Source organism: Mustela nigripes, chromosome 5, assembly GCF_022355385.1.
Source record: "Mustela nigripes isolate SB6536 chromosome 5, MUSNIG.SB6536, whole genome shotgun sequence".
Taxonomy (NCBI): domain Eukaryota; kingdom Metazoa; phylum Chordata; class Mammalia; order Carnivora; family Mustelidae; genus Mustela; species Mustela nigripes.
In genome coordinates, this window is record NC_081561.1 from 136120918 (window position 1) to 136193006 (window position 72089).

General features: G+C 37.3%; 1 long non-coding RNA gene across 1 annotated transcript; it reads right to left on the minus strand.

Moving 5' to 3' along the window:
* Positions 1-24182: 24182 nt before the first annotated feature.
* LOC132017509 (uncharacterized) lies at positions 24183-55818 on the minus strand. The gene is made up of 4 exons (XR_009404302.1): positions 55734-55818; positions 54632-54864; positions 47131-47186; positions 24183-24416 (listed from the first exon to the last, which is right to left on the minus strand). It is a non-coding gene; the product is annotated as an uncharacterized LOC132017509 (long non-coding RNA).
* Between the last annotated feature and the right edge of the window lie 16271 nt (positions 55819-72089).

Sequence of the window (72089 nt, forward strand, 5' to 3'; positions counted from 1 at the left end):
GGCATGAAGGTGGTACTTCAAATCAGTAGGACTATATAATAAGCTACTTTTCAATCTCGACCTCATACCATACAGAAAAATAAATGTCAGGAGGATTAAAGAATCAATAGGAAAATAAAAATAAATGTGAAGTCAATTCACATAAATTTTAAATAACAACTAGAAGAAAACACAAGGCAGTTATTGTTACCCATTTTCCTAGGAGTTTTTATCAATTACATGGGGCTTAGTATTAAACTCCAAGTTTCATAATGTCTGTCATGTCCATCAACCCTTTCTAAAGGACGTGCACCTCCATTTTCCTTGTACATAACATGCCATATAGGAACAATCTGATCTTTCCTCTTAGTGCCATAACTGATGTTCCATGAAAGATTGTAAAATCCAAATCTCAGTTATAAAATTATATGAATCTAATGAAAACAATGCAGCCTGAACAAATAAGCTAATCCAAAAATAGTAATGTGAATAGATCTTAGAATCATAAAGTTAAATAAAAAGTAAAATTAGAGAGAAAATTCATTTATAAATTTGAAGTGTGTTCTATGTGTGAGGAACTGTATTAGGTACTGGGGACAAGTCATCAAACAAAATAACTAAGTTACTCAGGAAGATTACATTCTAAACATGAGAACTATGATAAATATGTCTATTTATTCAGACCCCCATGAAACAACACTATATATTTCAGGGATATATAATATCTGATGAAATAAAAACAGATGGAAGGTGGAATTTTTTCTTTTCTCCTAATTAGCAAGTGGGTGAAAGATCTTGTGTTGAAATGATAAAGCCCAGATCTCTACCAGGAGTGAAGTTTGCCAGTAGACCAAGCTCTACATCAGTGCTTCTCCTGATGTAAGTCCACAGAATTTTCACCAATCTATCACAGAACATACATCTGTAATACAAAATAATAATAATAATAATAATAATAATTTTATTATAATAAAATTATAATGAAGATATAATTATTATTTACCATGTAACAAGTATGGCTACGTGCTTTTCTAAAGATAAATTTTTAAAAATTTATTTATTCGAGAGAGAGAGCATGAGCGAGGAGGTCAGAGGGAGAAGCAGACTCCCTGTGGAGCTGGGAGCCCGATGCGGGACTCAATCCCAGGACTCCAGGATCATGACCTGAGCTGAAGGCAGTCGTTTAACCCACTGAGCCACCCAGGCGCTCCTAAAGATAATTTTTTTAATAAAAACATCCAAATACACTCCCATATTTTTTATAATTAGAGTGCACAAATACAAATGTATCCTCTCAAATTTCTGTAAAGTTTCTAAAAGTGTACTCTTATATCATGAAATTGTCTTGCAGTCAGCATGTAAAAAGCAGCTCATAGACCAGCGGGGGCCAAGTCCGTTTTCCAGTAACTTCTCCCTGGTAGCCATATGATTCATTATAGGGGTACTTAAACATCATCACATTCAGTGGGCTGTTTTGATAAAGTCACAGAATTCCATGCCACCAAAGTGATGGCTTCACCTTCCCTCATTATAAGGTGAAAAATGGGCCTTGTGTTCTGTTCTCATAAATTTTGTCAGTTATTTGTTTGACAGTTTTCAACAAAATAAAAAAGGGGCCATGCACATTAATTTTCTGTTTTGTGTTTGGAACCAGCAGAGCAGGTAGGTGGGCAGTTGTCAGAACTACTTGTATGTAGCTTTCAGCATTGCCTCTCCTTTCTGAGAGTCAACTCTTTGTTCCATTAAACTTAAATACGAAAAAGCTACAGGGGTGAAGACAGAATTGGCTAGAATCCTAGCTCACATATTTATCAGCCACAAAATCTTGGCAAGTTATTCTCAGCCTTTGTTTTTTTCCACTCTGAAATAGGGATAAAAATTCCTTCACGGTGGTGGTGTAAAGATTGAATGATAAATGGTATAGAAAACACCTAGCACCATAGCTGCTATGTGGTCAAAAGATTCAACAAGTCTTAAGTTTCCCATCATCAATGGAATCTAAGATAATTTTCAAGATAGAGCTCAAACTTAAAACGTATTCAGATTTTTCCTTACAGAAAATAAAACTATTTTGTTTGCTCAAAAACAATCTTAAATTATATTACACTAAAAAGAACTCTTAAAGATACAATCCAGACTTCAGGTGGGACTGTTTCTTTCAATATCACAAAATTGTTTTATCTCTTTCTCCATTAGTTTTTGAGTAAATGAATAAAACTGTGTTTTATTAGGAATAATAAAGAGGATAAACATTAGTGTGTCTTCGAAGGAGATTAGAATGAATAAAAGTTTCAGGATCATCTTGTTAATAAATTCTATTAGAATATAGGGGATAATATGCAAATAGAAAATGAAATATGAGTCACAGTTGCAGCTAAAACTAGATAAGCAATTAACTGTTAAACCAGTTGATAATTTAGAAAACAGAGGGTTTATATCTAAAGTATAATATAGGTAATAGCAAATAAAAATCCCAGTAGCAAAAGGGGTAATTGACAATTCATCAACAATCAAATCCAAATGTTTAATAAACTTGAGAAAACACTCAAACTGAAAGTCACAGAAATGCAATATTAGCGTGATATATTTTCTACCTATTAGACTATTAAAAAAGCTTTACAGGAACCTTACTGCTGATAGGCACCAGGAAAAAAAGTTTTCTAATGTGTTACTGTTACATGATATGCAAAGGTCTTAAGAGCAGTAATATGCAATCATCTATTTAATTAAAAATACTGTGTCCACTTACTTGTGGAGCATAAGGAATAACACGGAGGACATTGGGAGATGGAGAGGAGAAGTGAGTTGGGCGAAATCAGAGGGAAAGACAAACCATGAGAGACTGTGGACTCTGAGAAACAAACGGAGGGTTTTGGAGGGGAGAGGGGTGGGCGGTTTGGTGAGCCTGGTGGTGGGTATTAAGGAGGGCACGTATTGCATGGAGCACTGGGTGAGGTGTATAAACAATGAATCTTGGAACACACACACACACATTAAATTAAATTAAAAAAAAAAACAGTTTTTGATAAAAAAAAAATACTAAGTCCTTTGATCCAATGGTCCACTTGGAAATCTACCCCACAGAAATCAAAGTACCAGTATAAAACATTGCTCATCTGGAAAAACACATCAATAAAGGAATAAATGGACACATTATGGTATACCCATGCCATTAAACATTATATACTATTTATATTATGCACCCATTAAAAAGAATAAATCATGCTACTTAGGTTGCCACTAGGAGTTACTGAGTGTGTAATGATACAGATAAATGTATAAAATCTCATCCCATTTAGAAAAAGAAAACATGGAGAAAATATGGATTGATATGTACTAGGTTGTCAATATGAGTTACCTGGGGAGGAGAGTGTTAAGTTGATGAGGTAAGGAAAAGAGAGTCAAATAAAAAGGAAGAAAAGAAAAGAAAAGAAAAGAAAAAAACTGCTTATGGCCATTTCTATGAATGTGTATCATCACATTTAAACAAAGTTATATGCATGTGTAAATAATAAAATTTTAAAATGAATTAGAAACAGTTTTTGAATCCAAAATTATCTCCATCCTCTGACTCTAGAAGTCCCATGTGGTTTAGCTGGTTGAAAGCAAATCTTTCATTTAATCTTTTCTAGTGTAAGATTGTGGAGAAGCTCTTTGTGATAGATAATGGTAGAAGGTAAATAAATATGTATGTTCCTCAATTCTGAATTCAAGGAATTTTCTTGTCAACATCTTTCTCCATTACAATTGTTTTATTAATTCATGCTCTGAAAATGCCACTAAAGAATCCGACTCTATTCAGGAACCTAGGGGATGGGAAGGAAGAACATTCTGTTGTTAAATGACCAAAAAGGGGCCCCTTTGTGGCTCAGTGGGCTAAAGCCTCTGCCTTCTGCTTGGGTCATGATTCCAGAGTCCTGGGGTTGAGCCCCATATTGGGTTCTCTGCTCAGGAGGGAGCCTGCTTCTTCCTGTCTCTCTGCCTGCTTCTCTTCTTGCTTGTGATCTCTCTCTCTGTCAAATAAAGAAATAAAATCTTAAAAAAAAATAAATTAGATAAATGACCAAAGAAAGAGAATTTTTTTTAAGATTTTATTTGTTTATTTGGCAGAGAGAGACACAGTGAGAGAAGGAACACAGCAGGGCAAGTGGGAGAGGGATAAGCAGGCTTCCTACTGAGCAGGGAGCCCAATGTGGGGCTCAATCCCAGGACCCTGGGATCGTGACCTGAGCCAAAGGCAGACACTTAACAACCGAGCCACCCAGGGGCTCCAAAGAAAGAGGAAAAGGCAACATGGGTCTTTGCTTAAAAATTCTCTAAGAATTGGTTATATTTATAAATGAAACATGAACAAGGCAAAACTAAATGTTCTAGATGAATGTGAAAATTCCAGGGAAAAAGAGAAGAAGGGAAAAAACATCCTCGAGAAACAGGCTCAATATACAACATGCAATATTTTAGGGCAAAATACTATGTATTTCCAGGACAATAAAACAAAACATCACAGCTAGGAAAAAAGATCATAAGTAATTTTGGAAAAGAACAAATAAGATTTCTATTGCAAGCAATATGTGGAAGAATCAATTCTACCAAAATGAACAAAAATTATAAAAGACATAGGTAATAACAAATAGAGAAAAAATAATTAGTGAAAAGAACAAGAAAGAAAAAGGACAGGTGTGGAAGCTAAAATGTAGAAAGCCAACAAAATAGTAGGAATTATTAAGAATGAAAACAGAGGGCGCCTGGGTGGCTCAGTGGGTTAAGCTGCTGCCTTCGGCTCAGGTCATGATCTCAGGGTCCTGGGATCGAGTCCCGCATCGGGCTCTCTGCTCAGCGGGGAGCCTGCTTCCCTGTCTCTCTCTCTGCCTGCCTCTCTGCCTACTTGTGATCTCTCTCTGTCAAATAAATAAATAAATCTTTAAAAAAAAAGAATGAAAACAGAATATGAAAAAGATTTTATAGTCAGTCATCAAGTAAACAACAAAAAAATAGCATTGGCTATTCAAAGTACTTTTGTATTGCAAGCAAAAATCAATCACAAGTCAGCCCATAGACATAGTTTGGTGAAACGTTACACTTTAAAGATTAAAAAAAATTATTTGGGGTGCCTGGGTGGCTCAGTCAGTTAAGCATCTGCCTTCAGCTCAGGTCATGATCCCGAGACCCCCGGAATTGAGCCCTGAGCAGGGCTCCCGGCTCTTCCAGGAGACTTCTCCCTCTCCCTCTGCCTCTGCCTCTCCTCTCCACTCTTGCCCTCTCTCTCTCAGATAAATAAATAAAATCTTAAAAAAAAAAAAAATCCTTCAAGCCTTCATGCAAAGAAAGCTTACTTTCAAGTCCATTAAAATTAGGCCCCCTTTGAATCTTATTACAAATATCAACGTCGGTTCATGGACTAGTATGTGAAAGGAAACAGATCAAACAGACCAAAACACTTAGCCATTTGTGTGTGAAAACAGTAGGAAGATATTTCTGGAACTGCAAGATCACAGATGACTTCTCACCCAAGACTTGTTTTTGTAAAATACACAGAAGGATATATGGATATCTTAAATGATATGGAAACTATCTGATTATACTATGGACTGCGGGGTGAGGGTGGATCTAATGCCTTTGATGAACTCTGAAACCTGCCTCATTACAGAACAAAGTCATGAAAGTACCTGGGTTATTGCTCAATGATAGTAAAAGAAGGTCCTCCAAGGATCAGAGGTGCTGCCGATTAGTCTAAATCACTAGTGCAACAAACAAAAGCTTGTTCAGGAATAAAAATAATCGGGGTTTCAGATTCTGGAATTTAATTAATGAGCTATGAAAAGACATACGGCTTTGAGGTTACACCTAATATTCTCTAGGAGAGAATCGAAAGCAACCTAAAAATAAAATATAAATGCATAATTGTCACCTTAGAAAAAAATGAGTTCGGCTTGAGCCTCATGCAACAGTAAGTGAAAACAGAAAAATCAATGTTTCAAAATTACTTAGGAAGATCTGAAAGAAGCATTTAAAAAATGAAATAGGTTTAATTAATATGATAACTATTTTTAAAACTGTAGAAGTATGGGAAAATATTTGTCATGTGGTGTCAAATGAAAGGAAAAATGGGCAAATTAAATGTGCATTATAGATGCATGTGGATAAACCAATACAGAAATAATCAGAAATAGGAATAAGCATAGCATAATGTGGAATTATGCATAATTGCTTTACTTATCCATAAAACTTAAAAAATAGCACTCAAAAACCTTTTTAGAAACTTAGAGACAACTTCTTAATACTGTTGTTAAATTATATTTAAAAATTTTAAATAGGTCAAAATTCAGTTTTAAGACAGTGGATATTGCCTCTTCTGACCAAGAATAACTTGCAACATCAAAAACCATTGGCTTTTTTTTTTATCAGTATTAAAAGCATGTAAAGAATTACTAACCTACTGTCTTACCATATCCGGTAAGATAAATTAGAAAAGAGGAATATATCTGATGAGTCTATACGACCCGTGTAACAACTAGTGATATATATATTTTTTTAATATAATTTTTTTATTTTTTATAAACATATATTTTTATTCCCAGGGGTACAGGTCTGTGAATCGCCAGGTTTACACACTTCACAGCACTCACCAAAGCACATACCCTCCCCAATGTCCATAATCCCACCCCCCTTCTCCCAAACCCCCTCCCCCAGCAACCCTCAGTTTGTTTTGTGAGATTAAGAGTCACTTATGGTTTGTCTCCCTCCCAATCCCATCTTCTTTCATTCATATTTTTGCACTAAAGTAAATAGATCTTCTAAAGTTGGAGGGGCTCTAACTAAATATACCATATGTACAGTTTATAGAAATAAAAATAAAAGGTCTTTGTGACATTTGCCGATACTAAAAGTGATACTTACATTCAAACACAATTTTCCCACTGGAGATTGAAGCCTTGCTGCTAAGAAAAGAGCATTGCTTTCAGAATTCCCTTCCGACCTCTAGGCAAGTCTCGAGGATTAGTCTGCTTCCTCCCAAATCAGGTAAGTCACTGAATTTAAGGTAATCCAAGATCGCAAATCATGGGTCCCCACAACATCAGAGATCATGGGAAAACTTAACACTTCGGAAAAATGAGGGCATCAGTAATATTGAAGGCTTTAATTTATAATTATGCTTACTCATTCACTTTATTAATGATATTAATTAAAAAAAATCAATTCCGCCTCCCTTCCACAATCCTCATGCATCTTCCATTGTAACCAGATTGTCCTACTCTCTGTTAACCCAAACGAGACCATCAAATCCAACATCCACACCTTTTTCACACTGTTTTTTCTGTCTCCTGTTTGCAGCTCTAACAATTCCAGTCAATCTACAAAGCCCACATCAAACCACAGTGCCTCTCGGAGGGACCCCAGGGATCATTGTGCTCACAGCTGTTCTAATCTTCAGTGCAGAATCATTAACACACCACTGTCTACACTACTAGTTACCTTCGGATGTTCCCACAGCTTTCTGTGAATTCTCCCAAGGGTGGGAATCAAAACTTTCCCTTCTTTGTAGCCCCAAGGCACTAAGAACTATGATTTCCTACCATTATTGAAGGAATAATTTGCAGAAATATTTAACTTAGTGTGCAAGCATATATGAGAAACAAAAAGATAGATTTGGGGAACAGGTTGATACAGTAAGTTTGTAAATAGAGCTTTAGAGGTTTTCACAACTTGAAGGATAGTGCGATGTGAAAACTAGTTCCTTAAATATAAAAATAAAAGATAAACCAAGGTTCCCTAAAAAGTGCTTTTCTTAGTGCTAATCACTCTTAGTTTAAAATTTATTCTTAAATGTTCCTTGTATCACCAGTCAAAACTTTGGACCACACATAGAGGCTTTTAGTTGTTGAAGAATACTTTGTTGGCTTTCTTTTATTTATTTTTATTTCTTTATTTTTTTGTTGACTTTCTTTTTAAAAAAAAATTACCTAAAAATAAGAAGTAGTCCTCATTCTTCACTCTTCATGGAGTTGTCTGTAATTGCGTGTACATTTAGTTGCCTTTTATCCCCACTTGGGTTTCTCCTTTCTGATTTCAGTGGTATTAATCAAAAGCATTGTGCTGGGTGGCTGTATATTCTCTTGGATAAGCAAAAAGGATGCTGGACTTGTACAATTGTGTGCCGCTGATCACATACATCTTTAAATAAATGTGAGGGGCATGGCTTTGTAAAGAGCCTTTGAATTTCCTGACTTCAAGTCTCACTTCTAATCATTCAGGCAATTGGAATTCTCTTTCTGGTCATTTCAGAGACTATTATAAACTGTTACTATCTACCTGCTTTTCAGGTTTAAAGCACTTGAAGTTTTCCCCTTTATCTTTGAAAGAAGGCATACATCTCTATTATTACAACCTGTCTCCACACAGCATGATGGGGATGGCCATTTTTTCTTCAGGGAGGGTTGTATTGTCATTTGATCTCGCCAAGATTCGGGATGTGATGTTTATAATCTGAACTTCCAGGAGCCAGCAAGTACAATTAAATAATTCTGATGAAGCCAGCCACAAAGATCTGGGTTATGACATTTACTTCCTCATTTAATTACATAGCACAACAAACATTAATAGAAGAAGTTGATATTTCAATCATACGAACATGCAGAGATGGAAAATATGTGAACATTCTCCTGCACACCCCATCTTCATTTCTGCTTTTGTCATTTCTCTACTGTTAACCTAGAAATGTCTTCCCAAATCTTTTCCATTATCTGAATTGTAGACATCTTTATTTATTTTCTGAACTCGATAACCCACAAGAGAACACTTGATTGTTGACTGTTCTTTCCTCTCCGGTTTCATACACGTGTCTTCTGTTTTCCAGATAGCTGCTAAGCCTCCGAAAGGAAGAGACCATGGAATAGCAGTCCACAACTCCATCTCTCTAATAAACACATGGAGAAACTGAGGTCCAAAAAACTTGTACTTGTTCATTCATGTATTCAGTAAATGTTTGTGCTTTAATTCTGTGCTTGGATCTGTGCTAAATTCTGGGTATAGAACACGTAGTGATAACAGTGTTCCTGTTCTCATGGACTTAAGTCTGGTGAGGCATTCAGCCATTAATCAAATAATTATTTAAAATGTGAAATTTGTAGTTGTGATAAGCATCTGGAGGTGAGGTCCGTAGTGATACATATAACAGGATATGTAATAGGGGAACAATCATTCCCTAGGTTCCACCATCAACTAAAATAACATATAAATTAGAGCCCAGATCTTCTATTTTACAGAATAATCCTTTAGACTATCTACCACACTGTGCGTGTCAGATAAATTCATCCTAATGAGTTGATTGACTACTGCTCGGGTGGTCTAGAGTTGACGATAAAAATGATATACAAATCTGAGGACTGAGGTCATTCTTCATTTTAGCTTTGACTTTGATTTTCTGCTCTCCTGAAACCAGTTTTCAGAGAAACAGGCAGAAATCACTGTTTATGTTAAATATTGCCAGCATGGCACAAACTGATCAATCACACTTGTAGTTTCTGTGTTCTATGTCTAGTTTCTCACCAGTGGGACTTATGGGTCAGCCAAAAATGTTTAACCATTGTCTAGTGTTTGAAATTCCAATTCAACATCACAGCTACATCACTATCTAGAGGATTCTGTAACACCTCTAGTGTTGAAAACAGTCCTCTTAAAACAGCAATTCCAAATTCAGTGAGTCCCTTAGACTGATAAGGATGTTTGTTTGATACTGGCTTAAAGTATTATTACCTCTTGAGGAGTGCATGGATGGCTCAGTGGGTTATGCCTCTGCCTTTGGCTCAGGTCATGATCTCAGGATCCTGGGATCAAGCCCTGCATCAGGCTCTCTGCTCAGTGGGGAGCCTACTACCTCCCCCCCCCCCGCCTTTCTGCCTACTTGTGATCTCTCTCTGTCAAATAAATAAAAATCTTTAAAAAGATTACCTCTTGAGAGTTAAGACTCCATTTTAGCCCCATATTCTGATACACTGAGATATGGGACAACAGGAGTAATGGTGATACTAAATATACATACACACACGTCTATTACTGGTCGAGACAGAATTTTTCAGGTTTCCGACTTTAATCTTCTAAGTGATTGTGTACTTGACATTGCCAGTTCACGGAAGAGAAAAAAAAAAAACCACTAAAACTTGCTGTGTGTATTAACACATTGGTTTAAGGGGTGCCTGGGTGGCTCAATGGGTTAAAGCCTCTGCCTTCCGCTCAGGTCATGATCCCAGGGTCCTGGGATTAAGCCCTGCACTGGGCTCTCTGCTCAGCAGGGAGCCTGCTTCCCTCTCTATCTCTGCCTGCCTTTCTGCCTACTTGTGACCTCTGTCTGTCAAATAAATAAATAAATAAATCTTTAAAAAACAACAACAACATTTATTTAAAAATACTTCGAAATAACTACCAAACACCTGTAAGCATCTGTGCATATACCAGCAGTTCTTTTTGGTCTGAAAACTATGCAAGTGGAAAGTTACCACTCTGTTTCATAAGTAACAGCAATTTGTGACAATCATAGAATATGCTGGGCATCATCAACTGCTTTGTTATCTGCTGCAGTACAATTTAATTAGGAAGCCTTAGTTGATTATCGGCCAGTGCCCGCTACCTTAACTGCTCTGTTCCAGTTTGATGACTAAATTTTATCCTATCAAGTTAATATATTTGAGAAGCTACCTAAATATTCTCAAGTGTTTTGTTTGTCATATTATACTCCCCCCATCAAGAAAATTATATTACAATGTTTGACGTCAGCTTAAAATGTTCTATAATAAATTAAATATATATCTCTGAATGTAAGAATACTTTGATTTTATTTTAGCTATGATTTCATAACTTACAGTGTTGACTATATCAAGTAAAATATAAGGGAATATATCAATCACCATAATTTCAAGGTTTTTTCCTGGCTTTTCTGTGGTGTTTGTGCATATACATGGCATTTCAGAATGAGTGGTTATATTTTGAAAATTAACCCCTTATCAGATATATAATATGCAAGTGTTTTCTCCCATTTCATGGGTTGCCTTTTCATTCTATTGATTATTTCCTTTGCTGTGCAAAAACTTTTTAGCTTTTTTTTTTTTGTAGTTTCAGGTTTTTATTTAAAATGCAGTTAGTTAACATATAGTAATATTGTTTCAGGAGTAGAATAAAACTTTTTAGCTGTATGTAGTCCCACTTCTTGGCTTTTGCTTTTGTTGCCTATGCTTCTGGGGTCATATCCAAAAACTCATTGCTGATTTCCACATCGAGAATCTCTCCCCTTATGAATAAACAAGTTCTGGCTTCAGATTAAAAAAAATAATAATAATAGTCCAGACTGATAAGAAGAGAACTGAGTAGTTCAAAAGCCATGTAAAGATAGTAAAAGATTGTCCAGGCACTCAAAAACAAGGAAGTCAAGAAGGGACTACCACCTGTCTTCCAAAGCAAAAAGGAACTAAGACAGATAGTCACAACAAGGATTGGTCAGTGTAATTTTACCTTTGTCTGAGCTTCAGATGTTAGAAACAATAAACAAGCGGGCTTTAACTTTTTCGTTTTGGCTCTCGATGGAGAAATTTTTAATTTGCTGAATTTTTGAAATGTTGATTATTTTCACTGGTGTTTCCTCACTCCCATATGCAATTAATAGTAGTAAGTATAAATGTATCATCAGATCTAACATGGAACGCATGGACTCAAAGAGGATATATAGGCGGTATTTGAAGAAAATATGAGAAGGTTTAACATATGGCATTTAATTTTTTTCTAACATTACACAAGTGCAATATTTTTTAAACTTTTGTTTCTTATGAATATTAGCAGGATCTATTTTATAAATCAACTCAGGTCTTTTGTAGAACTTATAAAGTGCTTCAGAAGAAAGTGATATGCCTTATCTTACACACCTTTGTGCCCTCTGTTACCTAGCATTCTGAGAATTACATAGCATCTGCCCAATCAATATTTCCTCAATTTAATATATAGTGTCCTTCATGCACTGAAATCACTAGTAATGTGCTAACTGCCATGTGAAAGCATTAAAGGAAAAATGATGCAAAATTCACACTGTGCTAAATCTCATCTCATCTGAATGCACCTGTTTGCTGCGGCAGTGGCTTGATGGGTTATAGACATGAATACTTTTATTTTTCTTCAACCACTGCCTTTAACAAAGTTCTAATATCCCTTTCCTATCACATCATGACATCTTTAAAGCATCAACCTCAAACTATATTTAAGTCTACCATCTTTTCCTTTCCAGGAGGAAATGAGAGTGAGGAAAAGACAAGTCTGACTTTTCTCCCCTCCTCCCACACCAGGGTCTCAGAGTGGGTGGGACCCTGACGGTGGAGCTCCTTAGGTATACACCTTCTTCTGCTTTTTCTTCTCTGCCTAGCTTTTCTGGGGTTGTAGCAGGGAGGGAAAGGGGGAACTAAGGAAATTGCAGGTTTATCTAACTTTGCCACATATTGGTGGTGGGGAGGCCAATCTGGTCGCACTCTGGTGACACTCGTAGACACCTGGTCTCATGCTCATGCAAACTGTTCTTTTCTGCCACTGGTGATCGCCACAAATTCAAGGCTTCCTGCCAATGGCTTTCTTGATGTGACCTTTAGAACCTTCTCAGTGAGACACAGTCGCTTCTCCCTGTGGCACCACCAATGGCTAGTACTGCTCATCTTGGGCCTCCATCTTGCTCTGTCCATTTATATCTTAGAAGAAGATCACATATTATTTCTTCTCCCTTACATTCATATTTCTTCACATAAAGATATAGGAACCTTTATATTTTCTTCCACACCCGTGACAGCACTGAAAAACTGGAATAGGGTGATGGGGTTGCCTCCAAATTCTTCCTCAAGACAATGGAGGAGGTCCTCCTTGCTATGCTCTTATAAGCTTTTCAAGCAGGTACTTCTCTTATAATCCTTAGAGGCAAACTAAACATCATTCTCTCCCTTACATAAACCTACAAGCTCCAGAGACCAAGTAGTAGTAAGCCTCTTTCCCACCTTTATCTAGAATGAACATTTCTGAAAGGAAAGCTTCACTCTTAAGCTTGAGAGTAGTACCTCTTCAGCTTGTGACAACACTCTCCAGCAAATCTTTCACCTGGGACTCCTGTTCTCACAAACTCCTGTAAATAATCATGAAAATGTTAAGCTTATCATCCAGATTTTTTCATTTCACAAATACTATCCTTAAGCTAAATACATTTTTATTACCTATATCCATATATATTTACTCTGAATCTATTTTGAAAAATAACATTTTAATTTAAGAAGACAAACAATAATCTACTCGCAATGTAGAACAGAGAAAATTTATTATAACAAGGAATTATTGATTTTTTGGATGTCAGAACAAATTCCTGCATAGTCTATAATCTTTTTACTAAAAATCATTAGCAGATTAAAATACATACAAACAAGGAAATAGTTAAAATAGGTATGAGTACAAATAAATATTTTAAAAAGTCTTCTGGGGAAAAAAATTTGCACTGTGGCATAGTAGTGAAAAGTAGAGGAATTTTGAGTCAGAAAGATCTGGGTCCAGCTTATTGACTGGGTCCTTGAGCATGTCATGTGATTTCTGAGAGCTTCGTTTTCTTATCTGTAACATGAGCATAACAATATGTAACTTGTAGGGGCGCCTGGGTGGCTCAGTGGGTTAAAGCCTCTGCCTTCCGCTCAAGTCATGATCCCAGGATCCTGGGATCGAGCCCCATGCGGAGCAGAGAGCCTGCTTCCTCCCCTCTCTCTCTCTGCCTGCCTCTCTGCCTACTTGTGATTTCTCTCTTTCTGTCAAATAAATAAAGTCTTAAAAAAAAAATATGTAACTTGTAGAATTGTGGTAGGGATGGAAATAGATAATACATGTAGGCATCCAGGAAGCTTTTAGTAAATCACAGCTGTCTTTGTTATGATGATGACAAAAGTATCCTTGATTTCTGGAAATAATAGAGAGAAATCCTTATAAGAATTCTTTTAAATGCAGATGTTTCTGAATGAAAAAGGATGAAAGTTATTCTTCCATTTCAGACTTAAGAACTCATTCTCTTAACAATGAAAGTTTCATTCAAGGAAATATTAAGATAAGATAAATATATAGAATGTCACTCTGTCACTGAAAATGATGTGATCCACTAAGTCACTTGCATTTATAACAGAAGATCCAGTTCTTTAGATGGGAAATTAAAATAAAATGCTACTGTTGATGAAATTAAAAATTTCAACTCCAAAGAGGTTGATAATGGAAGTTAGGGTTTAGACCTGCTGAGGCTCGTAGTTGTTAAGCCCAAGGTTGACCCTAACAACTCTGTGCTTGTGTGGGATCTCATTGACACTAAAACACAACGTAGGTGTAAAACCAAGCAGTTGCGGGACGCCTGGGTGGCTCAGTTGGTTGGACGACTGCCTTCGGCTCAGGTCATGATCCCAGAGTCCCGGGATCGAGTCCCGCATCGGGCTCCCAGCTCCACGGGGAGTCCGCTTCTCCCTCTGACCTTCTCCTTGCTCATGCTTTCTCTCACTGTCTCTCTCTCAAATAAATAAATAAAATCTTTAAAAAAAAAAAAAAAAAAAACAAAATTTAAAAAAAAAAAAAAAAAAAAAAAAAAACCAAGCAGTTGCTAAGATCCCTTCAGGCTCCAAATTTCCATGATTAAGCAATTGAAATTTTGTTGACTACAATTGTTCCAAGATTATGTTTCATTCTTGTCCAGGCTTCCTAAAGCAAATATCATCTTGCCCAACCTCCAAATTGCAAGAACTATGAAGTGGTTTTTCCTAGTCAGAAAAGACATATCTCAAACTCTAGAATTTTTTGTCCCTTCTCCTTCTAAATGAATATTTTGAGCATCACTTAATCAGTAGACCCTATTGCTTCCACCTAAAAAAATGCATTATAACAAAAATAACACCCTAAACTCTGTACCCTTTATTTCTGTTCACTAACAATACAAATTCATCATATTTGGGACTCGAATTACCCCCAGAAAATCCTAGTCTTCAATAAAAAAGTAAGGAAAAAAAAAACCTATTTCTTTATAAGTTGTGATACCTCTTTTTATGAATTCATTTCACAAACTAAAAAGATTAATACAATAATTGAGTTCTGTTTTGAATTCAAAATGATACAATTTATTCAACATGAGAAACAATGTAGACAAGAAAAGACAAGTGAACTTTGACACGGAAGAACTCCATACATATTAATAATGATAATGATGGTGGTTAATGCCTGCTGGGTTGGGCAATTGCTGTACAACAGGCAGTGTTCTGGGCACTTGGCACAGATTCCCCGGATCTGATTGATTCCCCGGATCCCTCAGCAGTTCGTGAGCTGGATATGAATCATGTCCTCATTATTGTAGTGGGAATACTAAAAAACAGAAATTTCAGCCATTTACCAGGTTTGTCCAGCTGGTAAATAATGCAGACAATATATTGGGAGAAAAAACATTAGTGAAAAGTATTTACATGTCATCCTGTGAATATTTTTTAATTGCACAATGTACTCAAAATTATGGGTGATAATTCATTATAGCAATTGCATTGTGAAATAAAATGCTATCCAATTATATAAAATTAAAAATGTTAAATAACACATAATATGTGTATTAAAATGATGGAAGGAAAATGAATATATTTACAATAAATAATGTTTAGAGTCTACATGATTAGTATGATGTATGAGTACTCAATCTTTCTCCTTACAGAGTCAGGGGAAAGTCTGTTTTTTTAGACTGTGATTGGTACAATCCCATTTGATTCAAGGGGGAAAATGACATTTAAACACAGCCACTCAGAAATTGTTCTCCATTCTAGTTTGTTACTAGATAACCAACTCCTGATTCCTAAGCAATAAACTTGACACTAACCCCCCCAACTTTTTTTTAAGGAAATAAGAAAGGAGGTGCATGGTCTGGGCCACTTTGAAAGCAGGTTGGTATTTGAATTAAATGTATGTAAAAATTTATAATTTTAAGTCTCATTGTTCTCAAAGTCCCAAAGTATGAGAACTTGAGGTGGCATGGCTGCCAGAGAGGGCAGCAGGTGGTGATATAATGCTACTGAGAGGAGAATGGAGGTCCACAAAGATGAGGCAAAGGTTCAAGAAGTCTAGAGAGTCATTGTAAGGGAGAGGGAGAAGGTCTGGGATGGAATCCTGGACCTTAACATTCAGTGACCAAATTAAATGAGGCTGAGTAGTTAAAGGGACTCAGAGGAGAGACCTTAAAGGAAGAAACATGTTGAAACCACGGAAGAGCAATTTGTCTGATGTACCAGATGATGAGCTCATGAAGATGGACTTTCTTCTCCTTTCCCAGCTCTAACTTCTCCAAAGGGTATTGATAGTCAAAAAGCTGAACCTAGTGAAAAGTCAGAGGAAAAAGTACATGTTTCCTTTTTCCCTTGAAGGGAAATATTAAAGGAATGTATCATGTTGAATGCTCAGAGGTTAATTATGAAGAGAAGTTCAAGCTCGGGACAGGGTTAGGGTGTGGTCAGTGACACATTTACTTGGGCACAACATTTAAGAGGGTGCCAAAAACCTCAGTAATCAAGATAAATAATATTTAATTCAGTGTTTTAAAAACTAAGAATTAATGAAAAAAATCCAATGAACAAGATACCAAAATTTTAAATAAATTCATGTTGTTTCACACACCAGATTATAGCTCAATGGGAAGACTCTCAACCCAGGTCCAGGAAGTCTGAGGGTTAACAATGGTGTAAAAACAGATTGGACAACACAGGAATTTATATGGTCAAATTTCATTAAATTCTGGAGCTATAATTGACTTTTCCCTTTAGTTCAAATATGAGAGGATATTTTTGATAAATACAGATAGGGACACATATTTTTTTTCCTTTTGCTTAGGGCTCCAATACAGCTTAGCAGCGCTGTTCCAGCCTCCAGATATTTGTTAGATAAGGCAAAATTCAGAAGGGAATGCCAGCAAGCTGAATACTTAAAGATGCTATGAAAAATAGGGAGTACTGGGCTCAGGGGCCACTCCCTAAACTGTGCTAAAAGATTGACAGAGTGACTATGGAGAGGAATTTAGAAATGCATTAAATAAATTTAATCTGATGTCCCCATTTTTGCAAGATGATTTTATTTTCAATAGACACCAAATAAAGAGCAAGAGATTTGAAAAAACTTAAATGACTTTGAAAGAGGACATGTAGGAAAAGCTATTGAGTAAAAGTCACTCCCTAGGAAATAACATGCTAATTAACGTACCCAGGATGTAGACATTTGAGAATTTAAATGAGCTCCAAAAGAGGAGAATACAAATAAGTTAAATGAGAAATTCAACACAACTTATGCAGTGATGTTATTGCTCATACTGTAAAGACAGATTAGAAATTCAGAGTTGAGAGATGGGACTGGATCGGCCTCCCTAAAGTGGTCAATAATAAATTAATATTTTATCTGGAATCCATATTACTGAGGTTGGATAGTCCTCCATTTTAAGAGACAATGTATCTCTTAACTTGTTGTCTTCAGAACTTGAAATTTTACATTTTCACCTGTTTTGAGTCAAAAGCTTTTGTAGATAATTTTTAAAGATTCAGTATTAATTTAAAAAATTTTGTGGTATAGTTGACACGCACTGTTACATTAATTTCAGGGGTACAACATATTGATGCTATGCCCATCACAAGCGTAGCTACCATCTGTCACCAGACCACGCTATTACAATACCATTACCTATAGCCCCTATGCTATACCTTTCATCCTCATAACTTATTCATTCCATAACTAGTATTTAAAATTATTATCATTTACTTATTAACTTCAAAGTATATTCTTCTTTTTTTTAAGATTTTATTTGTTTATTTGACAGAGAGAGACAGAGAGGTCACAAGTAGGCAGAGAGGCAGGCAGAGAGAGAGAGAGAGAGAGAGAGAGGAGGAAGCAGGCTCCCCGCCAAGGAGAGAGCCCGATGTGGGGCTCGATCCCAGGACCCTGGGATCATGACCTGGGCGGAAGGCAGCGGCTTTAACCCACTGAGCCACCCAGGCGCCCCCAAAGTATATTCTTCTTAAATGTTATTAGATGCTTTGTTATAAATAAATGGGTCATGCTTCAAACACATGTCTCTCCAGAGATCTGCAACAGGGATTTTGATAGGCTTCCTGACTCCTAGTTGCTTGGGCAGGTAAGTGATCGTACCCATCAGGGTCTTTCCACAGCTTGGTTTCAAACATAAAGAGTTGTTCCAGGGTCACAGTAGTCTTAACCGAAGATAATAAGAAATGTTTGTGGTTCGGTGAAAGGCCTCTGACTACTTTGGGTGCAACCTTTGTTAATCAGCGGTTTCCTGTGTACAAATGGTTTGGAAATTGGAAATTATTCAGGAAATTGCCCCAAAATGACAAAATGGCTTCATATTTTAATGTCAAGTAGTTTAAATAATTGTACTGGAGACATACAAAACCCAGAGGTCAGTTTTGAATCATACAATTGAGTTATATACTTCAGTGTCTAGAATCTATTCTACTAGAAGAAGCTGAGAATTTAATCACATACAGAGGAAGACAGATTAAACAATAATTTGATTTTAAAAAATCACATGGTTACAAAAAAATGATTTGATCTGTGAAATGGAGTAGATACCCTAAACAATATAGTCTTCACAACCTAGATTGAAGGGCGATTTCAAAGACAAAATAACCTATGACTGTGCAGTACAGGTAAAGTTATCAAAAAATCTGGAAAAGTCTGAGTGAGCATTTCTGAATTTAGCATGATAACCCTCAGGTACATTCTTGACCATGACAACAGGAGTTACCTACACTGGATTTTCCCACCTTTTTTAAGTGGTCAGACACTTATCTTGAATTGCTCGATTATAAAATGAAGACTTTTCTATAACTGAATATATAGGTTTCATTTGTTCATTTGTTGAATATATATAGGTTCATTTGTTGCAAGAGAATTCTCTCGTATGAGTCATGACATATATTACAAACACAGAGGATTTGAGACAACCAGAAAGAACAAGCATTCCTGGTTCAAGAACTAAGATGATTCTAGGCTATCAACTAAGACACAAGACATCCTTACTCTGTTTGCACTATCAATGTTCAGCTCCATGTAAAAGAGTGGACATTTGGATAGAATTATACCTGGTGTTAGAGCAGTGGTAAGACATATAAACCAGCAGTGTAAGACATATAAACTTGGACTTTATGTCTGGTGTCTATTGCATCTTCTTCTTATGGAAGGAGAAAGTACAATTCTATTTTCAGAATTCCGTTGAATATGCTTCTTCATTTTCTTCTTGAAAATAGAAGAATAAGTAGGGGCACCTGGGTGGCTCAGTGGGTTAAAGCCTCTGCCTTCGGCTCAGGTCATGATCCCAGGGTCCTGGGATCAAGCTCCACATCAGGCTCTCTGCTCAGCAGGGAGCCTGCTTCCCCCTCTCTCTCTGCCTGCCTCTCTGCCTACTTGTGATCTCTGTCAAATAAATAAAATAAAATAAAATAAAATAAAATAAAATAAAAGAAAAGAAAAAGAAAATAGAAGAATAAGTAAATTTGAAAACCAGTCTCATTGACTGTCAGCCTCAGGATTCTGGCAGTTCTTTGTTTAGGTCATTTGAAGAATAATGAAATTAATCTAAGTAGAGGGAAAAATCTGTAACCACCAAGGGAGAAATGGCTAATCTGAGTGGCAGAGGAGCAGACAGGGAAAGGCCAAAGGGGACAGAGACTTAATGAGACAATGAAAGTCATGCACTCAAAGGTGACCCATTCCTGTCACACCTAAATCTTCAGTAAGAAATATCAGTCTCACAAAAGGCCTAGTGCATGTTGATTTCTTATGGAAAAATGTGACCTATGTCTGGACTGATATTCACAAAATAGAACATTATATATGAATCAAGAAGCCTGGCACGTAAGAGAGGGCCAGCTCCTAGGGTTTGTGGAAAATGCTGAAAGGGCTTTGAAGTCCTAAAGAGATCTGAAGATACCTGACATTGCAAGAGACAAGAGGGCTCCAGCGAACTTATGGATTACAAAAGAAATTGCAGCTGTGTATATAATTTTATACATTTGTTAAAAACAAGACAACAGACCCTAAATCAAGTTGCTTATTCTAAACTCCACATCACCACACCAAGACAGAGTTTCTCCTCTCCCAGGAATGGAATCTTAGGCCGGTCACACAGGAACCCCAGTGTACCCCTGCTGCCCCCAAAGAAAATAACCCTGCAACAACCAGTTTTTGCTTAATATAACTTCTTTGTTCCTGCTCCCTTTGCCTATAAAAGTCTTCCATTCTGTGCAGTTCCTTAAAGCGCCTTTATGTCTGCTAGATGGGATGTTACCCAATTCATGAATCATTGAATAAAAGCAATAAAATCTTTAAAAATTACTCAGTTGAATTGTGTTTTTTAACAGTTTAAAAAATTTAAATCACCTCCAAGTAAGAGTTGTAAGAGTTATGGAAGAAACATGGAGTTGCAAACTCATAAGTGAATCTTTTTTACCCCGTTCTTTCAGCTTCAGGAATCAACATGAGGAAGCAGGGCTTTCATTCTGTTCCCCAGAATGATACAGTTAAAAACAACTTTTACCTCAGTGAGATTCTATGTTGCATTATAAGTAAGTGCCATTTGGTTATTAAAACAGAACTGGTGTAGATAATAAAGGACCTGAAAATAAAAACAAAATAAACACATACCCATGGAAATGTACAACCCTTGTTTTAGTTTCTCTTGGTTTTGGTTTGACTTCAAAGAATCACCTACAGGAATATTTTTATCATGTAATCCCGATGTCAGGGTAAGGTTGCAACAGAGAGAACTACAGTGTTTGGCAACGGAAAGACCTTTCTAGGGTAGAAGAATGAAGGCAGACTATTATAAGAATGCTTTTCTTTTAGATGTAGAGAATGTTTTTCCCTTCCAGTTGTCTCTTTGACCAGAGAGAAGAGTACATCAAGGAAAATGGCCGTCCTGCAACAATCTTTACCCCTTCGGCTTTGACTACAGACAGTTCCATTTCTTGCCTGAGGAACTCATCGGGGTCTTGGGTTTAAACCTCTCATGTCAATCATCAAGTTTCTCTTTATGATTTATGATCATATTTTCGCTTCAATGCTTTTCTACCTCCAGATTCAAAAAGAAAGAAGTCTTCAGTGCTCTGCTTTCACTACTCCTTATTCCATCTGATATTTTCTTGGCTTTATCTATTCGTTCCCTTTTACCTACTTAGTTATATTTTAATAGCCTACAAAAATTATTTAACTCGCTGGTTTCTTATTTGGTTTGTAAGTTTATACTACATAAATTTTTTATTTGCCAAGTCACTTTATCTCAAGCATATTACACCTAACAACCTTTTTCTTCATATATTATGGCCAATTGAAATTCTTTCACATACTATTGGTTTACTTTTAGAAAATTATAATTTTATGCTTTGTCAGAATCAGAGGTATGTTTTTGAAATTAGACATATTTTGCACAGCCTGGGACGGAGACCAGAGTCACTGCAGTATGCACTGCTGTTAACTATGATGGATGGTAAGGAACTTGGGGAGCGTGGCCAACCATGGTTCACAAACAGGCATTTTATTTTTTATTTTTTTATTTTTATTTTTTATTTTTTAAAGATTTTATTTATTTATTTGACAGAGAGAGATCACAGTAGGAGAGAGGAAGGGAAGAGATCACAGAGAGAGAGGAAGGGAAGCAGGCCCCCCGCCGAGCAGAGAGCCCGATGTGGGACTCGATCCCAGGACCCCGAGATCACAACCCGAACCGAAGGCAGCGGCTTAACCCACTGAGCCACCCAGGCGCCCCCCACAAACAGGCATTTTAGTCCTGTATCATTCATGTCAACCTGACAGAAATTCAGAAAGAGTGGAATGTTTGTTTTGTTTGTTTGTTTTCTTCTTTTTTTCTTTGGGCTGGGGAGCGAGAATAGAAGGTAGAGAGAAATAAAAGTACTACCCACTTCCATATATGCTTTTTTCATTTTTGACATTGACACGTTTTGTGGAGTGGAGGGTGCTTATAAAGTAATCATCTAAATTGGGGCTGGGTTGATGTCAGGTAGAACCCAAAGTATTTTTATACTAGTAGGTTCTAAAAACACAATTAAGACAGTAAGATCATAGTTATATATCATGAATTATAACCATTGATCTCAGAATTTTATTATAAAGTTCTGAAAATGTGAACACATGGTCAGTATTGTAATCTCCAAAAAGTAATGGCAGCTATCTCAGAAGTCAGAGGATGCTGTGATGTGATCAAAGAGACAAAGGACATTTGCCACATCAAATACGACACCCACCACGGTGAAAGAAACATGATTAAGCAGGGAAAGAATCTATTTAATAAATGTAATGATATGAAAGAAGCAGAAATTTCCTCTAATTTATAGTAATGCTGCATATATCTTAGAGGTCATTTTTTTTTTTTTCCTTTGAAGAATACTGTTAGTGAAGTAGAAAGCAAAACCCAGACTGGAGTAAAATGTAGGCAATGTATGCATAGGACATGTTCTCATGTCAGAACATGGGAAGACCGTTTGCCACTCAAAAATAAGAAAGCAAAAAAACTTTTAAATAGGCAAATAAAAGGACTTCCTTTTCCTTGACTTCCAAAATGGCAAAGTAAGGACCTCTGAAAAATCCGTTTCTCCATAAAAACAGTGAGAACGTTAGTAAAAGTTGTCAAAAATCAACTTTCAGAACTTTGAAAACTAACCAAAAGTTTGTAACAATCTGAGGAAGATTTACTCAGTAAGTGGCTAAATCTGGGTAAGAACAGGGAGCTTTGGGGCACCTGGGTGCTCAGTGGGTTAAGCCTCTGCCTTCAGCTCAGGTCATGGTCTGGGGGTCCTGGGATTGAGCCCCGCATCAATCCCTGCTGACCAGAGAGCCTGCTTCCTCCTCTCTCTCTGCCTGCCTCTCTGCCTACTTCTGATCTCTCTCTCTCTCTGTCAAATAAATAAACAAAATCTTTAAAAAATGTAGACACGAACCTAACCCAGAACTCTGACCTTGTTCCTATTTCAGCAACACCATCATTCATGACTCTACTTCCTCTGCGCACAGTAAATTCTATGCTTCTTGCACATGCCATATCTTTGGGGCTTCCCTTCCATTCCAGCTGTTTGAATGCCTCCTCCTTATTCTTCTGTTCTCCCCCATCAGAGTTGATGTGCATGGGCATGAAAAAAATAGTCAGAAATATTTTTCATCTGAGAAACCAAGGACAAGGCAGAGAATTCTCATGAAGGCAGTTCTGGGATTCAGAGTGTTGGATGAAACTGAGAACATGGCAAGGCAGAGTAACACAGGCCCTAGGGCTCTGTGTTGGAGAAAGAATGAAATCAAATCAGGAACAGACAAGGGAGACCCAGATAATGACCCAGAATAGTTTTATAGTACCTGCAGTTTACCTGCATTGGATGGCAACTGACTGACTATGTCGTGTACCTTCTTGAAGGTCCAGGGCCTTGACAGACAAAAACTTTATTTGTATTTTAGAAGGAGTAGTGCTTGCTGTGTTATATGCCCAGGAACAATTATACCCTTAAACAAGTGTTGGGCATTACAATTTAAAAGTGTTCTTTATATATTATGATATCACAATTGATTATCATAACTCGATCATTAGACTTATTGTTATTATTACTAACAATAATAACAAAACAAACTCAAGGAGGCTAAGTGAACCGACTAGGGTCACACACTAGTATATGCCAGAGCTGTGCCCAAACCTTCTGACCCCAGGCTCTTTCTTTGTGTGAAATCATCTTGCAAAGCTTTGTTTCCCACAAAGTGTATTTCAGGCATTATTCAGTAGGTTGGGGGGAGAGTCATTTTGTAGATACAGAGGTTCTTCCTTGGTACTCTGAACTCAAAACAGTGAATGGATGATGTATTCATTTGTTTACTTGTTCATTCCTTTATTCCCAGCTGGAATCCCAAGTCATATCTAAGAACGTTTATTCCAGGGTCCAGACATTCTGAGCACCATATCAAAGAAGGGAGCCAAGGGAGTGACCAAGGAGAAACCACAGGGGCAGCAAGAATGGCAATAAAAGATGAAAACCCGGAGGAAAACCTCAAAAGCTGTGAGAGAGTTTCAAAGGACAGAAGCAGAGAAGGGTGTCATTGATGCTGAGAGTCAAATAAAATTATAACCAAACAGTGCTCATTGGATTTGGCAACATGGAAGCAATTCTCAGTCTTAGAGAAAAGCTTCTGTAAACGTTTTTGGTCAGAAGCCAAACTACAGTAGATTAAGGAGTGCAGGAATATGTTCTAGAAGGCACTATAGATGCAGGCTACTGTTTCCGGTGCCCCAATTATCAGTCGGAGAGGTCTGTGGGCAGTTAGGGGGCTCCGCACTCCCTAGACCTGGGGCCAGGTCAGCTTCAGTGACTTCTTCATACCTGGGTATGGGAAAAAAGGAAAAAAAGTTGTGAGATTTTTTTTTTTAAGATTTTATTTATTTATTTATTTATTTTGATAGGCAGAGATTACAAGTAGGCTGAGAGGTCGGCAGAGAGAGAGGAGGAAGCAGGCTCCCTGCTGAGCAGAGAGCACAATGCGGGGCTCGATCCCAGGACCCTGGGATCATGACCTGAGCTGAAGGCAGAGGCTCTAACCCACCGAGCCACCCAGGCACCCCTGAGATTTTTTATATAAACATAAACAAAAAAAAATTTTTTTTAAAGATTTATGTATTTATTTTAGGGGCATCTGGATGGCTCAGTTGGTTATGTGTCAGCTCAGGTCATGGTCCCAGGGTCCTGGGACTGAGCTCTTCATGGGGCTCCCTGCCTGCTGTGTTCCCTCCCTTGCATGCTCTCTCTCTCTCTGTCAAATACATTTTTATCTTAGAGAGCAGGGAAGGGGCAAAGTGAAAGGGAGAGAGAGGATCTCAAGCAGACTCCCTGCTGAGCCCAGAGCTGGACCTCAGGACCCTAAGATCATGACCTGAGCCAAAACCAGGAGATGGACACTCAACAGACTGACCCACCCAGGTGCCCCCCAAAAGTTTTTTTTTAAATATAAAACTTGCTTTTAGCTGAATTTCAAATTTCTTTATTGTAAATAAACATTTTAGAAAGCAGGACTTATTTTCTATGCTTCTGTATTATAAAGGATTTTGTCATTTAAGAGCAAATTTTTCTGGATATAGTTTTATTAAAACATGATCATTTGTTCACCAAATGGTCCTAAAGAAAGGGCAGATTACTTTTTCCTATGAGCCTTTACTTTTCTATGTCGTGAAGGATCAGGTAACAGGAACACAACACAACACGAGGACATATAGCATTTTATGAGATGAATTCCAAAGCAGCAGAAAATAAGATTATCAGTGAGTAATGAAATAGAAGAAGAGAAATATGGATCTGTAGTTGCTGTTCAGAGTCTCAGAAATCTAATCATCACTTCAGTGAAACAAATAAATCTTAATGAATCATCTAGTACTCCCTTGAGATTTCATTACATAAATATTTAAAAGCAGGTAACTTCGGCACCTCTGCACCAACTCTTTTTTGTGGCCTAAAGTGTTGGGAAAAATCTAATACCTGTTCTTTTCCTGCCTAAAGTATTGGAAGATTATAACATAAGCTTATGATACAAGCACATTTGCTGTACTTCCTCCATGATGATTCATTGTCCAGACTGTTGAGGAGCGGAGAGCATCTTTTGAAGGTAAATATTCAAGGAGAGAGGTGGTCTCTTCACATAAATGTCCAGCACGTGCAAATCCCAGAAAAGTTACATAGTAAATACATTGACATAAAAACTTCTTAACAAGCTAGTCCTGATTTTCATTGTCTACTTTTCTTAAAATACTGTGTGATTTTTTGAGATTATTTTGCAACCCAAACATTCTCTTTTATTCGTAATGTACTAAAGCTTCGTGCAACTAAATCTGATTATGAGTAAGTAGGCTAAATTATTTACTTGTAATGTGCAGTGAAATTCTGAGCTGACTCAGTTTTGAAAATAATTCTGATTTCTTTTACTTACAGATGTTAAATCTTTTGGTGGAAAAGACATGATTATGTTGAGAGCAGGAACTCCTGCTGACACACTGATACCAACGGGGGTTAGTGGCCAGTGTGGGAAAGATGCTGCTTTGATTCTGCCACGAAAGGAGCGAGGTTAAAAGGAGGAAACAACAGGACTTGATAAAGCGCAGAACTTGAACAGAATCAAGAACTTCGGGGAAAGGATTAGCCATTACAAAGAGGGATATATGCTTCTCTGAGAGAAAGACGAAAGGGGAGAAATGAATTCACAGAAGCCCAGTTTTGTGTAAATAACCTTAAATTTCTTAACATTTCTGTAGGCCACTGGCAAGAAGGGGTGTAGTCATGGAATTGAGGGGTTTGGAAAAAAAAAAAAAAAGCAAGTTTAGAGAAGCTGTTTAACATGATGCAACAGATGCAACAGAGTCCTGGAGAAAAATTTCCCAGCAGTAGAAAAGGTCCAGGTAACCTGGCAAAGCAGGGCACAAGCCATTCAGGATAGTGTTGCGATTTGAACCATTAGCTTTTATAAACGTACCCAAATGCAGAAACCAAAACCCTAAAGCAAATTAGAGATTACCACGTTGCTTGTAGTAAAACGGACATAAGTGTGAACTTTTGGCCACGTTCCAATTATGTGAACCATGCACTTGCAGGTACTCAGTGGTGTGCCTGGAATAAATGAAGGAACACGAGTGGATAAATATGTGCATTATATATGTTGTGTTCCCTCTGGGAGTTCATTATCAAGATGACCACAATAGCCTATTGTCTTGGCTTTTTGCTGATAATGGCTACAGAGAAAAATATGCCAACGTTTTGCAGAATTCATGGCCATCTGGAGAAAAATAGTCACTATTTCCTTTTTTTTAAATAGTCACTATTTCTTAATGGGAGGATTCTAAATATGTATGGTTATAATTTGGAAATTAGTAGAAGCTTTATTGCTTCTTTCCTTCCGGACTCAAATTTCTTATCTAAGAAAGACAGCTAATAATATTGGTAATTTGTGCTATTTCCAGGTACCATTCTAAGCATTTCACTTCTAGTGTATATAGTACCTAAAAGATAGGTATTACATTCACCTTTATTTTATAGGTGAGAAAACAAAGGAATAGAACAGTTAAGAAGGTCAAATTCATTTGTCAAAAAAAAAAAAAAAAAGCCACTTTTCAAATCCAAATCATTAAACTACAAGCCTACATACCTAAAACCATGGTAAATATCTATTTACATACTTAAAAGAGTTCCTTTGGAATTCTGAAATTTAAAAGGTCATTGGAGCATAAAACTATAGTCATCAAGAAGGATTTATAAGAAAGTCTTCAATATCCACAAAATTCAGAAAAAAGCTAACTTCTCAGGGGGATAAAAGTAAAAAGAAAGACACTTGAATGGGATCAGAGGCAAATGAAGTCACGGATCCTTGTGAGGCATCTTTCTTCTTGTTTTCAAATCCAGAATGCACAGAGCCCAGGAATGAGAGAATGTGCCAAGGTACCCTCAGATTCGCAACATAAACTTCACACAAGCATTTTTTAAAAAAATATATTTATTTGACAGACAGAGATCACAAGTAGGCAGAGAGGCAGACAGAGAGAGAAGGGGAAGCAGGCTCCCTGCCGAGCAGAGCCCAATGCGGGGCTTGATCCCAGGACCCCGGGACCACGACCCGAGCCGAAGGCAGAGGCTCCAACCCACTGAGCCACCCAGGTGCCGCTTCACATAAGCTTTTGCAACATGATTTCCTCACTGACAGTTATGATGATACATAAAATGTATCTTTTTGTTAGAGCACAAAACTAGTATATCTTTAAGTTAAAATTTAGGATTAACAAAACCTTCCCTCATTGTATGCTGTGACCCCAGCCTTCCAAGGATGGGTAGTACCTTTCCTCTATCATTGAAAGTATACTATAGGAAATTTTGAAAAGCACTGTTCAAGGGCAATAATTATGTGTAGCAAATTTATCTAGGAATTAAAGCTAAAATATTTTTATCTTTAGGAAAATATTTTAGAAGCCACAAAGAATTTTAAAACATGGAGACTGTAATTCCTTCATCTCTGCTTCTTGGTCGGTAGAATTACCCATGAGCTGGAAGGGCTTCAGTGTGCATTATAGGGAAGAGAGTGCACAGTCCAGATCATTGTAATAATTAATTTGCCATTGCTACTCTGTACCGAGAATACCAGTGCAGAAAGAGCCCGCGACGTAATTGCTGACAAATATGCTGTGTGTATTGAAAACCAGAAAATTTGCAGCTGCCGCACAGACTTCCCCATTGTGCAGACTGACAATGAGCCACAAAAGGGACATGAGGGTGTACGCTGCAAGCCATTTTGATCAAATATCTGGGGGGACAATTTAATATGAAATATCAGCTGGTAGAAGACAGCAGCTGCCCATTTCGAGGGATGACTCAAGCTAAAAACTTTAGCTCCTATTTTATAATGAAAGATTGACAATATGTCAACCTTCATTTGGGGGACGCTGGGGGAAATGCTGGGTTTGCATGTGTAAGGGGTATGCATGCAAACTTCCAAAGATCTGAAGCAACGGTTTTTCTCAATCTTGTCAGAAGTTATTTAGAAATCCAGTATGCAGAATCTGCCTTAGGTGACTTCTCGTTATTTCTAAATCTTTCTGTATACATAGCTTGGACTCCCAGAGACAGAAATCTCAGTTTCTCTTACGTAGACCTCTACAGTCCTCAGTTCCAGCCCAGATGGGCCTCATTTATAGAGTGACTGGATATATCCAATTCCTGTACTTTCTGAGATGTTGGCAGCACTAATGAACTTGCTTCTGGGCTCCGGCCACTACCAGCTTCGCTTGGAGCTTTCTGTGGCCTGGGAGTGGATTACTTCCCAGCTTCTAGAATTTTGTTGCTGTCACCTCTGCTTCTGATCTTCTTGTTCCCGTGGGTAAAAGCCCTTATAAACATATCTGTCCATTTGATCCAGCAATGTTACCTAGAGGTCCTGCTAATCTTTAATGGAAAATATTTGGACAAGGGAAATCTCTTTTAAATGTCAAAATTCTGAATATTTGCACAGTAATGAAGGAGGGAATTTGAAGACTAAAGATCTTGGAGTTCATCAACTTCCACTGCATCTAAGGGGAAATAAAAATCATCCAGTTTTTTATGACTCTCAGATTCCTGTAGGATATGAGGTTTATAGAATTGCTTCTATTTTCACATCAGGACTTTTCAATCCATTCGAAAATTCATTTCTCTCTGAATTTTGCTTCTGTGACTCTTTCCCATTGAATGTCTGGCTGGTGAGGCTGTGGGCTGGCCCAGTACGCAGGCCCAAATCCACTGACATCCAGGAAGTCCAGACAGCCATGTGTCTGCTGCTGCCTGAGGATCTGGCCAAGTGTGCTGTATCTGAGGGAACCAAGGCTGTCACCTACTACACCAGCTCTAAGTGACCCGGGCCTAACATGAATAAAGGGTAGACTACTAAAAAAAAAAAAAAAATAATGAGGAGGAGGAGGAGAGGGGGCAAAGAGACTCTCAAGGCAGGCTCCACGCTCAGCACAGACCCAATATGGGGCTCATCTCAAGACCCTGATCATGACCTGAGCCAAAATCAAGAGTTGGGGGGCACCTGGGTGGCTCAGTGGGTTAAAGCCTCTGCCTTTGGCTCAGGTCATGATCCCAGGACCCTGGGATCGAGCCCCACATCAGGCTCTCTGCTCGGCGGGGAGCCCGCTTCCTCCAATCTCTCTCTCTGCCTACTTGTGATTTCTGTCTGTCAAGTAAATAAATAAAAATCTTTAAAAATAAAAAAAAACATCAAGAGTTGGATGCTTAACTGACTGAGCCACTCGAGTGCTCCCCGCTATTGTCATTTCTAAATCAAGTGTGTTCACAAGTTCACAAGTGTGTTCACAAGTAGCTGAGATGCTTCAACCATTTCCCCACTGTCTCCCTCCAGCCTTTCTTCAGTGAAGCGCGAGACCTCTTCCTTCCAGCATCCCTCCCCTTCCTCACTTTTCCCTTCCCTCCCCCTCCCTCCCTGCTCCCCTCCCTATGCCTCCCTCTCTTTCTGTATTTCTTTCTACTAAACTGATACAGATCATATTCTGCTGTGCACATGTTTTGTTCCTTTTTCTACCAAAGGATCTTCCACTACCATCAACTCTTCAGTGAGAATACATTTTAATGACTAATGTTTGACCATGTACACTTTACACAATCCTTTTATTTCACACCTTTCTTTCCCCCTCCCACTGTAAACCATGCATGTTTGCTGCTGCCTTCCTGACAGGGATACTTAGTCCCTCGTTAAGTGTTTCAATTTCACTCCATAGTCCCCAAACTTTCACTCCATAGTCCCCAACCTTCTCCTTCTCTTGGTCTTAATCCTCTTTTTCTTTCACCCTTTGATCTCTCAGTCTCTACAACATTTGATCCTTTGCCTGATAATCTTAGGTACACTCTCATCAATTAAAAAAACAACAACTCAAAAACACTTTGACTTTCTGTCCCCTCAGAGCACAACTGACGTGCACCAGATCTCATTTTCTGGTTTCCCCAGCTCCTCTTTAAACTCTTCCAATCAAACTTTTGTTGCCTCCCCTCTATCGAAGATGAACTCAAAGGCAACCATAAGCTTCCTAGTAGGGTCAGGAGCCTGAACCTGGCCAGTGGTCCTTCAACGGTCTTCCTCTTCCTCAGCATCCTTCAAAATACTATAATCCTTGGCTCTATGGCTTGTCTTCCTAGAGCTCCCCCCGCCCCTCACTGCTTTTACATCTTCTTCTCTACTAACTCCCACTTCATTTCTACCCCATTTGTCTTACACTTCGTTTTTTTCTGTAGCAACCAAGTCAACTGTCATGGAAATTTCTGAACTTGAATTCTAGTCCTCCCACCGGGGTCTAGAGCTCTGTTTACTATTATCTTCTACTTGCTACCAATTATAGTTAGAATCAGAAGTAGGTATCAGTATAAGTTGACTGATGCCTATCTATAATTAAATACCTTTCATTTTTATGAAACTGATCTATTGATGCATCTGTATATTTATATCTGTTTATTTCTTTCTATATATCAAAAGCAAGAAAAGCAGCCTGAAGGCTATCAAATATAACTAAAAAAAGAAATCAATGAGAATCAAAGAGCTTATTCAACGAATATCTTAAATGTATGGGAAAAGGAGGACATGAATAAGGACTACCAAAAAAACTCTTTAGCAAATAGATTCCAAGACATTTTTGTGTAATATACAAATGGAATAGTGAATCCCCTGTTAATATATAGATTTATGAAAGTCTATGTAAAAATAAAGTGAAAGATAAAATTCATGTAAAATAAAATAAGCAGTTTGGAGTCAAGTAAAGTTTATGAGATAAATTATATTTCTCTTGAGTTTGGTTTAGCAGACAAAATAGACCTTAATTTTATACCTAGTTGAGTTTGTATTATTGAGTGTATAGAGTCCATGGTAGCTAGGTCCTAGGTAAAATCTGCCTCATCACCCCTTATAATGATATCTGTCTACAAATTAAATTTTGCAACCATAAAATAATGTAGTTGAAAGGCTTATGCCCAAATGTTTCTGGCGTAAGTAAAAATATGAGTACCTAAGTTTTGGAAGGTTGTCTTAGAAAGGATGACAAAAGTTGCTTAGAGTTTAGGGTCTGGTCTAAAGAGTTAGCATTTAGAGTATGGTCTTCAGGGAAGATTAACAGTCCTTGTTCTCAAGGGTTTTTGTTTTCTTTGATCTTTTACCATATCTCTTTGGAAAAATATCTTCAACAATATCCCGTAGTCCTTTGTTATTATTATTTCTTGCCATTCCTTTTTCCTGATAAAGAGCCACTTTGTGTTTTCATATGTTGAAGGGTATAATTCTCCCCTGTAAGTACATATAACAAAGACTATACAGAAGGTAACACAACGTAATCAAAAGAACATTAAGAGAAAAAATTTGCTTCAGTAGTTGAACCAGTATTAAATTTTTCTTAAATATTTATTTAAATATTTATTTCAAAGCATGTTGAAGACAAACGCCAGAATCTGGCCAGTTCTAGCTTTTTTTTCCCCCCAGTGTTCCAAGATTCATTGTTTATGTGCCACACCCAGTGCTCCATGCAATATGTGCCCTCCTTAGTACCTATCCAGAGGCTCATCTAACCCCCCCCCCCGCCACAAAACCTCAGTTTGTTTCTCAGAGTCCACAGTCTCTCGTGGTTCATCTCCTCCTCTGATTTCCTCCAATTCACTTCTCCTCTCCATCTCCCAATGCCCTCCGTGTCACCTCTTATGCTCCACAAGTAAGTGAAACCATATGATAATTGATTTTCTGTGCTTGACTTATTTCACTCAGCAGAATCTCTTCTAGTCCTGTCCATGTTGTTACAAAAGTTGGGTATTCATCTTTTCTGATGGAGATGTAATATTCCATTGTACACAGTCGCCAAACTGTGGAAAGAGCCAAGATGCCCTTCAACAGAACAATAAATAAAAAAGATATGGTCCATATATACAATTCTGGCTCTTTAATTCTCACTTCGCACCAGCGGATGCTCATGAATACCCAATCCCGTTTTTCTTTTTAGATCCAAGACTGATCCTGGGCAGGGAGAAAGGATGGAGGTGGGGAAACATCAGGAGCTGTGATGGGGGACCTGACATCAGAGCACCATCACTGCTATTCCAGACCTGACCTTGTGCCTCATAGCTGACCCCCGGGTTTGGTGTCCTGTACCTAAGCATCTGTCTCAGGATCCTGCCTCATGTCCTAGAAGGGAATTGTCACATTCATTAATTCACTTGTTCACTCACTCAATAAAATTTACAGTGCTTAGTATGTGCCAGATGCTAGGGTATTTGTTAGTACAGAAACGTGAAGAGGTGTCTAACCTACAGAATTATAAATAAGTAATGCACACATCTTAGAGGACTTTACACCCTGTTGGCATTCTCCTACCACCAGAACCACTGTGCTCTACCTAGGTGACACCCATCCCAAATTTGTACTTCTTCTTCCGCAAGGAAGACCCTTTCTACGTCCTAAAGCCCTTTAATGATAGGAAGCAAATTGAATATACACTAGTTATTCCCTGTGATTGTGTGACTTTTTGGAAAGAGAGAAAACCCAAGAGACTAATAACAAACCTTCCTCTTACATAGATTCTCCAAGTCTTCATACATTTTGTTACTAACTACAGCATGTCCACTCAACTTCCTGGGCAAGACACAAATATGAAACTTTTTCCCGCCTTGTTTCATCTAATACCTACAATGACACCATAGGGAAAACTCTACGTCAATGTTGGGTCTGTCACTTCTTTTAAGTTCATTTGGTTGAAATGTTGTAATATTTTTTCTGACAAATAAAAGTATTTCAAATTCAGCAAAGAAAAACTAATAAGTAACAAAATTAGGGGTAAATTACCATTCTACTTAGATACCCTATAAAATTATAAATACCATTAATATTTTGATACATTTGCCTTTAAATCTCAAAAGGTAGGATTTTTCTAAACAAAGATATGGTCATTTTATACGTTATTTGCTATAGCATATCCTCACTTACTATATTTCTTACAACAAGAAGTAATATTTTAGATGTAATTTTAATAGCATAAAATTCTATGTGATGGGTACTGAATAATTAGCTAATTCCACTTCCTAATTAATGTTTATTAAGTTGTCTATTACAAATTATTCTGGGATGAATATCCCCACGCCATCTCAGTTTGGTAGTCGTTGGGATGATCATTTGACCCATCACTGCTCAATGAGATATAAGCAGAAATGTACAAAGTAGAGCTTTCAAATAAAAACAGACCAAATCAGGGCATTAGGGTCTTTCATCTTGTATCTTTCTCCTTTATTTCTATCTGGAATATGGAAGTGATGCCTAGAGATGCATCTCTGCCAGCTTGCAAGCCTACAGAAAGATGCCATACCATAAGGAAGGTGAGGTTCAATCCTTGAACTAACTCAATCAGAATTCCCCCAGGCATCCTATACCTGGGAAATACAATCCTTTTCTAATTTAATTTTGCTAAAATTCTCCACATAACTATGATTTTTTTTCTCCTTGAGTGGTGGCTCAGTGGAATGCAAGTGTTTTTAGAGTTTACTATTTAAAAATGTGTTTAGTTGCCACTCAATTCCAAAACAAAGAGCTTAAATAAAACATGGTCAGGGCGCCTGGGTGGCTCAGTTGGTTAAGCAACTGCCTTCGGCTCAGGTCACGGTCCCGGAGTCCCGGGATCGAGTCCCGCATCAGGCTCCCAACTCCATGGGGAGTCTGCTTCTCTCTCTGACCTTCTTGCCTCACATGCTCTCTCTGTCTCTCTCAAACAAATAAATAAAATCTTAAAAAAAAAAATGGTCAAAGGTGTAAATAGACTGTCTCCATAAAAAGAAAAGAAAAAGAAGATATGCAAATTGCTAATAAGAACATAAAATGCTGAAACTCATTGCTAATTAGGAAAATGCAAAATCAAATCACAATGAAATGTACAAGAATCACTAATGACTTCTCATGAATTAGAATAGCTATAATTAAAATTAATTAAATTAGTTAAAAAAATGAAAATATCCTGCATTGGTGAGGATATGGGAAACTGAGTCCTATTACTTTACTGACAAGAATTGAACATAGCCACTTTGGAAAATAATTTGGCAGTTTCTTATAAAATTAAACATAAATTACCATTTGACCCAGCAATTCCAATCCTTGGACTCTATCAAGGAAATGAAAACATATATTCACACAAAGACATGTATACCGATGTTTATAGAAGCGTTGTTCATCTAAAACTAGAGTGAAAATTATCCACATATCCATCAATTGGTATATGAATAAATAAATAAAAATATATATACTGTATCCATTCAATGAAATCTGTACAGCACTAAAAAAGAAGAGATATACTGATACGTGTCACAGCATGAGTGAATCCCCAAAACAGTACCCTCAGTGAATGAAGCCAGAGCAATAATCTACATATTGTATGATCTCATTTATTTAAAATGTTAAAAGGCAAACTGCTAGAGATAAGAGAGATTGGTGGCTGTAGAAGCTGGCGTTAACTGTAGAACCAAGGCTGGCTATAGAAGCTGGCTTTAACTGCTAAAGGAATTAACAGACTTTGGAAGAGGGCGATAGAAGTGTTTGAAAACACGACTGTAGTACTGACTATGCAACTATAAGTTACTAAAATCATTAAGCTATTCACTTACATCAGGTGAATTTTAAGGTATATAAGGTATACCTCAATGCAGCTGGTTTTTAAATATTTCTGAATATTCTCATCCCAAGCGGACTATGCCAGTTAAATTATTTTGGGTAGTTAGAACAGTAAGGCCAAATGGTTTAGATAAAATAGTCTTGAGGCAGTTTAAAAACTTGACTTAAGCACGAGTTACAATTTATGCAGAAGAAAAATCTCAAGCTACAAACAGGGATGATTCAGAAGAGAAGGGAGAGAGGAGCCCCTGCCCAGTATACAGACCAACATCTGAAAGGAGACCAAGTTAGGTCACTCTCTCTTGGGAAGCCAAAAAATTTTTTGAAACCTTCCCAAATAGAAAGATGTCCTAAACCCTCGGTCTAAGACAGGATCATTTATTTTCATTCTTACCGGAGCATGTTAGACAGTTTCCAACATTTGTTCTTTACTAATTCGCCGCTCTGTGAAGTATTAACAATCTCCAGTTTGCAGATGAGAAAACAGACTCCCCAGCAGCCAGAAAAGGTGAAACAGAGCCTCAGAGCCAACCCAGTGTAATTCCAGACGGAAGCCCTCAGCGTTAACCTTTACGACGTGTTGTTTCAATCTCCTTTGCCCACCCTAGAGTCCCAGTGCTTAAAACAGCAAAAGACACTTCGAAAGTAACTAATATTTCTCAGATGAATTTCAGTCTTTCTACATATGGAGGTAACTAATTATGTTGCATTCTTAATAATCTTGTAGGAATAGGCTGAAATTATTAGCCATAATATTTTTTTAATATTATATGGTTTCTTCCCTTCTCAATTATTAACACTAATGGGAGTATTTTATAATGTAGAGCCTCCAGAAATCATCCTCGTTTTGTTGTTTTTATAGTGCTGTGGATTTTAGAGCCTAAATCCTACTCCCTTAGAAGGCTAACTGTCTTGATTTAGGAATGGACAATTGCATTGTCCTTCCCAAACTCCATCTCTACAATTCTAGAATTCTATTATCCATTTATCCCTCGGTGTGCAGACAGAAGACCAAGTAATTCTTTCCACTGATATTCTCCTCTTCCTCATTTTCTTATCTACCTTTACTAGGAATAATATCCTCCCTGTCACTCAGACTTAGAAATCTGATAACCATGCCCAGTAATTGCCCAATTCCTATCGTTTCTGCCACCACAACACAACATCCCTCAGACCATGGACATCTGATTCCTGCATGTAACCCTCTAGTCCTTTACAAAAACATCTCATCTCACCGGGTTTTTATTACCAAAGAATTGATCCCTGATTGTCAACTTTGTTTTTTTTTTTTTTTTTTTTGTCCCATAAAGAATTTCCCCAAGGGGAAGTTCATAATATCTCATTAGCTCCAACTTGGTGACTTCTGAACATGGCTGGCTGGGTATGATTCAACATGAAACCAGAGTGTGAAACATGGAGCCAAGAGAGATGCGACCACAAATCAAAATGTCAAATGTCAAGGAATTCACGTAGCCTGTGCTATGTGTCTGACCCAGTTTACTGTTATCGTTTGAGTTTTGTTCGTTTGTCTGTTTTTGTTGGGGAAGAGCAGAAAGCTTTGATGAAAGCTATTATGTGGTAAGCCAGTTATGGATGAGAGAAAAATATGGGGAAGCAGGAGTAAATGTTTGGAAATGAACCGGGAATATGTATTTGGCATATGTACATATTTGGGGATGTTGGATGGCATACTAGAGAATTTGGACTTATTTCTACATAATTAATGTGATAAAAACGTAAGCCGGAAGTTATTTTGTAGAACATTTAATAGTGATTTTTCTTATATATATAGAAGTATATTTCCATTTGAAAAGCCCATTTTACTCCAGAGAGCTGGAAGAAGTCAAATCATTTAGAAAATGAAACCTCAGGATTAATATTTAAGACATAAGAACAATAAACACAGAGTTATGATTTTCAAAAGATCAATCTATTACAAAATTAAGTTTGCTAACTTGCTTATACATCCCCAGCCCACAGAAACACCATCCTCCTATAATAGATTTACAAATAAAGTTTGTGTAGCCTAGAACACTCAGCTTCCATTGTCATGTCCCTTGACCATCTTAGAATTTCATTTTACTGAGTTTTTTTTATTGAGGCAGGGGATGGAGGAGAAGAGGCAGCGGGAGAGAATCTTAAGCAGACTCCACACACAGTGCGGAGCGTGACACAGAGCTCAATCTCACAACGCTGAGATCATGACCTGACCTGACATCAAGAGTTGGACGCTTAATCGACTAAGCCAACCAAGCACCCCTCATTTTACTGGACTTTTTATGCAAAATTCTTATGAACTTTTCTCCAGAATTCTGCCTCTGTGCCTTTACAATATATTATTAGCGTGTCCATTGAAGAATGTATTTTATTTTGCAGGTGTACATATGAATTCACTTCTCTGGAGTGCATTTATTTTGGTTTCTACTATCTCATCTCATTTTGGTGGAGCTCTGCATTGCTTTATTGAGGGTAGGACATCATTCTCCTGGTGCATGAACTGGCAGCCATCCACTGTTATGCTTTCTCTGGCATTTTGTTCACTTCCTTTACATACTTGCCACACCAATTTGTTCTTCTGCACTCCAATACTTTTTATAATTTAATAAGATTGAACCAACCTCAACATACTATGAAAATAATGACTATTACAAAATCATGATTGCAGTTGTTATGAATACTAATAGCTTTGACTGCCATTATGAGCACTTTAGCCTTTACTGGAACACTTTGGGTTGCTTCTAAGAGTTTATTAACATATTAACAAACTTAATATAACACACTGGACACTTAGTTGGTGCCAAGCATTGGATTAGACCCAAGGAAATTCTAAAGCAAAGAAGAAATACACATTTACCACAGAGAGGATAAAATACAGTAAAACAAAAGGTCTTTTCTTAAATAACTATGTGAACTAACCAAAGATCATCCACTTAATTGTTTTTTCTTTTTGCTACAGACCTAATAAATGTTTGGTTTTTTATTGCTATATGGAGACATACGAACAGAGACAACTCTCTGAATTCACTGGTCTTTTTGATCTAGTAATATACAACAATGGAGCGAATTACAACTAGAATTTAGAATTTCAAAATGCCCTTTAAGTGAATTATCTCAGTAATTCTTCATAAACTCTGCGATTTAAAGAAAACAGGTTTTTTCTACATGCTTTACTAGTGAGACAAAAGTTAGTCATAGAGGCCAATATTACTTGTTTGAAGATTTACAAATATAAGCCCCCAAATCATTTTATTCCAAGAGATTATATGAGAGTTGGTAGTTACACAAGATAGACATTTAACAAATATATATTCAATGAATAATATGCTTTTGATATTTGATGCCACAATTTCATCCAAATTCAATATGAGGTCTGCCTCGTTGAAAGGTTTTTCATCCACAACCAATTAAAAGCAGGGCAAATCAAGTACAATAAAGTGTAAGGGTTTCAACAGGGAAACATTTTTAAGTTGCATTGTTGTCCAAATCAAATAACTGTCTCATAAAAAATCATAATTAGATTCATCTCACAATCCCAGAAATACATAAATATTTATGGAAATTGCTCATCAGAGTTATACAACAGAACTCTGCCATACCATTGTTTCTCCTTTTTCCTCTGTAACCTATCATGAGAGGAACTTAAATTTTATGATGTTGTTTTAGAAAATTGGAATTATATTAGTGTATAAAATATCACCAAGCTATTTAGTCAACGTTCTAGGATTTTTATTCTGAATGTGCTAGGCTTTTGCATCTGTTAATTCCCCGTTGATTACTTGAAATTCTTTCTCCTTCTGCCAAACATCAGTTACCAAGGCCTCTTGATTTCCCAGTCCTGGTGGCTTTTCTCCTACTAAATTGAAAAATCTGAAAACCTACAGAAGGAATTACAGTCACACCACCTCAGAGGCATTGTGTCAGGACTAATGAAGTAATAGACTATGAAGTGCTTTGAACTTTCAAGAGAAAGATGTTATAATAAATGCAAAATTGTAGTCATCACACCAAAGTGGCATCATTTTATACTTTGTCAGAAGTAAAAATGTGATATAAAATATTCTCATGAAATCCAGCTGATTGCTCTGAGAAGAATGAGTATTGAGTTCATTTCTTATGACTGGGATAGATCCACATACTGTGAAAGTTTTACCAACCAAAAATTTCCTTTTGGTCACAGAAGATGCTAGCATGTGTCACAGCAGAGACATTCTAGGTATATTTAATTAGATGAAGTATTATGCATTCAGAAACCTATGCGGATGGCTAAGATTGGCTATTGGACAGACATTATCAATAACCCATGATGCCCCTCTCTACAATCCACAGGAAGTTTAAGGAAGTACATTATGTAGATAAAGATTTAGAAGGTGGGCATTTACCCCAACAGTCAACCTTGGCCATTTAAGGGATGGTACTTGACAATGGAAAGTCCCAAGTTTCCTCTTTTGGTACAGAAACATCTGCAGAGATTTTTAACAGACTAATGATTCAGTTCTTTGTCTCAGTGAGCCCAAGATCAGCACTTTATCACTCCTTATAGGTCTTGTAATGCCTAACATAAAAAAATAAATCTACTTGAAAAGTGGTAGTTTCCTCCATTTATTTAGAAAGACAAACTCCCTGGATTAATTTACCAAAAGCTTGATCTTCAAAGGGGCAATCTTAGTGACATATTTGGCAAAAACTAATTAATGGAAGAATGGTGCGTAATTGCAAAGCGGATCGTGTAGATAATAGTCTTTTTTCTTTTTCCTTTTTTTAAAAAAGAACACCCAGTGCTCAAATGGCCACGTGAGGGCGCTAAAGCAGAAGCAAAGAGAGCCCTCCACCTAGCGCTTCTGAGACAGGCTTTCTCTCCCCCTCTAAAGACATGGTCCTTGCACAGCAAGGTAAAGAAGGTCTTTTGGAAAAGGCAGATGTGATGAGAGATGCATGCTTGCACATTACTGTACATTTGGTCACTCACAAATTCTACAACAAACCTAGGAGTCTCTGCATCACATCCTTCATTCTCAGCAGGAACTTCATGTGAAACTGAGACTTTCCTCCAAGGCCACAGGATGTAACTTAATTCCTTTTCTCTCACAGTTCTTGCTTCATCTTCCATTCGATGATGGGTATTCTTTTCCACTAGCGTTTTCCCCACGGCTCTGACTCCTTTCTACACTCAAAAGTTCAAATTCCATTTATGATATTAATCTCAAAGCCACTTAACTAAGGACTTTCTGTGCTTGCTGGAGTGTTCGAGTGGGTTTTTCAGTCATTCCCTCTGCTAGGGAGGAGAGGGGTCCTTTGTTTGTTTAAAAGATTTCATTTTAGGGCGCCTGGGTGGCTCAGTGGGTTGAACCGCTGCCTTCGGCTCAGGTCATGATCTCAGGGTCCTGGGATCGAGCCCCACATCGGGCTCTCTGCTCAGCGGGGAGCCTGCTTCCCTCTCTCCCCCTTTCTCTCTCTCTGCCTGCCTCTCCATCTACTTGTGATCTCTCTCTCTGTCAAATAAATAAATAAATAAATCTTAAAAAAAAATTAAAAAAAAAAAGATTTCATTTTATTTCATTAAGATTTTATTTATTTGAGAGAGAGAGAGAGGGCACTCACAGAAGCAGGAAGAGCAGGAGAGGGAGAGGGAGAAGCAGGCTCCTTGCTGAGCAGGGAGCCCAATGCAGGGATCATGACCTGAGCCAGACACTTAAGCTACTAACCTACCGAGTCACCCAGGCACCCCCATATCTTTTAGCTCTTTTGCTTCTGAATTTTGATTAGTTATTTATATATGTTTTCCCATGCAACTGTAAGTTCCTTGTACACAGGAACATGTATTAACTTTACACTCTGTCCTCTGGGAAAGCTCTCAGTAAAAGGTGCACAAACAAAAGAGAAAAAAAATTCAATCTCCACTTTCAAGTAGAATGTAATTTTGTAGGGACCTTGAATGAGGCACCTTAAAAAACTAATTAAAACTAAGGAGTTCATAATAATACATAGTCACAATATGAATTGCCCATAGCAATATTGTCCAGTAGAAATTAGGTAATTTAAAATTCTTTTAGTAGTCACATTAAAAAAGTAAAAGGAAACTAGTGGAATTAATTTTAATAACATATTTTCTTAAACCAATGTTAAGAAAATGTTATCTGAAGAAAATGTATCCAAAATGTTATCACTTCAACATGTGATCAATATAAAATATTTATTATGAGGTATTTTACATATTTATTTTGTCTTTGAAATCCAGTGTATATTTTACACTTGTCAGAAGTCTCAATACATTTGCAAAATTTTCATCAGAAATACTTAATCTGCATTTAGATTTTGTAACATTACAATTGAAAAGGTAAAGTTGAAAACATGTTCAAGTTGTTCCAAACACACGTAAAAGTTTCTGATAATTAAATGAAGTAAAAAAAAGTTATTTTCCTTTAATATTTATATCCATGTTAACAAAACTGGTTCATCTTTTTTTAAATAATTAGCTTGACTTTTAAAAATTAGCCTATTCATTAAGTATATTCCCTAACTTTTATGTCAACTCAGGATTGCTAACATTAAATGCAAAGGCTGTGCATAAATTAAAAATAAACTCTAAGTTAACATCAACAAAGCATTCTTCCAATTTTTCCTATGTTTCTGCAAGCAATTTAACATTGTCAATTACAGTTAGAATGTTTTGACACTGGTTCATAAAGGTGTGTAAAATCTTTATTGTTTTGTATTATGTACAGTTTTAATTTTGATGTAAGTTACCATACATCTCTACCTAGTCACGAAGGTTTTCCTTTCCTTGGAGATTCAATTTTATATTATTCATTTATAGTGTAGTGTCAGTGAAAGAATATAAACCATACTGCTATTTTTTGTCTTTATTTATAAAATATTTGGCAAGCATGTCTTTGTTTTGAAAAAATCTTGAATTGGAATTAATAGTACAGTATAATAGTACAGTAAATCTTTTTAAAACTCCCCCACAACTCAACTCATCACCATAGGTGAGGAACTCAAGATCATTAGATTTCCTCATCTTGCATTTCTCCAATAGTTCCCCAAACTGGAAGTGAATCATAGTCTACCGCCACATACACTGAGCAGGTGGATTCATGAGACATTTTGTAGAATCATAGAATGGACTAAAGGAAGAAGGAAACAAAAAGTCTCTTGTAAAATTCCAAGATGCTACAGCACTGTCATCATGATGGCAACTAGTTTTTTCAATTTAGCTAAAATTCTTCTTTGGAGATATAGGAGATTCAGAGGTATCTATTCCATGCAGCTATGAATTGACCTTTCTTTGCATCTTTGGAAGTCCTTAGACAAAATATGCCCACCGTACTAATTGTACCATATCTCCTTTATTGTAACACTCAACTAAAGGGAAAGAAAAGGACATCCAGTTTAGGTCCAGCTGATCAATGATGATGTTAGAAAGCTCTTGTGTTATGGCTGTATGCTGGCTTAGTCGCAGATATTTCCTTTTTCATAAAATATCTCTTTAAGATTGTCTAACATTAGCTACCTCTCTGAAATAATAACTCCTTTTATAAATTTCCTTTCAAAATGATTTTCTCTGTGTATACAAAAATCCAAGTCATTTAAAGCTTCTTTAATAGGCTACAGTTATAAGCTCAGATTCTGTTAAAGTTTTAATATTTTGTGGTGATTGGACTATTTTTTAAAATATACTTATTATTTTTGAGAAATAATAAATTTGAGAAAGAGAGAGAGAATGAGGGGGAGAGGCAGAGGAAGAAGCAGACTTCCAGCTGGGCAGGGATCTGATCTGGAGCTCGATCCCAGGACCCTGGCTTCATGACCTCAGCCAAAGGCTGATGGTTAACCACCAACTGAGCCACCCAGGCACCCCGATTGGACTGTTAATTCTGATTTTAGGTGACTGATTTTGTTGGTTCCTTTTCAACTTTTTACCCTTGGAAAGAGAGTTATCAAATTCACTATGCATCTGCTAAAAATACCTGTTCATATTACCCACTTTATTATCTCTAAAAATCTTTTCCACAACAAATAGTTTCTCCTTTCGTTCTGCTGGGGCAAATTCTAATTGCCACTCATTGGGAGATTTGAGACCTATTTCTCTCTAGTTTTTCTCACTGTCTCACTGTACCCAGCACAGTGTTAGCTTGTGGCAATCTTGATTCTAGATCAGTAATATACCTTCATTTAAATTTTAAAATTATGACCATACTTATTTTTTTTAAATTATGACCATATTTATTATGACCATATTTAAAATTATTTAATTATAATTGAAATAGTGTAAGTATTCTCATATTACTAATTGTGGTTAAGTAGATATCACAGTGACTTAGAGTGTTAAAAACTGAAATAAACACCATCCAATGTTACATCAGGGCATAGAAAACATTTGTACTGAGTCATTCTGTTAATACTGTCTGGAGGGATGATGGATTTGTTTGTAATACTAGGAAGGATACCTAGCACTCTCGCCCACCCCACACACACCCTGCAGTTCAGTAATAATATTTATGGGATGCAACAAAGTACAACATATTTCTGCCAAAATAATACACTTGTGTTTAACAGAAAAACCCTTTACACTACTTCAGATTTTAAATTTAAATGTAAATTAATCAAAATTAAATAAAATTCAAAACTCAATTCTTCAGTCACATTAGCCATATTTTGAAGTTCTGAATAGCCTTGGGTGGTGATTGACTACCCTACTGAGCAGCACAGATCTAGACTGGACATTCCCCAAGATTACGGATAAACATAAAATTCTTATGGCCCACAGCACCCCATCTGTAAAAAATAAACAATTATGGATGGAATTTGATCTTTTTTTTTTTCCATTTATTTATTTTCAGCATAACAGTATCATTATTTTTTCACCACACCCAATGCCATATCCAATTAATGATATATGTAAACACATGTTTATTTTATTCATTTATTTTTAAAGATATTATTTATTTACTTGTCGGAGGGAGAGGGAGACCATGAGCACAAATAGGGGGCGTGGCAGCAGCAGGCAGAGAGAGAAGCCATCTCCTCGTGGAGTAAGGACCCCGACGTGGGACTCGATCCCAGCACCCCGGGATGATGACCTGAGCTGAAGGCAGATGCTTAACCGACTGAGCCACCCAGGCGTCCCTAAACACATGTTTATAAATGCTATAAAACTCCCCCCGCCACTGCCCAAATTGAGACTTTACCTGGCATTAAATATTTGAAGGTAAAAAGGGGCAGAGAAAGGGCATCCCAGGCAGTAAGTGACAAGCCAAAAGAAAGCACAGATGGGAGATAGTGCAGGGGGGGAAAAAAAGGAAAGAAAGAAAGAACGAAAACTCCAGAAAGGTAAATTGAAGGCAGGAGCAGAAGGCCTTCAGGGCCAAGAGTTCACGTGATGCAATAAGTAATGTGGAATCTTTGAGGACTGCAAACAAGAAAGTTACTATGAAGGACGTTATTTTAGGAAAACTCATCTGGCAGCAGAATACACAGTGCATGGGAGAAGAAACCAGAAGAGTGTCACTAATTAGAGTCAGGTGATAAGGATCTGGATTGTGGCAGCTGGAAAGGAAATGCAGGAGAAATGGGAGCAAAGCATGACAAAGGAACCTCCTTGGGGCGTGGCTGAACGGAAACACAGGGCAGGAGGAAACTGTACATGGTATTAAGAGATTAGTGTAGGGGGCAGCTGGATGGCTACGTGGATCAAGTGTTTGATTTCTGGTTTTAGCTCAGGACACGATCTCATGGGTTGTGGGATCCAGCCCCTTGTGGAGCTCTGAGCAGCTCTCTGGGGAGTCTGCTTGAAAGATTCTCTCTCCTGACCCTCCCCTGCTCCTGGGAGAGTGCACTCTCTCTCTCTCTAAAAAATTAAAAAATAAATTAATAATAATAATGATAAATCTTTTTAAAAAAAAGAGATTAGTTTACAAAAGTCTTTGTAATTCCTTCTAAAGAGGTATCATAATTATTTTTCTTTTCCTTCCTACCAAGTTGAGAATTCTAATCTGAAGAACAATGATGGCTATAAGCATATTTGGAGGAGATATCGGGACAGTAGTGCAACTACAAGGAGCCAAAAGAGGAAGGAAAGTAGGAAAAGCAAGAGAACCAGAAGAATGTTGTGCCATGGCAGCCCCACCAGGAAAATGGTTATAAAAGGAAAGATTGTCGACAGTTTGCAAAAGGCTTTGGTGATACCAAATCAGAGTTCAAACTTCATTTCCTTTGATTCCGGTTTTGGAATCAGTGATATTTGCTGATACTTTCTGCCCTGTACAAACTCTCCAAATGTAATTCTGAGTCCTCATCAATTTATTAATATGCATCATGTTCTCTCTTAATGAAAAAAAAGTAATCTCTCTGATCCCAGTGATAAGTCCTTAGGTAAAATAAAAAAAAAATTACATATGTTATGAAAAAAATTCTGTTTACTATTCTATTGAGGTAAAAATATCTGAAGAATAGAAAATACTGATTTTCTTCTTAACATATCTTAGACTAGACCATATAATTACAGAGGAGCTAGTAAGCATATGAGCTAAACAAAAATGATTGAGATATGAGAGCTAATATTTAAATATATGTGATCTAGAAAAATAAACATTACCATTAACTACTGAAGAATATGCAAATCAGTCAATCATTCAGGTTTAATTATATCACATGAAACTAAGCACACAAAATATGGAACTTAGTTTTCCTAATCAATGTATCTGTTATTTAAAATTTTAATTGTACTTTCTTGTCTTCTATAGCTATTCCTGCAAATATTTAAAGATTCAAATGAAAATATTGCCATTTAATTAAAAAGTAAATTCTACTTAAAATACTGAAAAAACCCAGAGATGTTATGTGTTATTTTACATCCAATGAAATAAAATATATTGTATTATAAATAAAGAAACATAAAACAGGATACATACGTGTAAAAAAATAATATGTGTGTAAAAAATCTCCAACTACATACATGTGTACTCATAGGTAAGAAGCCATATCAAAATGACAACACCCTCTATCTTTAATTATGTTGGAACAGGGGGATATTTTTCATCTTTTTCTTTTATTTCAAAATGTCTATGATAACAGTGGTTATATTTTGGAATCAAATTTAAAGATGTACAGTTAAAAAGAATGTTCTAAATGATTTTTTTAAGTTCACTGGGTCTTTTGGGATTAGTTTTATTCAACTTTTCTGCTCATGCTGATACTGTCATAGATCCAAGTATTTAACATGGAATTAAAAAAATGTAAGCACAAGGGCACCTGGGAGGCTCAGCTAGTTAAGCTTCTGCCTTCTGCTCAGGTCATGATCTCCAGGTCCTGGGCTCAGTCTCCCAGCTCAGCGGGGAGTCTGCTTCTCCCTCTCCCTTTCCTTCCCCTGTTTGCACTTTCTCTGTCTTTCTTTCCCTCTCCCTCAAATGAATAAATAAAATCTTTAAAAAATTCAGACACAAAATTTATTATATTAACTAACTTTTTATGCCATTTTTCGTGTTTGATAATTAGTTGGCAAATCCGAAAAGCAAAGAAAGGAATTCACGAAATTACTTAGATGAACCCATAACATACATTAAAAATTGTCAAGAGAATGACAGAGGAAAGGAAACTAGTTTCATTAAATCCATCTTTTGTGAAAAACCACTGTTCTGATGAAAATGAATATTTCTTTATACCTGCATACTTGCAGGTACAAATATCCACTGCATGGCATTGTATTTAAGGACTCAATCATATTCCTAAAGTACTTTTTTAATAAAAAATAAATGATGTAGTGATGAAACACGTTTGTGTTTGCTACAAAAATTCAATGAAACAATTTAATAATCTTCATAAAACATTTATTTACTTGAGTGTATAGTTTGAGTAATCAATGGAAATTGCTTTAGTTCTCCACGGCCATGTACTCACATGATGTGTTCTCGGCCCAGAATTCAAAAATCCTCCTCTGTGGTGCGGACAGCATTCTAGACACATTGGATAAAAACTCTATTATAGTGACCGAACTTTATAGATGAAGATTTCATAGAAATAAAAAGCAAGGAAAAATTAAAAAACAGAACACCTTGATCCATGTCTCTTGGTCACAGCTATAGGTTTTCCTTGGGAAATAACTCTGGACAGAATTTGAGAGCCAAACTGAAGTTCCAGATACATGGCAACAGTAAATAAATAAACAGTCCATAGCAAAACAAAAACAAAAACAGGACAAGCGAAGTCAAGAGAGATGACAGACTGCAAGTATTAATCTGCAAGGGGTGTTATAAATACCTAATCCATACATAGCTTAAAATATGAGGGAAACGTAGAAAAATCAGAGAAAATGGACAAAGTACACAGATAGTTTTCTCTTTCTCACACAAAACACACACATGCAAAGAAAGATATAAATGTTTTGTAAACATGTGAAAATATGTTCAACCTCACTCTTAGTAACAGAAATGCAAATTAAAAAATAAACAGGTACCATTTGTGATGATATTATAGCCTCAAAATTCAAAAACTTTATTACATACTGTTACTAAGGCTATGGGAAATAGGTTCTATCATACATTATTGGTAGGTATCCAAAATGGTAAAATCTATTATTTTTGTATGTATGTATGTATGTATATATGTATGTATTTGACAGAGAGAGAGAGTTCACAAGTAGGCAGAGAGGCAGGCAGAGAGAGAGGGAAGCAGGCTCCCTGCTGAGCAGAGAGCCCGATGCGGGACAGATCCCAGGACCCTGAGATCATGACCTGAGCCGAAGGCAGAGGCTTAACCCTCTGAGCCACCCAGACACCCCGGTAAAATCTATTTAGCGCAGATTTGAAAATAACTCATAAAACGGCATATTAATTTACCCATTGCTTCAATTATCTTATTTCTAGGAATTTATGCTAAAGATGTATTTCAACAATACCAAAATATATGAATAAGTTTGTTCACTGTGGCATTATGTCTAACTGCAAAATAGAGGAAATGTCTCATTGCTCATAAATAGAATAGTTAAATATAGTAAATTATGTCCACATAATGGAAAACTCTGCAACTGAAAAAAAAAAAGTAGAAAAAGTTCTATGAACATATGATATGGAGTGACTTTTAAAATACATTGTTAAGTGAAAAAAATCAAGTTGGAAGGATATATATTCTTGTTTTTTTTTTAAAGATTTTATTTATTTGACAGAGAGAAATCACAAGTAGACAGAGAGGCAGGCAGAGAGAGAGAGAGGGAAGCAGGCTCCCCGCTGAGCAGAGAGCCCGATGCGGGGCTCGATCCCAGGACCCCGAGATCATGACCTGAGCCGAAGGCAGCGGCTTAACCCACTGAGCCACCAGGCGCCCCAGGATATATATTCTTGTATATATACTTTGTATGCATATACAATACATATATTTTGTATATTTTATATAAAATTATATCAAATGGAGGGGAAGAGAAAATGTATGTATTTAGTTTTTGTATAAAAAGCAGCCTAGGAAGGAAGGATATATCCAAAATGAATGGCATCACTGAGAACGAAAGGGCTGTGAGAAAAGAGATCAGACAAAGAAATTTCTCTGTTATATCTATTCATATAATCTTTACTTTTCAATAATGTTAGTACTTTAGCAGTCAAAAAATAAAAACAGATCCATAAGGACCAGAGGAAAAAGAAAAATAGAACACATTTAGGAAAAAAGAAAACTATATCTATATCAAATTAATAATATAACAATAAAGGATAAAATTGAATAACTTTTTAAAAAGATTTTGTTTATATATTTGAGAGAAGGAGAGAGCATGAGCGAGGGGAGGGGCAAAGGGAGAGGGAGAGAGACACTCTCCAGCAGACTCCCCCCTACCCGCCCGTCCTCCCGCCGCTCTCCCCACTACCCTGCGCTGAGCACTGAGTCCATCTCAGGGCTCAATCTTATGACCCTGAGATCATGACCTGAGCCAAAATCAAGAGTTAGTCGCCTAATTCACTGAGTCAACCAGTTGTCCCCAAAGTAACTTTTGAATATAGTACTCCGATGGTACCCCAAGTGGAATATATGCTAAGGATAGAAATAACTGCCAAGAAATTGTGAAGTTTACTCGATTTGTTTGTTGTTGAAAGTGATATTACTGGAGGAATAAAAACTTTTATTGTAAAATAGAGTCAATGAATAAGTGTGTTGACATTGTTGAACAAGACACAAATATGAAATTGAGGATGGAGATGAAGAATCTTATATGTTGAATTGGACCTTGAGATATCAGTGTGAACTATCTCTTATTCTCTTCTCTCTCTCTCTCTCTATATATATATATATAAAACATATATATTTGTCTGTCTGTGTATACACACCCCCCCCACATAGTCTAGAGGCAGTGAGAACTCCAGCACTTATCCTTGCAAATTAAAGCAAGGAAATGATGAGAAGAGGGTAGAACATTTTGTTTTGCCACAAAATTAGAAAATTCATTAAAACGTATAAGCACAAGATCCAGGGGTTATTACAGGTAAAATATGGGTGGATTTGAATTTAAAAATTAATCAAAAGAATTTATTATAAGATATTAAGTTTTTAAAAATAATGTGAGTTCCTCTCCCTGATATGAGGAAGTGGAGCTGCAACGGGGCGGGGGGGGGGTTAAGTGGGTAGGAGAAGAATCAGTGAAACAAGATGGGATTGGGAGGGAGACAAACCATAAGTGACTCTTAATCTCACAAAACAAACTGAGGGTTGCTAGGGGGCGGGGGGTTGGACGAGGGTGAGGTTATGGACATTGGGGAGGGTATGTGCTATGGTGAGTGCTGTGAAGTATGTAAACCTGGCGATTCACAGACCTGTACCCCTGGGGATAAAAATACATTATATGTTTATAAAAAAATAAAAAAATATATAAAAATTTTAAAAATGAGGAAAAAAATAATGTGAGTGTCTAATTTTTTTTAAGCAGGGAAGGAAAGAAGGAATTGACTTCTTTACAAAAGAATACCAGCTAATAGATCAAGAAGGAATTACAGAATTAGGAAATCATTGTTTTAGAATTCTCAATGTAATAATTCATTCAGACAAGAATTGCCAACTGATGCTAAAACCATTGGGTAAGATGTGTTTGTTTAACAAGATAATCTTGAAGTCTTCAATTATTGCCCCAAACATTACCAACCGCGAAGTGTAAGAAGACGTCTTTTCAGAAGAGAAAACCTAGAGACCAAACTCCGCAGTAATTGGACAAACGTATTATTTGCTTCCTAATGTGATGCATTGAAAAGGATACCTATGGAGTGAAATTTTTTGCCCGAAAAATATTTCAAACAGTATCTAATCATGAGGAAGCAATCAGATAAATCCTAATTATGGGCGCATATTAATGTGGGACATTATGCAGAACAACTTGGCTGGATAATTCAAAAATATCAATGTCACAAAGGAAATATGTAGATTAATTATTCTAGCTTAAAGAAATGTAAAAAGAGGGGCACCTGGATGATTCAGTCTTTAAGCATCTGCTTTTGGCTCATGTCATGATCCCAGGGTCCTGGGTTTAGGCTCCCTGCTCAGCAGGGAACATGCTTCTCCCTCTCCCACTCCCCCTGCCTGTGTTCCCTCTATCACTCTCTCTCTCTCTCTCTCTGTCAAATAAATAAATAAAATCTTAAAAAAAAAAAAAGAAATCTAAAAAGACATCCAGTCAGTCATAGAATTAACACCTCTATGCAGAGTACATAGCAGGGTTTGGGAGAAACATTTGATTAACTCATTTTTCTTATGCATCACAAGAGTGTCTACCTTCAAAGTAAAGATACTGTCTCTACTGTGACCACACCAGCACTTAGCTAAATTTATCATTTTTTTTTTTAAAGATTTATTTATTTATTTGACAGACAGAAATCACAAGTAGGCAGAGAGGCAGGGAGATAGAGAGAGGAGGAAGAAGGCTCCCTGCAGAGCAGAGAGCCCGATTCGGGGGCTTGATCCCAGGACCCTGGGAACATGACCTGAGCTGAAGGCAGAGGCTTTAACCCACTGAGCCACCCAGGTGCCTCTAAATTTATCATTTAAAGTTTATCCTTTCTAACATCCACTCTAGAGAACAAATTGCTGTTAGAAAACTTTATTCCAAGGAATGGGCAAAAAACTCAAAATGGCTCAAAGCTACTTGTTGGTTCACAGGACTGGAAAGTCAAGGGTAGCTCTGGCATGAGCTCTGGAACTGAAAAAAATATTATCAGCTCTGCCTTATCTCTGCTTCCCTCTGAAGTGATGATCTCATTCTATGGGGCCAACCAAGATAGCCATCGACAGCTTAAGATTCACAGCGTCTCGTCTCGGTAGCAACAACCAGAGAATGGCTTCCTATCCAGGAGTACAAATGCAAATACCAATGCCACAAGACTGATAACCCGGTATCAATCAGGTGCCTGATCATTGAATGGATCTCTGGGGTTCTGGGGTGTGTGTGTATGTGTGTATATACATGTCTGTGTGCATGGGTGGTAGAAGGAGAGAGGGGTTTTTTTTGTTTTGTTTTTTGCTTTTTAAAATTTCATTTATTTATTTGTCAGACAGCGAGAGAGCACAAGCGGGGGGAACAGCAGAGGGAGAGGAGAAAGCAGGCTCTCTGCTGAGCAGGGAACTCAAAGCAGGGCATGATCCCTGGACCATGGGACCATGACCTGAGCCAAAGGCAGATGCTTAACCATCTGAGCCACCCAGGTGCCCTAATTAATTAATTTTTTAAAAAGGTTTTATTTATTTGAGAGAAAGAGAGAGAGAGAGAGCGCGAGAGCGCGCATGGCAAGGGGGAGGGGCAGAGGGAGAAGAAGTAGACTCCCCACTGAACAGGAAGCCCAAAGCCTGTCTCAGTCCCAGGACCCTGGGCTCATGACCTGAGCTGAAGGCATACACCTAACCGACTGAGCCACCCAGGCACCCCAGAAGGAGTGAGTTCTTTGGTCAAATAGAAGCCATTTTATATCCATATGTAAGATGAAGGGGGAAATGTGGTTGACAGCCCCACCAGCACCGACAGAATTGGAAGGGCATGGTTCCCCTACAGACGGATGGTAGGCAGTCAAAATCTTGCAGAATTTCCCTTCCTGATACCAAATATTCAGGCACTACTCACATTACACAGGACTGAAAGTTTGTGGCTTTGTTTCTGATTCAAGACTGTTCAAGTTACTCCTTTTCCGAATTTTAGACTCCACTTTCCAATTGTCTTAACATATGTCTTTCCTTTCCAACTCCAGTCTACTTCTGAAAACATTTAGGGCCAGAAAGACCTGACCTTGAATCTCCACTCTCCCATGTCCTAATGGGGTATCTTCTAGTGATTTACTTAACACCTCTAAACCCTAGATTTTCTAATCTGTAATGGGAATAATAACAGGATCTTACTCGTAAATATGTTTTGTGAAGTTAATCATGTAAAGATTTTAACACATGATTGGTCACATAGGAAAGACTCCAAAAGGTTTATTATTATTACTCTTATCAATCATAAAATTGCTCTTGGGAAGATGAAAATAATTGCAAAAAAGACCATAAATACTTTAAATATGACTATCTTTATAATTTATAACTTCTGATGAGTCATATCATTAAGTTTCACAAGTAATTTCCTTGTCATTTATTTATAGTTTTAAATGTAAGTATGAGAAATCCAGAGAGGTACTATGTCTTAGACGTATTGTTGAGTAATACATCACTGTGAGATAAGATGTCACATTCATGTTTTAACGAGAACATGAGTCGATACATCAACCCAAACTTCGTAAGCGCTATGTGCCAGGCGATGTGCTTTATTTTAAAAGGTCTGGATCAAGGATCCAGCTTTTGTTAAATGGTGAGAGCACCATGGCACATTCTGCTAATAATGAAATATTATGCAATTATGTAAAGGACGGTTTGAGTGGATTGAAGGGTGAGCTGTATAATGAGAAGCTAATTACAGGGAGAGATCCTGGCTGCAGATATTTGCAGACTATTTCTTGGTTGACAAAATGCAGAGTATTTATGTAACATTTATGGGAATTGTTTCATTTATAGAATGAAATGGTGAAGCAAAAGACTGTTATCTTAAATCAAGAGGAAGGATTCTCTGTGCCCATTATTTCAAACTCAGATTTCATGTTCTTTCATAATCAACTGAAACACAAATGATGATTTTGTCACCTGTGTACAAGTAGAGCTGAGAAAGATGAATATGCAATTATGTTCTCCCTGTAAGTATATGTAATTTGTGGACGCTTAATGAACTCCTTTCTGACTCTAAAGTTTTTGTAATAAACCATGCCTTGCCCATGAAACAAAATATAGAATCACCAACAGTAGAACTGTACACTTTCTACCCTGTATTTGATGACTCAGTCCTTGCTCAGTGTGCCTAAAAGATCTCAAAAGGTTTGACAAAGCAACACTCTTTCTCTCCTCCCAACTTGGTCCAGCCTCCAAGAAGCTAAGGTAGTCACTAGAACCATCTGAACTCAACTAAGGAAAGTTAGACTAGAATAAACAGATCTTGAATACCAGCACTGTGGGAACTGTGAAATGTTGGTGTTAGTTTTGAGAAGTCTAGGTCCTCATCAGGTAGCTTTAGAAGCTAATTGGCATATGTAGGATTATAGTTGATTATTGTATATTTCAAACCAAAAATCAAGTCCTACATTTAACATGTGGTTTTAGAAATGGGACGGAAGATATGTAATCCAGGCTGCCCCAGAATATCTTATTTGAATGATCATGATAGATATACATATGAAATGTAATAACCACGATAGAAATTTAGTTTTTTGCCATACTTTGCAGTTTGTAAATTGCCTTCACATACATTAGTACCTTCCGCATTAGCCTGTGAGCATCTCAAGAGCAGAGATTTTCATTCATTCGTGTTGTAACCTTCAGGCCTCACACATTCTGTGGGTGCTCTCTCATAAGTTTCGATGCTACTAATTATAGCAAGAGAGCCCTCTTCCTCACAGGTCTGGGTCTTGACTCCACAATCTCTACTGTTAACTTCTAAATTTAATAATCCCGATGTTTCCTCTTTTATCCGATCCATAGGGGTGAACCTAGGTCCTGCAGTTACCCTCTCTGTGAATCACTAGTCCTATCTATTTAAATATTCAGTTCCCTAATGGACAATTCTTCAAATTAAACCCTGTTATATTAACTGGTGTGGTTTTTCTTTCTTGCCTGGATCCTGACTAGTAGAGGAAAGGGAATTGAAACAATGCCTGAAAGACTAGGTAAGTGCCCTGAGTTCATCATGTTGAAAGCTTACCTGGAGGGGATGCATGGGTGGCTCAGTAGGTTAAGCATCTGCCTTTGGGTCAGATCATGACCTCAGGGTTCTGGGTTCTAGCCCCATGGCTCCTGTTGTCTCCCTCTCTCAAATAAATAAGTAAAATCTTAATAAAAAAAAAAAGAAATAAAGAAAGCTTACCTATATACTTAATATCCAGAACATTGTACACAAATGCTTTTTTTCTTTTAATAAACTCTTCCACTGGGTCTTGCTGGTGCTAGCTTCCACTTCCACTGCTCCTGCTGGTGAATGCGTGACGGCTTATAATATTAACCAGGAATTTTCTGATGCTGGCTAATTTCCTTGGAAATAGTTGCCGTTGGCTTCAGTTTTTCCCACCTTATTTTGCAGTGTTCTTGTTCTTGTGGTTGCTAGGAGAAAGAGAAATACATGAAGAGTTAAGACAAACATTTCCTTCAGTCCATTCCCTTGATGGAAAGAAAAAGAAGTGTATAAAACTGAGAGTCCAAGCCTGGTTATCAACTGCATTGTAGGATAAATGATCAGGTGAATTGGTCTTTAGCTTCTTAGTTTTATTGGGCACACTGAAGAAACTTAGGTCTCTTTGTGTTGACATGGAACAATAATGTCCAGCATTGGGGACTCTTTTTAAAGAAAGTGTTTCAGAAATTCTGAAAAAAATCTTTCTGATGAGTCAAATTTTAAAGCTAGCTGACTTCATTTGTTTTGACCTAAAAAGAGGCAACTACTCTAGAGACTAAGGTATTGCACACCCTTTCTTTAAGAACCCAGTTTGGTTGCCATCTAACTCATATTTACTGAATAATTCCCACATCCCACCCATCGGCAATCTCCTTGCCAAACCTGTGACTAGATGGAAAGACAGTGTGGTCATTGTTATAGTCCTTCCTTCAATATTCCTTCTTTTTTTTTTTTTTTAAGATCTTATTTATTTATTGACAGATAGAGATCACAAGTAGGCAGAGAGGCAGGCAGAGCGAGAGAGAGGAGGAAGCAGGCTCCCTGCTGAGCAGAGAGCCCGACTGGGGGCTCCATCCCAGGACCCTGGGATCATGACCCAAGCTGAAGGCAGAGGCTTTAATCTACTGGGCCACCCAAATGCCCCTCAATATTCCTTCTTTGGCCATTACAAGCAATCATTCTTTTTGGCAAGATATTCCTTTTTACTGGCATTTTCAAATAAAGTCTTAAAATACCTTCAAATCACAGCCTTCTAAAAAGAGAATAAACCTCTGGAAATCACGTAAGTCCTTCATACCTCCAGTTCCAAGTCTAGCACTCTCTTGCTTTCATCCAATAAGCTTTTTGATCACCTGCTGGGTGCCAGGCCCTGTGTCCCTGTGCCGAGTACTGGAAAGAGAGACAACCCAGATCAAGAGGCTGCAGTGGGGGACATCACAGCTTCTTAAGATGGATATATATGCATAAAACAAGATGGGATGTGGTGACTAACAAAAAAGGGAAACAAATAGAGAGCACTGAAAGTTCAGAGAAGGACAGGAAGAGGTGACATTTGGATTTAATTCGATGCTGTGTGTTTCATCATACAGCCAAGTGGCTGGCATGTTCACAGCAGCAGGATGGAGTAGACCTAAATGAGTTAAGACTTGAATAAGATCTACCCACTAAATAGGAACCAAAACTAGGGAAATGAACCTAGCTATAGGTTCTTTTTTTTTTTTTCTTTAAAGATTTTACTTATTTGTCAGAAAGAGAGAGAGAGAGCGAGCACAAGTGGGGGGAGCAGCAGGCAGGGGGAGAAGCAGACTCCCTGCTGAACAAGGAGCTGGACACAGACCTCCATCCTAGGACCCTGGAACCATGACCTCAGCCAAAGGCATCTGATACGCTTAACCGATTGAGCCACGTGGGCATCTCCATAGGTTCTTTTTCTTAAAGTGCGATTCAGCTGTATGTCCATCAGAATTATCTGGATGCTTCTAAAAATCTAGATTTCTAAGATCAATTCCCAGGGTTTCTGATTTATTAGCAAGCAAAAGAGTGCAAAAATCTATTTAACATACACGGCAGCTGATGCACATGAGTTTCTAAATCTGAGAGTCCCGATGCAGGAACTTGATGTCAGGCAGCAGGTGGCAGTGTCAAGGAGTTGCTGAAGTTAGGATCATCCTCTATGGCGGATGGACAAACAGAGCACAGCACAGGGTCAGGAAGCACAGGGTCAGGAAACCCAGGAGAAGACAAGATGCAGGTCCAGACAGGCCTGCAACAAGGCATTCTGTTCCCTTTTATATGGCCCAAGTTATTTGGGATTTCGAATTTAGGACCTTATGGTAGGTGAGCATATGGGGAGAAAGTCAACTGGAAAACACCAAGTAGAGCCCACAGACTTGGGCATGGGAACGCATAGGCAGGATTTAGTTCCTGGAAATGGGGGACAAGGTAAGAAAGACCAAGGCCGAATTACTAAAAGCACAACCAGAAGAGCATTTCCTTTAGTAAGCTTTAAATTCTGGGTTCATGACCAAAAACACTTAAAGTGTTTTATGATATGGGTTCCTGAGCCCCACACTGAACCTGTGAAAATCAGAATCTCTTGGCATGGATCCCAGAAATATGCCTTTTAATAGCAGTTCTTCTAGGTCATTCTGCTATTATTCAGGTTGGAGGAGGACTAAACAAAGACTCCTCAAGCTTTTCTTCTTTCACCACAACCATCACAGCTACCCCCACCAAACAAAGGTCATGGCTGAGCTATCGTTGGACCCTAGGGGTCGATGCTGAGAAGGAAAGAATTTGTGGATTGGTTGGCCAACACAGTGAGTTCATGGTGGAGAAAATGTGTGCTTGAAAGTTCTGTGGCCAATAAGAGATTTCCAGCACAGAGAGTCATCCAAGTTTGTTGTGTAACAACATTTATGATAGTTCTTTGGGGCATTAATACTTAAAACAATTTTTAAAAAATTCCCTTTTGTCTATTCTCTTGCTCCATCTCAACAAAGATCATTTTCAGGTATCACTGAGCCTTCTCCCTGTTCGAGATTTTTTTCATAGAGTGAAAATTGACAAAGAACAGTGTTGAGAATGGTGTTAAATTAAATGGCACTGGCATTAGACTATTTGTTTGTTTCACGGTTTCACACCACATGCTATTTTTTAAGTGAATTTTACCTTTAATTTTAGTTTTAATTTTTATCTCTACCTGAGACACAAATGGCATTGATAAATCACCCAGAAGCGAAGGATGAGCTAGAAAGGAGGTAGCCATGCCAAGCTTCATAGCAGATAAACCTCTCTTCGTAAGGAAAGGAGCAGTAAAATCACAAGACAATCTGTTTCAAAAATCAGTAAATTTATGCTAAATAGTGTCCAGTTCCATGAGATGCCACCCAGTTGAAATGGAGCCAGGCCACCTGATTCCTTCTTCTACTGGTAAAGACTGTGTCACAGAAACCAGCTGCCATGGATGTTGTTCAGAACGCTGTCCCTGAAAAGAACTCTGGGCCATCTGTGCTTGCGGTTCTATTAATAGATTGTTCTCCAAACCATAGACTTTCATCCAGTAACCTCACATCAAGACTCTTTCAAATATGAGATTTGGAGAACATCATTGATGGGCATTTCTTGTGATCCACTGGGAGGGCATTTTTCAAAGTGATGCTTTGAAAGAAAGAGGTGACCAGGATGTGTTGGGAACCCAACAAGAGGGTGAACTTGCTGAGTACAGAAACCTGTCTTTGCACCTCTATCCTGCCAGGGTCGGCACCATGCCTGACCAAACAGCATGTGTTGAATTGTACTGAAGCACCTTGGAAGTGCCAAGTATAGTGCAAGAAATTTTACGAGGTTGTTTCCTAAGGAGAAAAAAAGTAGTTTTTATTGTCCTAATGAAAGATGAGAAATCTTAGGTTCATCTGCTTAGGAACTTACTCAAGTTGATACAAGTTGATACAAATAGTGGCAAATCTAAGATGTACATATAGCTGCTGACTTCACTTCTCTATTTGGCAGTTTTCAGCATTTTATGCTTTTTCTTTATTTTTTCTTTCTTCCCTGTTTTTTTTGTTTTGTTTTTTTTTTTTTTTAATACTCTAGAAGTGCAGTTGTCATTGTGATTTGTTTCTCCTAGGCCAAGCTTTGACACACATTCTCCATGACTCTTGAGAGAAAGGTGAAATGACTAACAGAATGAGGCTGAAGTAGCAATGAGATAACTTTCTAAATTTATTTTTAGGAAATAAAGAGGCTTAAAACATGTGGAAATAATAACAGAGGATATGAGACGCCAGATAAATTCAAACCAGGCCAAAAAATATATTTCATAAACTTAGAAGAAATAGTGAGATACACTAAAGGAAAGAATATTTATTACATTTAAGTATTTCCTTAAGACTTTTGCTAATGCCATTAGTTTCTTTTCAAGACTCTAGTTAGTGGCTTCCAGAAACATTGAAAGCATATCTAAAGACATTTAGGTGAAAAGTGGAAGGAACATCACCAGATGTAACATGCTGCTGAGGAAAGAAGTATATGTAAGCCAAGGTTGCCCCTGACCACATGTCCCTTATGCTACTGGTCCACCATGGCTCCAATCTTAAGAACAGTATGAGAGGTTCCTGGGTGGTTCAGTCCATTGAGCTGCTAACTCTTGATTTCAGCTCAAGTCATGACCTCATGGCTGTGGGATTGAGCCCCTTGTCAGGCTCCCTGCTCAATGCAGAGTCTGCTTGAGAGTCTCTGGCTCTCCCTCTGCCTCTCTCCCTGCTCACATGCTCTCTTTATCGCAAATAAATATTTTTTTTTTAAAAAAAGAACAGCATCAACTATGAGACTTGATTAATGTAGGTAGAACTTATGAAGATGGAATTAATGAAGTTATATATATATATAATGAATTATATATAATATATAACTATATATATATAATATATATAACTATATATATAATGAATATATATAATAATATATAATAATATATATAATGAATTAATGAAGTTATATATATATATACATATATATATGTGTGTATATATATATATATATATAAAATGGAAACCAGAGTTGAAAATCTAAGCAGACAAAACCATTTAAGCCACATAAAATTAAATCTAGCTTATTTCAAGAATGTCAGCTAAACTCAACTTGGATTATTTCTTGTGAATGCCTCTACTACTCATAAATGAAACAAGTCATCATCCTAAATTGGCATAAGATAATCACTTTAAACCACTCCCTTGCCATCTGGAAATTGACATTGTAATTACCACTCACTGTAAAGGTGAAACAATGTGTCCATTTTCACTTCAAAAGCCATCCCCTGACATCATGTCTCTGAACTTCACACCAGCCTGGGTGTGAAGACTCCCTGTGTGATTTTTTTTTTCCCCTCACTCAGTAAAATATGCATATCTAGTAAAGTTTTCTGAATTTTCTTTTGCCTATATATAATGTGTGTGTGTGTGTGTATAAAAAAATAAAATATTATCATACATCATAACATAATATATATTTATAATACTAGCATATAATTATATATTTATATATAACACATAACAATACTTTCAAGAACAGGAAAAGTAAGAGAGGAGATTATTAAAATATGCTTAAAAAATCTGACACAGCAGTTGGGATATAAATCAAGTGAGAAAAGAGTCTACGAAACACAATTCATTCAGTTATGCATTCATCTCCCAGACAGTGATAAGCGTTAGAGACAAAATGAGGTTCAGTATCTTTTCAACCTTAGGTATGTTTTTGGCTCGGTGAAGAAGATGTAAGTATTCAACATGCCTTATGTTGGGAGAAGAATTAGAAAAGACTCCTAACAATGGGTAAATGAATATGTAAAATTGGAACTTTGACAAATGAGAATCCTTGAAGTACATTTTGAAGACTAAACACACACATACAGAAATAGATAAAAAGGAGAAACTAGGAAATATGGAGAAAATAAAGAATTTAAAGTTTATTTTAAAACACAAGATAAGAGTAATCAAGTTGTTCCTGGGGCCAAATTTTGGTTTAGGAGCTGTACCTTACCACTGCAACACAAGGTGAACTGTGGTTCACTGAGGAAAACCTTTCCAAGGTATTCTAGAAGCAATTTAGAACCTCGTTTCATGCTAGTGTGGTCAGTAAAAGATGACTTTTTAGTTTTGCTTTATTTTTATTTGTCAATATTAAAATTGAGAACAGTAATTGACAAAGATGCTTCTAATTCCTTTCTTGTGTAGAAATATTGTATAGAAGAGAAAGACCTTCCAAAAATGGCAAAGAGACCCTGGAAAGGCAGCACTCCAAAGTAACAGCCAAGAAGAGAATAATGTCCTCAGATGTTAAAAGAATTAAGAAATAGCAGAGGAAATTTTCACTTAACATCCAAAAAGAGACATTGTATCAGTAACATGGAGGGTAGAAGAAAGAGGGAAAATGTCTCCAAATCATCTGGGTGGTGTTACAACACCACATCACACACACACATGCATACACACACACACACACACACACACACACACACACGTGCGCCCACACACACGCCACTCAGGCATCAACAATCTGATGTATTCACGAGAGTGACATCTCCTGGGACTGAGAATCAGGGCCCTGACAAGCCACTCTTGTAATTAAGGAGAAGTGTGTGTCTGTATACAGACATCAAAAGATCATTAAAAGAGTGCAAGTAACAGAAAAATTAAGGCAAATGGACATGCCAGGATTGCGGGGGTGGGGTGGGGCGGGGTGGTGGTCAGGCTAGGATTACCTTTTTCCCTAGCGAAGTGTCAGCATCAAAGCAGTTGAGTTTCTAGAGGAATGTCACTCTGTCTGCTTCCAGGGCTTGTCAATGGGCTGTAGGTAGTAAGGAAATTTAATAATTTTTCCTCTGTGTTTGTTTTCCATATCAGGGGTTAATTTTTATTTACTGATGGAAACCATAAACCAGAGGAAAATTTCTGTTTTAGCATGTTGTTAGGAAAAGGAATTTCAACCAAGTACATTTGAAGATCTAATTGGCTCTCTTAAGCAACTTGTGGATCAGCACCATTCCATCTAGCAAATAGAGAGACTCTCCAAGGAGTTCTAGGAAATGGAAGGTTTTTACTGGAAGAAGGTTGGAGCAAGAATTGATTAGCAAAACAAAAGAAAGGATGGTTTAAGGCCAGGACATCTTTTGTCCAGGAAGGAAAGGCAGATGAAGATGACCTGAGTAGTGCTGATCAGAAAATTCAGATTGACTCTTAAAAGGCTACAATTCCTGGAATAGGATGAAACAGTAATTAAGCCTGAGTTTGTTGTCAATGGGGACAGATGAGGCCAATTTGGGCTTATTTGTTCTCGTTTATCAATGTCTGTACTGTGGGTTTATTTCTTTACCATCTGAAATATTCCAAATGTTCGTCTTTCATTAGATCCTCTTTCTTTTCTTTCTTTTTTTTTTTTTTTAAGATTTTTTTTTTTTTTCAGAGAGAGGGGGGGAGAGAGCGAGCACAGGCAGACAGAATGGCAGGCAGAGGCAGAGGGAGAAGCAGGCTCCCTGCTGAGCAAGGAGCCCGATGTGGGACTCGATCCCAGGACGATGGGATCATGACCTGAGCCGAAGGCAGCTGCTTAACCAACTGAGCCACCCAGGCGTCCCAGATCCTCTTTCTTCAAGTAAAAATCAGTTGAGTGTTAATACTTCATATCAGGAACAAACAAACAAACAAACACATTTTTAATGAACAGAATACTCATCTTTGGTCTCTGCTGTAATCACCTGCATGAGTTTAACTTGCAAACAAGTTTAAGGCTTAGCGGATCCTTTGATAACACATGATGATGAGAGAACCTTGCCTCCAGCTCGCTTCTGAGCTCCTGGCCTCCCTAAATTGGCACAAACACAACCTTCAGTGACCTTTGGAATAGTGAAAGTGCATGAATCATCCCGGTAAGGAAACTGGACTGAGGCAGCTGTGCACCCTGGTTTTCAAAGCCTTCACTCCTTCTTGCTCACACTTCAGCAGTGAAACTACCTATAGATCCAGATACTTTATCTACTCAGGTAAAACATTCCTGCCTTTAGCAACTAGAGTAAACATATGATTTAAAACTCTATGCAGCTCACCAAGATCAAGAGAATGACTTATTTGAAAATGCTTGTATAAAAAATATTGTTTCCAAAATCTATTGTACCATTGCCACTCAAAATGAAGATTCATATGATATATTGCACTCCTACACAGACAAATACTTCAAGATGGCCGTTTCATAATTACTTCTTTGGTCTCCATCATTAATTATAGATGTCCTTTCCTAGATCTCATTTGTCCATTACACTAGCCTGCAAAGACTGGGATTTCCTGACTCTCCATGAAAAATGATTGAATTAATTTGAATCATGTTGAAGTTGGGAAAATAGTTGGGCTTTAGGTTAATGAAGATGATGTTTCTGAAAAAAAAATTGAGGAAAATGCATCTGTTACTGAAGTATATTTTATCCCATATCAAGTAACAATATTATTTTCATAAATAAGAGGAGCAGCCTAGAAGTTTTTCCAAGTTATTGATACAGTAACTCATATGAGAAATAAGATGAATACAGATGTGGAAATGTTGGGGTTTGGAGCAAATGGTCAAGAAAGAAATCTCTAGTCATCTTAGGTGCAAAAAGGTGGTTTTATTAAAGCACAGAGACAGGACCTATGGGCAGAAAGAGCTGCAGTGGGATTGTGATTGGTGAATGATTATATACCTTCAAGTTGGGAGGGGGTTAGAGACAACACAACCCTCCAAAGTATTTTAGAAACAAGGTTTCCAGGACCCTGAGGGGGTTAGCTATTTTTAGGAAAAGGTCTTTTATTACTGTTAAGTAAAACCTCAGTCATAAGACCCTTCAGATGTGTATCAGTGGGCGAGATGTTTGGTGGATGATTGTCCACATATATCTTGAGGCGGGGTAGAGATAAAGCCAGTTTCCAAAGGAATTTCTGTATGTTTAAAGTAGACTCCCAGGTTCCTGGGGTGGGGTCAGGACAATGTTAAGCCAAGATTGTCTTTTGCCCTTAGCAAAGTGTCAACGATGAGACAGCTGAGCTCCCAGAGGAAGCTCACTCTGCCTATTTCAAGGACTTGTCAATGAGCTGTAAGTAGTAAGGAAATTTAATTTTTTTCTTTTGCCTTTGTTCCCCACATCAAATACTTTAAAGGGCCAGTTCAGAAATTTTCTATCATTTTCCCTGTAGATAAATAGTAACCCTCAAGTCCCTACTCCAGTATCACTTTTGTGAGGTCTTTGTAAATGTCAGAACGACCTCCCCGTGTGGAGGGAGCTCTCTCCCCTGAGCCTTATCGGAGGCATGTTATAAAGAAACAGGCCCCAAATGGAGTCACTCGTACTAAGCGCTACAAAGACTTATGCCTAATCTAATTGCAATTTCAGCCTCTGCTAGGAGTGGAATTTTAAACCAATCAGTCTTGAATTTCCTGATCAGCCCTTAGTGAAGTAATGGGCAGGATGAGTTCTCCTGTCCTTCTCCCTAAGGGAAGGTGACTCTGCCTGAAACTATCCTGTCTCTTTTTTTTTTCCCCCAATAACCTCTTCATCCCATTTTCCATCCGCCTATAAAGACCTTTCATTTGTACAACTCCCTGGGAGCTCCGTCCTATTTGCTAGAATGCGATGTTGTTACCTAGCTCATGAATCATTGAATAAAGCCAATTAGATCTTTAAATTTACTCAGCTGCATCTTGTTTTTTTAACATCTCTAGGCCAATCTTGTTACATTTAGTTTGTAGAATGACAAATTTAGGATCCATGTCAGTAGCAAATGAGGACTCCTAAATCCTGGAGGATGATAGTTGTGCTGGACTTACCAGTTTACTGGTACTGGTATAGGAGTTGGGTAGGGTAAGTGTAGAGGCCACTTTTAGGCAACAGGCATGAGCAATATAAGCCTGGAAAGCAAAAAGGCCCACAGTGAACACCGGGGCTGAATGCAAACAAGCTCATTAGGCAACCACCTCCAAATATCCATAAACCCTAACTGACCAATGCACCACTTACCAGCATGCACAGGTACCAAAAAAGGAAAAGTCCATATGTTCTCATACCTTCTCGCCTCCCTCACTTAACAACAGTCCCCTGCCACCCTCCCTACCCCCTCAGTGCCTTCTGGCAGACAGTCTCTCCTTTCCTTTGCTTCCCTGTCCACTGCTCCCTTGCAATGTAGTCAATAAATTTCCATCTCCTTTGTTCTGTCTTGGTGAATCCTTTCCCTGCCCATGCTGCTGGCCTCCACCTGATCTGGTCATCCTATGGTAGAATATTAAATTTGTGACTTACCTTTAGATACAAAGGCTTTTTTTTTTTTTTTTTTTTTTTTTTGCAAAACCCCCATTAATGATGAAGTTGAAGTTAAAGAAATGCTAAATTTGGAAATTTCTTCTAATGGATCATTTGCTGAATAAAGTATGAAGAATTTTATGAGTGTTTTTTGTCAGTGTTCAGATAGGGGAATGGTCCTATGCCTGATGAAAATGTCATTGAGAAGTTTCTTCAAGGCTTTGGGTTCCTGTGTTGCCTCTCCCTTAGACTTCTTAGAACCCTCATGATAACAAGATGTACTCTCCACTAACATCATTAAAGTTAATAGAACATTGTGCTGGGATTGATTTGACACGTACATTCTAAATTGCCCTAAGTTTTTGTTATGTTAGTAGAAAAAATAAATGAAAGGCTTCATAGAAACTTGGAGACTATAGAGTAAAATTCAAAAGATTACTTCACTCAGTGGAATATAAATTATATTTTCTCTGAGCTCATCCTTGCTTAAGACATGTTGTATATATGTGGTGTCAGTATTCATGAGACAGGCAGCTAGTAACTTCTGCATGAGTTATTTACATCAAGTACAATGACAAGTGAAATTTCAGTGTCTTTTTTGTTAAAAAGCTAAAGCACAGAGTGCACTTGGGTGGCTCAGGCGGTGGGGCTGTGGACACTTGACTTCAGCTCAGGTCATGATCTGAGGGTCCTGAGATATAATTATATAGGGCTCCATGCTCAGCAGGGGGTCTGCTTCAGGATTCTCTCTCCTTCTGCCCCTCTGACCTCATCTAAAACACATAAATAAATCCTAAAACAAAAACAAAAACTAATGCCCAGGCAATCAGACAATAAATCAAGAAAATCACTGCATTGTCATCATCAGACCAAATTATTCATGTGAGCGTGGAACAAATTCTTTCATTATTCTGAATATTTTACAAACATTTAATTCTGGCTATCAAAAAGGCCTGAATATGTTCAACTTATTCTCTTATTCTTGATTTGTTTGTTCTGACCAAGTTTAGAAAACCAGAAAAGCAATTTGCCATCACACTTCAAATAGCCCACAGTATTCATTTCTCCAATAAAAACTCCCAAATCACTGTTAAAACTATATCCAACAGAAACAGACAAAATTAGTCAAAGAAACAATCGGCAAACCTATGATATAAGAAACTTTTCTTTATTCTTAGATACTTCTTTATTAAGTGAATTGTTCTGTTTGGGAAGTATCGGTCTAGACTCTAAGTCCATTGAGAAAGGAGCTTGGGATTTTACCTCCATGAATGGACTAATTAGACATTAGATAATGCAATGGAAATTATTATTACCAGGATTCCTGGAAACAGTAAATGTAACTGTGAAAGGATTTCCAACTTCGTAAAGGAGGAAAGGATACTGCAGTTGTGGGAAGAAGAAACTCCACTCTCTATCTTTATACCATCTAAAAAATATATGCAGTAAGAAATAATGGTGAACAAAGGAAGGAAGAACTAAGTAAAAGGATTCCTTCAATATATTGCTTATTAAGAAACCAACTTTTGGAGTGGATAAACTTGTTTAAGACTTTCCTGTGTATTATGTTAAGACATCTCAGGAAAGAAAATGATAAATCCCAATTCAGCTGAGTTAATAAACATCAAATTTACAAGTCACTCCTGTGGGAAACTTGAGTAGTCACAGCTCCAAAGTTTGTCCAAACAGAAGGACAGAATATATGCAAGACAGCATGGCCAAAAAAGTTCTCTCTAGGAAACAAAGCTGAAGAGGAAAAAATGGAATTTCCACAGGGGCATCTGATTAAATGAAAAGAGCCAGGACAGATAGAAGCACACAGGATATGTAATAGTTATTTTGATCCAGTGAATATTGGCCACAGAGAGAAAAGGGCTTTACATTATTATACTTACTCCTATCCAACAATGTCTAAAGGTTTCTAGGTCACCATGTACCCAGTTTTATCAAAGTCACTTTCAGATGTCACATAACTATATAATTTGTCTTTTGGCTGAAGTTAATCAAATAAACTAAGAGGTCTTTGAGGACCAGGTTGACTGTGACCTGGATGTATTCATTCTCCATTGCTTGTTCAATGAGGGAACTATTCAGTCCTGGGAGGTCTTAAAAATAACAGAAGGAACATTTTTGCCAGAACCTATACATTGGTTCGGGGTGGGAGGGAATAACCATTTTCAGATGGTTTTTCTTTCCAACAATCAATTACACTCATTACGTTTTGATGTTAGACTTTCAACCTGGCCAACATTTATAGGAATGAGAAAAGAAAAGCTACAATGACTGGTCACAAACCCCACTGACTGAGAAGAAAGAATAATCTATAAAAATATGGTGAAATTCACACATCTATATTAGGCTATTAGGGATATCCAACTCTGACCTGGAGAATCAAAGATAAATTGTCCCGAGTGTCAAGATTTATGGGAAAGCCCCCCCACCATCAGACTACAAGAAATGATGATACCTGGAAAAACTATTCCCTGCAATATTTAACAACAACAACAAAAAATAAGATGAATGACTTAAAAAACAAGTTCTTCCTTTTTTTAGTGTCATCTGTGTGTTATTATTGACTCCCTCTAACTACTGAATTTAAGATGAGTAACATTTAGATTAAATTACATGAACCATAATATATTTGATTACAATTATTCACTCATTTATCTTGGTTTGTGCTTAATCTCCTAAGACTTCACTTATGCAGGGATCAGAAGTGTTTAATCATTTGTGAATAAATTGTGGTTTTGGTTTTTTAAAAAGTTTTTTAAACTTTTAACTTAAAGTTTTTTTAAAAGTTTTTTAAACTTTTCTCAAATCCATACATGCACATACTGAGTCAAAGAGCCCTCAAAATTATTCAAGCACATATTTTAAAGAGTCAAATAGTTCCACATGGCTTACCAAGAAAACAGCTCCCTTACCACTTCACCTCCATCTCACCTTCCAGGCAACAATTTCAATCTTCTGGTTTTTGTCTCTGTAATCTATAGAGACCAGCCAATTCTAAATTTGCTGTTTTGGGAATGATTTATGAATTTGGTACTATGAAAGCAGAGTACTGACTTCTTTTTCTCTATAAGTACCTGCAGGCTGCTTCTTATTTTTCCATTTTCCCAATTTTCTATATCACCGTTGTGACTGGTTAGCTCTTTAGTACCAAGCCATGAAGTATACTATGGTGACTTGAAATTTTTTCTCCCTGAAATCTTCTACTATTTGGTTGCGTGGTTTTCTGTGTACTTGTAATTAATTCAACTCTCATGTGTCTCCTATTTGTGTAGCTCTTGTGTCATTAAGTTGAAACACTTAGACATATTCTGTTAATTTTATCTTTTGGAGGAAACTTTCCTGAAGCCTCCTGACCTAGTCCCATAAGATCTGCTTTCCTTCTGGGTCTGCTGCCCAGGTCATCATCCTAAGAGATTTTCGACCATAATCCTGGGGACTCCCTGAATGTCTCTTGTGTATTTCACGTTTCTTTTTCTTATCCTCTGGATGTCCTCTTGTTCTAGTGGAACCCATCTTCCAGTAGCTTCCATATAAAGGATGAATGGACCTGATTCACTGTTGCCTTGCTTCAAGTATTTCTATGAGAAATCAATTTCATTTTATCTCATCATTTTAAACTGTTTTCTTTTTTCCTATTAGTAATTATAATTTCTTCTAAATGTTTCTAAAATACCATAATGATATACTTCCGTGGTTTTGTTTCATTTATTTTTATAAGGCATCTCTGTGGACATTTTCAATATGGAAACAGGTCATTCAGGTCTGGAAATTTTTCTTGAACTATTTTTGACAAAATTTCTCCCTTTTGTTTTTTTTTTATATTCTCTTTCTAATTTCCTATTTTATGAAGTTCGTCTTCCAGAGCTAATCCTCTGGTTGTATTCTTTTGTTCCCATTAATATATCTGCCTTTTTATATATTTTGTAGAATATTACTTTATCTTTCAAAATATTTTACTATTTGTCATCTCTACTATTATATATTTAACTCCCATAAACTCATTTTATTCTCTGACTGCTTTCTTTTTGTTTTCCTACTCTCTTCCATCATTTTTTTTCAAATTATTTCAGTTTATGCTTTATTTTTATTGCTAATGACAGCTTTGAGACAGTGGTTTCCTATTGTTTATTTAGTTTTGTCTTTATCACATGGGGTTTCTTAAGCTGTCTGGTGAGACTGGGTTGTCAAGTCTTTTCAATATCTGTTTATGTATATAAGATTCATCTTCCTAGTTTGTTGTGAACCTGTACTTATCTCCAGTGTTACCTGGAACCATGGTAGTATTCCTTGACCAAACAGAGTTAAATACACTGACTCATATTGATGAAGATGTATTTGGGTCTGATAGAGCTTTGGAGCATTGCTAGAGAAAATGTCCATGTTCTTTTTTTTTTTTTTTTAAGATTTTATTTATTTATTTGACAGAGAGAGATCACAAGTAGACAGAGGCAGGCAGAGAGAGAGAGAGGGAAGCAGGCTCCCTTTGAGCAGAGAGCCTGATGTGGGACTCGATCCCAGGACCCTGAGATCATGACCTGAGCCGAAGGCAGAGGCTTAACCCACTAAGCCACCCAGGTGCCCCAGGGTTGTCAAGTCATACAGAAATGTAGAACAAGAAGAGCTGCTTGGTAGTTTTCCACAAGAATGGAGATTTCACTCATGAATTTCACTCAAAGATCCATGCTGTAGTGGAAGGAAGTCTTGAGGAGAATTAGAAGTCTGTGCAAGACATCTACCTCACAGGAGACCTGTACAGCCTCTACAGGTAAGGGCACACTAACTTTCTAAAACAGGAGAGAAGATGATGCTCCTAGTGACAAGAGTGGCTTGACAAAATTTAGGGTTTGATTATCTCAACTGCATCAGAATCTGCTCTTCTGCTCTCATTTTATCATCCCAATTTTTCAGGCATAATAGATGCCCTAACATTAACCTAAGAGACTAGGGAGAGTTGGGATTCATCTTGCATTATTATTTAACCAACTCCAGGATTAGATTTTGAACTTGGTTTTCCAAAGTCTTGATCCTATATGTCTAGGAAACAGATATTTCTTTTAGGGCAATCAAAAAACTGTGGCCTTTTACTTAGATGACCCTGAACTCAAATTTTCTTTCTCTAAGTTGGTTTCTTTTAGAAATAATCAACAAAACCCTCTACTTCTTATGTTCACTAAAAAGCTTTAGGTGACAACTACATGATCAACCAACACTTACTTTCTATCAGCATTTCATTATATATGATTCAAGGTGATGATTGCAAGGTGATGATTGAAGTAAACCTTTTACCACCAAACGCCACGACCTTGAAAAAAACATATAAGCAGGTTTAGGGAAAGGTGAACTCAGGTTTCCTTTTAAGTGGTATGGTTTACAGGATAGTGAAAGTGAATAAAAAGGTAATATAAGGACATAACAGCAAAGATCACAGGACGTTTGCTTCATGGTTAAAATACATGTTACATTTGTTTTAAAAACTTTTAAGGACATTCATCTTTATATAAATTTACACCTGGATCTTACAGTTTTTGTATAACTGATAAAGGCAACAACTTCAGTTAATATAAGAAGTGCATTTAAATTCTGAACAAATTTTGTCAAATTTTGATGAATCTCTGTGTATTCTTTTCCCAAACAAAATTTAAATTTCTTCTTACTAATGATCCAGAATCTTCTTCTGAAAATCTTCTTCTTGCTTGATTTAAACTCTGATCCTTTTTGTTTTGTTTCATTATTTCATATATTTTACCTGTCATAATCCCTGGATGGACAAACTGGTCTTCACTACCCCCTTTCCACAATGTTTCCCAACAAGATTTTGAAGACAGTTAATGATTTAGATAAATGCATCTGTAATAAAGGCCTTGAGATCTCTTAATGAGTTTGACTCACATGCTGAAATTTTGGGGGGCACCTTGGTGGCTCAATTGGTTAAGCATCTGATTCTTGATTTTGACTCAGGTCATGATCTTGGGGTGATAAGGTTGATCTCCATGCTCCGGAGGGAGTCTGCTTGAGACGCTTTCACTTTCCCTCTGTCCCTCTTCCCTGTCTCTCTGTTTCTCTCCCTCTAAAATAAAAAAATAAATCTTAAAAACAAAAAACAAAAAACCCAAATGTTGAAATTTTCTAAATGTTGAAATTTTCTATTCTGGCCAAACAAATGTTGGGTGAGTTGGGAGATATGATCTGTATTTATAATTCTTAAATAGCTTAAAATTTCTGATTTTGGTTATTAATTAGTTAAGTCTAATTAATGTTGATTTCTTTTGGGGGGAAATAAAATACAGAATTATCAGACACCAGAACAGTAATAAAATTCATTCAGTATCTATTACTGTGCTCCTCAAGTTTCCACTTGAAAGTTCCTTTAAAAGTCATGATAGATCACTTTTTTTCTTTTTTGATAAATTCCTTTATAATGCATCTGTGATAAAATTAAAATTCAATTCATTTTTAAGTTGTAAGTGACCATTAAACTATGGGTTTAGCTCTAGAGGTACATATCTGGGTTTATAATTTTTCATAGCTACTGTTGTGGTCATTATTTCTGGAGCAAGGACTTTCCTCCACTAGTCTGTTGTTCAATACTAAGTGCCTGCCCCAACTTCACCACTCCCAGAACACATACGAAAGGAAGGCAGGCAGGAAGGTATTTCCCTTTTATGCAGATTTTTCCCAGAATATGGTGAGTTTTTGCCAACATAATAGTGAACATTCATAAAGTGCTTTCAAGTTTATCAGAATATTTCCATGCACATTTTAAGTATAAATTTTATCATAACTTTTTTTAACAAAATAGAACACTGATTTATTAATTTATTCCTAAAATACAACTATTACATGGGCTAAAATACTTAGATTCAGTCAGTCCATTCTCTTCTCTACAGCACAGTTTCCATGGGAATGGAAATTATAATTAGAAGGTTATTAAAGCAACCTTGGGATAGAACAAGGGACATGAACTCAATGATTTTCACTCCTATTGCCAATCAGCAGTGATGGTGGTGCACCCACTTCCGCTGAAGGGGTGGAGTTACTGAGCCAACGTCCGTGTTGGTCCGGGAACACTTTTTCTCCTGGATTGTGCCTCTGTCATACCTCCTCCCAATATTCCTATTTCAAAATCAACCATCCCTCTTCTGTTATCCAAATCTTTAGCCTTATTAATATTATTGATTAGGTTACAATCTAGTACTGTCTTCAAACTTTTTCCCTGGAAGACAACTTTTTCTCTTGTGATATCTGTCTATATCTGAGCTCATCCACTGTGTGTTACTTAGTGTAACTCAATTGTGAAGGGGCTTCTCTGTGACTTCTAAGAGC